Below are 72,089 nucleotides of genomic sequence, written 5' to 3' on the forward strand. Positions count from 1 at the left end.
CTTTATCCGGTACTATATGGCCAGGGTCCACGTCCGAGGCACTCTTCCCTTTCCCTATTTGGTTACACAGCTAGGCCGTCGAGCTGACGTGCCTTGGGAGGATGCTGATGAGAAGCCACCTGCTGCAGAATGCAAGAAGATTATTCCTTATAGCAGGAACTTTCTGGCTTTGGGCTACAGACCTCCTTTCCTCACTGCTACTGCTGAGACTACCACACCATCTGCCGGCCCCTCTTCCTCTACAGCTACCCCTGCTACCACCACTGCACCTCCACCTGCCCCAGAGCCCATCTATCATCTAGTGCACCGCCTGTTTCGACGGCTTGACCAGATGAAGTGTCACAACAAGCGACGCTATGAGCACCTGAAGCTGATGATACGATCTGGCGACATCCCCTCCGAGCCTGATACACCATCTGAGGCATCTGAGGAGGAGGCGGATGCGCCCGAGGCTGCGACTCATCCACAGCAAGAGGCAGAGCAGGCAGGCACCCAGCAGGCAGCACACCAGCAGGAGACCCTGCATCAGATCCAGGCTGCAGACCCTGAGATCCCTATTCAGACAGCCCCTCCTCTACAGCAGCCAGATCCTCAGACCACCACCACAGAGACTCCAACTACCCATCCTTCCGGAGATGACACTCCTTCACACCCAGCTTGAGTGAGCATCGAGGACGATGCTATTATTTAAGTGTGGGGAGGTTGCCATCTCTGGCATATCTTTATTTTGGTGAGCCACTACAAACTCTCTCTTATTTTGTTCATTTTCTGTATTTTTGCATATTTTTCTCTTTTTGCTTTTTATTGTACTTTTTGCATTTTGCACTTTGAGCTATATGTATACTATTTTGGATATTTTAGCTTGATTTGCACATTAGTTTACTAGTTATATTTTAAGTGGATTAATTAGTATAGTTTATCCTTTTTAGTATATGATAGTTGACTTGATTAAAAATAAAAAGGAAGTAAGCTAGAGACCTTAACAGAATCAATCCACACACCTTGTATATATAGCATTACATGTTAGTTAGTAAACAACATTTCATCAAGGGGGAACACTAAAACTTTAAAGCCATCCAATATATTTTACATTGAGTATAATGGGAACCCTTGATTTCTACTTGCATGACATACTTAAGTGATATATAATTTATGAGTTTGAGAACATACAGCCTGTGAGTTTTGAGCTTAATTGTATGATTATATTCAAAACCATAATTTTTATTCCTGTATGTTCCATCCTTCTTTTTTATTCTGGTGTTCTTTACTTTGTTTTAATCTATATGTCCAGTTATAGAATATAGATACATACCAAGAAAGTGATTGAGGCCATTGTTTGATTTTAGCTCACTTATCCCAAAATTAGCCTGCCTTTTACATCACCATTGTTAGCCCCCTTGAGCCTTTTAATCCCCTCTTGTTCTATAACCACATTACTAGCCTTAAGCAGAAAAATAAAATAAAAATCCCAAGTTGAATCCTTGGTAAGCTTAAGATAGAAATTGTGTAATTGATTAAGTGTGGAAAAACCTATTGGGAACATGCATGATAGAAACAAAGGGTAGGAAGTTGAAAAGAATGAAATAATTCAAAATAAAAAAATTTTGGGAAGCATGCTCACGTGAAATCAAAACAATTAAATTACCATGTGCATTGATATATGTTATGTTTATATTTCAGCAAAAAAAAAAATTCCTCAAATACAAAAAGCAATGCACATGGGATAAAAATAAAATATGAGCATGTAATATAAAAAGTGGAAAAAATATGGGAAAATAGGTAAAGAGGCTTAGCTTTACAAAGTATGTATGTTAGGTGAGATCTTAGACTAATCAAGGATTCACTTAATTAGCTCACTTAGCCTTATACATATACCCTTTACCTTTACCTTGGCCCCATTACAACCTTAATTAAAGACCTCATGATTTTTGTATGTCTATATTCTATAATTGTTGATTGGTTAGATGAAGAACAAAGTTATAGAAAGTAAGAATAAAAAGAAGAATAAAGTGATTAACCCAATAAACACTGAGTGATTAGAGAGTAACACAAAATTCAGTGAGGGTTCAATAGCTTATTAACATATATCTCTGCTTAAATTATTAATTGTCTTGCAAGTTTATAAAATGTTTTTCTCTCCCATCTCAATTGTAAAGGCACTTTATCACTATCTAAGGCTTCGCTATATATATATATACCTTGAGAATGTGAATTAATTTAATTATATGTAAGCTTTATATACAAGTGAATAACAAATTAGAATTGAATGATTCATTTAAGTAGTTGCATTTAGATTAGATTGCATTGCATGGCATTCCACCACTTTAACCTTACTTTTTTACCTTGGATATAGCATGAGGACATGCTATTGTTTAAGTGTGGGGAGGTTGATAAACCCATATTTTATGATATATTTTGTGCTTAGTTTGAGTGATTTATTCAATCCTTCACCCACTTATTCATATTAATTGCATGGTTTTACTTTTTCTTCCTTATTATGTGATGTATGTGAAAAACATGTTTCCTATGCTTTAAAATTAATTATTTTAATTACCCTTTATTATCATTCGATGTTGTGATTTGTGTCTTGAGTAGTTTCAGATCTTCTAAGGCAGGAATGACTTAAAGGATGGAAAGGAAACATACAAAAATGGAAGGAAAGCACAAAACAGAGTTTCTGAAGAAACTAGCATCCACGCGATCGCATGGGCGACGCGAACGCATGCCAGTGCAAAGAGAGCGCGACGCGAACGCGTGACTGACGCGACCGCGCGCCTTGAGCTAATCGCATATGACGCGGACGCACGACTGACGCGACAACGTGACAAGAAAAACTCCAAATGACGCGACCGCGTGACCCACGCGGACGCGTGACAGAGGCCACGCACTAGAAATTACAGAAAATGCTCCCAGCAATTTTTGAAGCCCTTTTTGGCCCAAATCCAAGTCCAGAAGGCATAGACCAGAGGTTATGAAGTGGGAGAATGCATCCATTCAAGGAGAGTCTCAAATTTTAGTCATTTTCCATGATTTAGGTTTAGTTGGAGAGAGGTTCTCTCCTCTCTCTTTAGGATTAGGATTTAGATTTAGGATTTTATTTGCTTTAAGGATTATCTTTTTATCAGGTTCAATATTCCTTTTTCATTACTTGCTTTCTCAATTTAGTTTATGAATTCTTCTATGTTACAGATTACTCTTTCGAATTAATGTTATTTGAGGTATTTCAGTTTATTGTTGCTTTCTTTTATTTATGTTACTGTTGCTTCCCATCTGAAGGCATTTTTATTCCAGTAAATTTACTTTTCCCCTTTTTGGTCTTGGTTAAAAAATTAGTAACTCAGGAGTTATCAAACTCAAACATGCTTGATAATTGTTATCTTTGCTAATTGAATTATTCTTCAATAATCCCAATCTTTTCTCCGGAAATAAATAGGATCCGAAGATCAGACTAATTAATCCCTTGACCTTCCTTTGCCTTAGTAAGGGTTAACAAAGTGGAATTAAGATTCAATTTTCATCATCATTGATAAGGATAACTAAGACTGGACTTCCAATTTCTCATACCTTGCCAAAAGTCTATTTTACAGTTATTTATTTATTTTAATTACCATTTAATTTACTCGTCATTAAATTACTTGTTCCTCATTCTTGAAACCCCAAATTTACAATCTCCATAACCAATAATAAGAACATACTTCCCTGCAGTTCCTTGAGAAGACGACCCGAGGTTTAAATACTCGGTTATCAATTTTAAAGGGGTTTGTTACTTGTGACAACCAAACGTTTGTAAGAAAGGACTTTTGTTGGTTTAGAAACTGTACTTGCAACGGGAATTTATTCTGAATTCTAGACCACACAAAAGTTCTCTTCAGTCAATAACGAAGAACAAACCAGTGAGAACGGATAGAAAAAGAACGATCGAAAAAGCAGGTAAAAACGTGCGAGAAGGAGAACGAAGAAATTTGGGAAGAAGGAGTACGAAGAAGGAAACGAAATCTTTTAAAATTGGAAATTATATATTCACGTGATCTGTTATATAGCGCGTGAAAGTTACGTAACACTAAGAGCACGTTTTGGGGTTAGTCGTTAATTGGACTTGTAAGGTTTACAATCCTTAATCGCTTGTATGCGAAGAATTTCTGATCTTATAAATAAATCAATAGTTGAATAGAATTTGAAGGAATGGAAGGACTCAGGAACATGAGTGAAGTACCAACTCGGCCCCTCTCCATTTTTAAGAATGACAACGCGATCTCTCAAAATAAAATTGATCTACTTCGGTCCCTGTCCTCTGATTCCGTCACACAACGTGGTCTCTGTGGGTATTTTTTCCATCAACCCTGAACGGAAAATGCTGACGTGTCAGGTTTAGAAATGGATATGGGTCTAATTGTCTCTAAATTTAAATTGGTTAGATGTTTATTTGTCCTTATAATTTTTTAAACAATATTTTTTTAGATTATTTTTTTATTTATTATATTAATATTCTTTTTCCAATAAATTATTAAATATATGGTATAATAAGTACAAACTAATTAATAAATTATTCAAATTTAAAAATATTATTTATTATGAAACTAAATAAATCATTCTCAAATATAATTTTTAAATACATAAATAATAAATATTAAAATTCAGTTAATACATTAATAATAATAACCCTATGATATACTATTAGTATTATGATCTAGACAATTTTTCACAATAAAGTGAAAACTAATGAACACATTACTTGATATATAGTAAAATATTTTTGAGTAATAAAAAATTTAATTTTTTATCTCTTTAAACTAAATTAATAATTCTATTTGATATCTTTATACTAAAATATAGTAAACTACTAATACTAAATGAAATAATTAAAATATAATTAATATATGATGGAGACCATTTATAAACTCAATAAATTTAAAGTATCAATAATATTATTAATCTATTAATAATACATATGATCATAAAATTATAGATTGATAAAAATTTATTAATATAAGAATAATATAGATTAATTAAAATTTTAAGTATATTAAAATTCAATTAAAGAAATAATAAATAGAATTATTTCAATTAGTATTTAATTATTTCATTAAAGGTTATATATTTTAATTATTTCATTTAGTATTAATAGTTTGCTCATAGTGTATTTTAGTACAAAGATATCAAATAAAATTATTAATTTAGTTTAAAGAGATAAAAAATTAAATTTGTTATTACTCAAAAATATTTTACTATATATCAAGTAATGTATTCATTAATTTTCACTTTATTATGAAAAATTATCTAGATCATAATACTAATAATATATCATAGGGTTATTATTATTAATGTATTAACTGAATTTTAATGTTTATTATTTATGTATTTAAAAATTATATTTAAGAATGATTTATTTAGTTTCATAATAAATGATATTTTTAAATTTGAATAATTTATTAATTAATTTGTACTTATTATACCATATATCTAATAATTTATTAGAAAAAGAATATTAATATAATAAATAAAAAATAATTTAAAAAAATATTGTTTAAAAAATTATAAGGACAAATAAACTCGTAATTTAATTTTAGAGATAATTAAATTTTTATTTATTTTTATTTTTTATTCAGAGTTGAGGAAAAAATACCCATAAAAATTATGTTGTGTGACGAAATTAGGAGACAGGAACAAAAGTGAATCGATTTTATTTTAAGGAGTGGACGTTGTGATTCTTAAAAATGCACAGGTACCGAATTGCTACTTCACTCGAGGAACATCATTCATTGGAAAACACGCCGAACGCTATCTAATTATCTATGCATGTGCAAATGGCGGTGACCATGCAACTCACCCCCTTTATCCCTAAACTCCGACGACTACGAAGTTCTCACAACCTTAATTTTCACAACAAAACAGCTGCAACATCGATCATCGCTTGTTGCTCTGCTCGCAATTCTTCAGAAGCAGAGGTTTTAGTGTCAGAGTTCAATCCTAAGATTCCCATTGAAGAAGCTGTGACACCCCCAACATCATGGTACACTGACCCTTCTTTCTTCCAACTTGAGCTCCATCGCATCTTCTACCGAGGCTGGCAAGCTGTCGGTCAGTTTCTGCTTCTCTAAAGTTTCTAACTTTTTGTTAACCATGTGAAAATGAAGAATTTTTCACTCCAATTTATTACCTTTATTTGTATTTGAATATATCATCAAATGTGTACTGGGTTACTGTATCCTAGATTTTCCTATTCGTTCCTAGAATTTCTAAATATTAAATTGGTTTTACTAACCAGGATCAACAGAGCAGATAAAGGATCCCAATAGCTTTTTCACTGGAAGGTTAACTTTTTTTTTTTGTGATATAATCTTACTTTTAATTCAGCTGGATTTGTCCTTTAGATATGTTGGTGTAGAAAAGTAGGCTAATTGTTGCTCCATTTGGTTCTTGGAAGGGGGAAAAGGGTGTTTAGAGGTCAATTATTAAGTTGTGCACTCTGCTCACTTTCTTTTCTTCCAAGTTTCTAAGAACCAATTGGAGGATAATTTATTATAGACTAGGAGATGTGGAATTTGTGGTCTGTCGAGATGAGAGTGGGAAGCTTCAAGCCTTTCACAATGTGTGTCGACATCATGCCTCTCTTCTTGCTTCTGGAAGTGGACACAAGTCCTGCTTTGTCTGCCCATACCATGTGAGTTCACTTGTAGAACTCACTATGCATATTTTTTAGTTCAAAAATGATATTTGTACACCAAAATCAGCCACCAATATCAGCCACTATGTATTTGTGTATAAATATATGTGATTTTAACTTATTCACAATGTGTATTTTATACTTGTGGATGTGGCTGATATTGTTGGCTGATTTTAGTGTACACCTAGCATAATTGTTTTTAATTAGATATGATGAAAGGCAATTATTTCTTCAGGGATGGACGTATGGGCTAAGTGGGGCACTTCTTAAGGCAACTAGGATATCAGGAATGCGGAACTTCAATGTAAAGGTATGAAGTTCTGAGTTCTGAATTATTATTCTAATTTATCTGTTGTTCAATGTGTTTGGGGTGGCTGATTTCTCTAACCTTGAAAGATAGGATTTTGGGCTTATACCAATTAAAGTATCTACCTGGGGACCTTTCATTCTTCTCAATCTCGAAAAAGAGAGTCTTCCTCTGATGGAAATTGATAGTACTTATGTAGCAAAAGAATGGCTTGGTAGCTGTTCAGAAATATTGAGTGCCAACGGAATTGATTCTTCGTTAAATTATGTTTGTAGACGTGAATACACCATTGATTGCAATTGGAAGGTAATCTCTTGGCGTAACTGATCATAATTGGCCTAACTCGAAGGTATGTTTGAAAATTGAAACTTTCTTCTTTTTTACAGGTATTCTGCGATAACTACTTGGATGGTGGCTATCATGTTCCTTATGCACATAAAGGCTTAGCATCCGGTCTTAAGTTTGATTCTTATTCTACCACAGTATGCTTCTTTGCTACCCTTTATCAAAATATCATTTATAATACAATGTACTTTATCATGATATATCTCCCACCCCCCAGAATATCATTTTGTTAGATCTAATTAATGTGCTATATTAAGCAAAAAAAAGATATTATGATACTCCTAGAATTGGATTTCTGGACCTCTGGTTATCACGGATTGCTTACTGAAGGGTTCTTATGAATGAAACAGATATTTGAAAGAGTTAGCATCCAAAGTTGTGAAGGCAGCTCAGGGGAAAGCAAAGACAATTACGACCGACTTGGAAGAAAAGCTATATATGCTTTCATTTACCCAAACTTCATGATTAATAGGTTCCTGCTTTGTTATTTGGGCAATTGGTTGATCTTCTTTTTAGTCCCGATGATATTACTTTTATGGATGATAAAACAATAAACAGCCATCTTCCTTCCTTGTATTCATTTTGCAAATCAGCGTGCTTTCTTTTTATAACAAGTTGTGTTTACTGGTGGCATGACAGGTATGGACCTTGGATGGACACCAATCTTGTACTTCCACTAGGACCCAACAAATGTCAAGTGGTATTTGATTACTATCTTGAACACTCTCTAAAGGTAATTTCAAGTCATGCATCTGCCTGATATTATACCCTTTTTCGGCATTGGTATTCCTCTCTCAATCTGTTATAATAAACCTTGTGTTGATAGTTTCTCACCCTCTGCATATGGTGGGAAGATAATTTGGCACCAAGATAAATAGCATTTTGAGCAGGGTTAGTGACTGTAATCATGTTAAGAAATATGAAGTCTGGAACTTTGCTTTTCATACTTTGAATGGTTCCATGGAAATGCAAAAGATAATTATTTTCTTGTTTGGACTTGATCTTATTGTCTCCATAGTTCGTTGAAGGGTCGAAACTTTTCTTCTGTCTAACATTCTTCTTTGGCTGAGTAGCATGACAAGGATTTCATAGAGTTAAGTTTACAAGACAGTGAGAAAGTGCAGGTACAAATGTTAGTTTTCTAGGTTTGATAGAAATTTTCAAAGTGTCATAACATAGTACTGAAGTAGTATATTTGGCTGTTCTTGTTGATGATCAGATAGAAGATATTGTGCTGTGTGAAGGTGTTCAGAAGGGTCTCCAATCCCCGGCATATTATGTGGGTAGGTATGCCCCTAAAGTTGAGCAGGCCATGCACCATTTTCATTGTCTGCTTTATGAAAACCTAAAAAAATAAATTCCATGACTAGGTATGTGTGTGTGAATTTGAATTTGATGCATGCCATGCATGCAATTACTCCATTTGCAATAGTAGTGGTGTTAAATTCTGCATGCAAATTGCTGACACCATTGTTTATTTATTTTATTTTTTTCCTTTGAATGATTCAAGATGCTTTAAGGCGTAGAGAGGCTAGGTTTTTCACATGTGCACCCTAAACTTAATCAGGGTTGAACCCAAATAAGGAGAAATAAGGGCACTGGTGGGTGGTGGCTGACTGGCTGGTCTGCAAAACTCATCAAATCTTGGGCAAGCAGCTAAAATTGAAATAATAATCAAATATCTGTAACTTTCCACATATAAGAAATTATGAATTGGTGTTTATCAGGCTCACAAAATACAGTAATAAAAAAAATAGGGAAAAAAAAGAAAAGAAAAAAGACCATATACATGTTAAAACCATTTGTACAACAGTATACCATTTACCATTAAGAATGTAAGCTATCAAGTCAAAATAAAAGAAATTGCACGCACGAGAGAAAACCAGCTAGACACCTATACATGACTCTCTTCAGAAGCTTCACAGTTTTTCTGGTCGACAAAAACACCTTCGAACACGGTTAGTACACTTCCTAAAAGAGTTACTGAGCTGCTTTTCTGGTACTGGTATCAGTTTTCCAACCACAGCAAGAGGCCAGCTGAAAGTGATGGGAAAAGAAATGATATAAACATATATATGTACATGATGAAGCAACTCTTCTTCTCAGTTACCATAAGTGCATTAATCTCTCTCTAGTGTAAACAAACTCGTTGAAAACTGACCTGATAAATCCAATGATGACACAAATGAGCCACTGTTGCCAAGTTAGCTTGACTGTTTTAACGAACTTTTCTAGAAATTCAATGATGATGATCTGAAAACAAATAAAGAAAGAAAGTTTACATTCGTCCTAAAATATAAGAATATTTCATGAATAAATACCAAATGCTCAGCCAAGAGTTCAAACAAGACCAACCTGAAGTACTACAGTTAATGCCACTATCCCCATAAAGAGGTAGTTTCTTGTGACTCCCTTGAATATATTGAACTCATCCGGCTTGCGGGCATTAAATTCATTAAAAACCTGCAATTTTGGAAGTATGTTTTCTTTATCATCATTTAAATGAGAATTCGAAGATGAAATATATGGCCGTGCTACAATAGCTTAACAACAAAACCTTTTGACAAGGTTGATTTACAATGTATTAGAACATTTATAACCCAAGTGATACTTATAGAGTTCAATCCTTATTTTCTCAATCTTCTAAATAAAGAGAGTAAATTTTAGCACCAGATTAAGTTAGGCCTCAGAATTAGTTCAATACGGTAAGTACTTACTTGACAGAGAACAAAGGCATTGAATATCAAAGTGTCCTTCACTTTGAGTGCGTGGTCACTGGACTTGTGTGCCAAATTCAGTATGGAAATGCCTCGGAAATTGAGTATAAGTAGGACAGACACTTGGTAAATTGCCTGAAAGGTTCCAACCATTACACGGATATATGTAGACAATAGAAATAAAATGACATCAACTGAAGCAATGGTGAAGCAATGCATTATAGTTTTACTTTAACACTCATTAGTTGGTTGTTTGTAGCTTAGCGAACTTAAAAAAAATCCCCTGTATTTAAAATGAGAGGGGCGCTACTAGTTGTGAAAGAGCATTCACCTGTATCAGCAGATTCCTCCACATAATATTTGATATAAGAGGTTCTCTGAAAAGCAAAAAAGATATTATCAACTTCTGTAGATGGAATCTACCCCAGCACATAGCACAGCATCAGATGTTATGATAATGGAGCTGCCTACTAAGTATAGGTCGATTCTCCGAAATATATTTGAAAATACAGGCAAGAACACATAAACTTGGTGCTCACAAGTATCTCCATGGCTTCTTGCTACTGGTTATTTTCAGAGGGAATCACATAGTATTATTAAATTGATATGTTATGTTCATGTACCCTGATATTATTGTATTTTGCCTATATTTTTATGTTGTACAATATACTTCTCTCTTTAAAGTTCTTTCTTATAAAGATCTTGATTTAAATCTTGCTGATGGTCCTTAGTAAGTCATTTGAGAGTACTAGTAAGCTCTTTCTAAGGCTCGTGACATGCTCCAACCTTGGAGTATGGTAACCTCCCTTCCCTTAAAAGCTCATTGCAAAAAAAAGAGTAATCAGAAAAAGGATTGGCTTTCCGAATTGTCTACAGTTCTTTAAATATTCAAGTACCATGCAACACTAAAATATCATATCGAACAAAAAGTCATGATTCAAGGCACCAAGTTCTTTATAAAGGGGCATTTTAGACCTTCGACCCATTGGATCACGATCCATTAGATGATCAGTTGGTGGTTCAGTTGCCAAGGCTAGAGCTCCAAGTGTATCCATGATAAGATTTACCCACAGAAGCTGTTGAGGAAAGCATACATATAACTTGTAAGGATGGCCTCTTGAATAGTGAACACAAAATCGATGACAGACTAATAGAAAGTAATACCTGTACTGTATTTAGTGGTACGTCACCGGAAGAAAATGCAGCAATAACATTTATAACAAGAGCTGCTATATTCACTGTAAGCTGAAACTGGATAAATTTCTGAATATTTGCATACACAGACCTCCCCCACCTGACAACCTGCATTGTTGGAGAAAATTGAAAGCAACAAAAGTTATGCTTCAGGTATCAATTTATTATTATCACCTTATGTTAAACAATGTCAAGATTGCATATCAATTCTATGCAAAACCTATAATTTGGCAACAGTTTACACGCTGAATAAATAGTGGACTAACCTTTACAACTGAAGCAAAATTGTCATCCAATATAATGATATCAGAGCTCTCTTTCGCAACTTCTGTACCTTGAATCCCCATTGCAAGACCTATATCAGCCTGAATACCAAAAAGTAAAGAATCGCAATCACAACCAAAGTAATCAAAACTAGTTTGTATAATTTCAACATAAAAACAAGCCTTAGATCCAAACTTAGAAACTAGGAAACGGAATCATGTCATATATGAGGACTTGTCATATGATTCCATAATATGGATCCAATAGAATATTTTTTATTTTTTTTTTTTTTGGGTCTTCAACTGTTATTCAGACTCTATTGCCAAGAATCCAAACAGAATATGAAATAGACGTAGGAAAAACAATCTTGGCAACTGTCAGTTATTGTCATCTTCATAGAGAGTACTTATCACTAAATGAACAAGGCCCCAAAAAGTGGGAAAAGAAAAATGATGCACAAACCTCATGTAAGGCAGGAGCATCATTAGTTCCGTCTCCAGTTACAGCAACAACATGCTCCTTCCTCCTCAGTGCTTGCACGAGCAAAAGCTTGTCATTCGGAGACGATCGTCCCATAACCTATTACACAGCATTGGCAATCAATTTGTTGAGAAGCTACATCACTATATGAGCACGAGCAAAAAGCTATTGTAGTAGTTGAGTAATACTGATATCTTTTCAACAATTTCTAATCTCTCTGCATCTTGCATCGCACGGAAGTCTTTTCCTTCAATGATGACATATGGCTCTGTAGCTTCGGAATATGAATTAAGTATTCCACATTCCACGGCAATTGCTGTTGCAGTTTTGACATTGTCACCGGTGACCATTTTTACCTAGGATTAGAAACCAAACCAAATAAATCAACAACGTTTTACATAGAAAACTATATATGCAAAGCACATTCCAATTTTTAGGCAAAATAATTTCTCAGTCACCAGAACATTGAAGATCTAAAGTGGCTAATAATAGATAAATTGATCTTTGCAAACTAACTTAAAGACATCAGAAGCAATTCCTTAGTTATTTCTAATAATTCATGTGGCAAAATCCTCCATTTTTTTCAACATCAAAGGCATGTATTAATAATACCTTAACTCCAGCTTTCTGGCAAAGTTTCACCGCATCTTTCACACCAGGTCGACAAGGATCCTGCATTTCAAAGGAATATTTGATATAAGAAACAACAAGAACAAACTGAAATGATAGAAATCAACAAGTAAAGATACTCAACCTCCTAGCACAATATAGGTAGAAGATTTTGAATGTGAACAAAAATGTACGAGTTAAAACACAATATTAAAAATAATCTGCTGGGAGAAATTCAACAAAGTTGAGTCCATGATGAAAGGGAAAATATGAAAAATGTGCTAACGAGGTTCTACTTCAGAAGAGGAAAATCATGATCATACAGCATACCAAAAGAGCACAGTCAGGACAGTATTTTATGATACTGATAATATAACAGATGAAGAGGGAAGTACTATTTTAGAGGAAAGAAATACCTTCAGACCAACAATAGCCAATAAGATGAGATTATCCTCAGGTAATGACCAGTGAGCAAGGTCTTCACTGGTTGGAACTTTCTCCATTTCATATAATCTATACGCAATGGCAACACACCGTAGACTACGAGAAGCCATATCTTCAATAGCTCTTCTAAAATAGTTCATCTGCAAACCAGAAAAACTTTCCTCAGAAGAACTTTACCAAAACAGGACAAGACATTTTACTGTTAAATGTCGTCCAAATATATCATACAGTACTATTATTTGCACTTTTAAGTACACAATAAAATGAAAAAAAGATGAGGCAAATTGCGAATACCAAATTAGTGAAAGTTATATAAAGACAAATGATAGAGAGAAAAAGAGGATGCAAAACGGGAAAAGCAAATTAATTAGTTATTGATATCAATATGTAAACTATTTTGTCATACCTTTCCTTCATCCATCTCTATTAAGTGATCATTTACATCCATATACTGTGTACAGCAGCCTAGGACTATCTCAGCAGCCCCTTTCCAATGTATATGGATTTCAGATTCAGTCTGCAAAGAAGTGTAAAATTCTTAGTAATAGTGAATTGGATGACAAACAAGATATTGAAAAGTATTGACATTTTATAGTAAAAATTTCATTAAGATGGTACCGTCTGTACTGCAACCCCGCCTCGTTTTTTATCTGAATTGAATGGGAAGACATGAATAATTGATGATTCTGCTCTAGCGGCTTTAAAATTCATCCCAAGCTGATAGGTCATATAACAGTCATAACCAGTTGTTAATACCCAAAAATCCTAGAAGAAGAGAGAAATGAAGAAGTTTCAAAACATACCTGAACAGCCCAATGTAAAATTGCCTTCTCTGTTGGTGATCCAGAAACCTCAACATTGTTACTACCCTGTGAAAAACAGAATCACGCAGAATGTAGTTGAACCACTCAAGTAGGCCATTATCGTAGGAATGGAAAAAAAAAAAAGATAAAAAAGAATTCTAGCATACCTCAGGTACAAAAACACTGCCATTGGTGTTCTGTGCAACTCCTTCAATCAGCAACGAGCAGAGTATAGGTTTGAGCTTTGACTTCTCGTGAGGAGGATCAATGTTCTCCCCACCAATGATAGCCTCAACCACAGTCATCTGTCTCAAAATTTAGGTGAAATGAAACTCAGCTAGACACACAATTATCTCCAACAATGCCAACAGAAATGAACTTCTTCCTCAAAATATTCAACCAAAGTAAGCTGTTAGTGGTCAACACACAGAAAACATTCTGCTCCCTATTTAAGTTGGTATAAGATATCATAGCGATCGGCTAGTTTAAGTGTTGAACTCCAAATATTAAATGCTAAAGGACTTCCTTCTTGTCATAAGCTATGAAGCAAGCATGCCAGAGCAAAATGGCAATATTTGCAACTTTCTTTTATGTAACATCCATAAATCTAAATCAGGTTTATATACTGCATCCCAACTAACCTGATTCATAGTCAATGTTCCAGTCTTATCACTGCAAATAGTTGTGGCTGAGCCCATAGTCTCACAGGCAGAAAGCCTACGTACCTGCAATTCATTGAACTTATATAAAATAGTCCGTCTGAAATAGTTATGTCAAAATCCAATAGCACAAACAAAATTCAGCATACCAAAGCTTTATCTGCCATCATTTTTCTCATAGAGTAGGCAAGTCTGTAAGACAGTTGATGGACAAAGTTTTAATAGAGAGAAATGACATTCTAAAAGAATGACAAAGAGAATAACTGTAACATACTATAGTATGTCGAAAGATTTGCCAAGACAAACACAAGTGAAAACTAGAAGAGTGAGGGGGGAGGCTAGAAATTCAGTTAAAAAATTAGGAACTTACGTTAAGGTAACTGCTAAAGGGAGTCCTTCAGGTACTGCAACCACTACAATAGTGACCTATATATTCAATGTGTTACAGATTTAGAATCACCTCAAATGTATTAATTTCAAAGCCAATAACAGTTTATGAATATGAACACAAGTGGCTAACAGATCATGCATGTTTCGGTAGTCCAGTACTTATCAGTGCACATACCGCAACAGTGACTATCTTTATTGCTCCATCAATTGCAGTACTGAGTTTAGTCTTGCCAGCTGTAAATTGAACACTTCCATCTGGGTTTCTAGAATGCCCAGAGAAATACCTGTGCTTATGAACTGCCATTTCAGAGACATGCATGACAAAATCTTCACTAAATTGAAAAATTGCAACTTAAAATAGAGTTTTTGGCAGATGGAAAAGGATCCTCTAAAGTGACGAGATTGGTAAAGTGAAAAAATGAGAAGTTAATCACTATTGAATTACCTTAATTCAAGAGTGATTAGATCTTCATTTTCTCACTTTACCAACCTCCTCACTTTGGAAGAGTTTGATCATTGGCAGATAGTCCTGTCATTTCACTTTTGAGACAGTAATCCACTCAAGTCTCAATACAAGAAAGTATTCTTGTGGTCTGTAGAGTCCCATTTTGGCAACCAACTAGACTAACATTTAGCAAATGATAACTTAATAAATGATTTTAAAATTTGCCAAACACCAATGCAGTATTTGTAAAAGGTTAAACTTGAATATACAAAGAAACAGATAGCAACCTGGCCAGTAGCACAACCAGAACGATGACAGCCACAGAGAGCCCAATTATACCTATGAAGGTGGCAAGACCATTCAAGCGTACCTATATTGAGAACTTATATAGGTGAACAGCCAAAAGGTGCAGGAACTCAAAGAAAGCACAAGTAGAAAGGGTACCTGCAAAGGTGTTTCTTCACCATTGTCTTCTGAAATGTTAGCCATTAGAAGCCCCCATTCGGTATTAATACCAACAGCCGTTACCTTAATAAAGGAATTAACCAAAAATGAAAAATCAGCAAAAAGGGCTGTATAATCAATAAAACATAGGAACTAAATCCAAGGAAAAATATGGTCAATTTTAATATATTGAATTATTGATGGTTCATTTTATCTAACATTTTTATCCCTCCAAATTTTTGGACTCAGTTGTTTCAAGAATCAAAATGTGAATGAAATCCCATCATCAATACAATATGTGCATGCATTTTGATGCCCTAAGAATAATTGCACCTCTCTCTCTCTCTCTCTCTCTCTCTCTATATATATATATATATATATATATATATATATATATATATATATATAAATAGACACACACACACATGGCAAAAGAAAGTAAAACATTACGAGCATAAGACCATTGCCATCTGCAACTTTACAACCAGATATCAGAATAGGGTTCTTAGAATTCTTTTCAACCTGCAAAAAGGAAAATGATTATCAAGCTTAAGAAATGAGACAAGTAATTTTTCTTATTCAGCACATAATGGAAAAAAAACACTTACAATATTGCTCTCCCCAGTCATACTAGATTCATCAACTGCAAGAGAGTGACCGACGATCAAAATTCCATCAGCAGGGACCTAGAAAAATCAGGTATAAACTAAATAACAAGAAGGATAAGCATTAAGTAACCATCAGGCACGATGTGCAAAAATCACAGAAGATGAACTCATGTACCTGGTCACCAATGTTAAGGGGTATGACATCACCAACAACAATATCATAGATTGAGATCTCAACTCTTCTACCTCCTCTAATTACCTTCTCATGCAGAGAGAAAATTTAAGGGTTGAAAAAAAATATATATAAATATGATAAGGAGGATGCTATGATAATAATAGTAATAATAAAGAAGTACAGAGAAGCAAAAAATCAAACCTCCAAACGAATGTTTCTCTTCTCCTCATTTAGGTCCCGAAACTGAAGAGACTGCTTATAATCACTTATAGCTACAAAAGGAAGCGGAGAAAGAAAGAGAGTGATGCGCACTTCAAACGATAATATTACTACAGATGTAACTATTGTGATAAGTGATAACCTCCATAATATATAACAAAGTTATATAAAAAAATCAAGTTGAGAAACAGAACCATAGAACATGTTTGAATGATTTATTAGAAATTTTACAAAGACAAAATATTGGCATAGTACCTGTAACAACAATAACAAGAATAACTGCAAAAGCAATGCTTCCACCATCATACCATCCTTCCTTAATACCCTGAAAATAAAATTAATTCTTCTATGGATGAAAACCTATTTCTCAACATTTAAAAACATATTCATGAGATGGTATAGGTACAAAATGAAAGTACAGCTACAAAGTATAAGGGATGACGAAAGACAATAATCAAAACAATGCAAATTTTAGTTAGACTGCAATGATCAGGTCTTGACACTGCCAATAGATTGCAATTTACCTTAACATTATTTGAACCAATGTATGCTAAAGAACCATAAGTTTGTTTGTCAATATGGAATATGGATGAGACAAGTCCAGTCTCCATTAAATGGATTGGTTCAAAGATGAATACCTAATAGGATACATTGTTTCTGCTATAAAGGAACAATATAACTCTGCCACGTTTTCTCACCTCAGATTTTATCCCCAGTACTAATGAAGCTGCAGCAGCTACCATTAAAATAATCAAGGTCAGATCCTTGCAAGCATCCCAAACAAACATCTGTTATAGACAACATAAACAAAGACATCAGCCCAATAACCATAAGCGGACCATCCAATATCAGAGTGCACCAGACTTTACCAAGAAACTTCTTCCTTTCTTTCGAGGATAGTTGTTCGAGCCAAAAGCCTTTGTCCGTCTTGACAAGTCAGTGTCATCACCTTGAATCCCCTTTTCTAAATTGGTCTCCAACAAACTTGCTATCCCTTCAACCTTAAAATGTGATTCAGAAGCATTGCATGAATATTTATAATGCTAATAAATTGGATTACCAATTTAAGAAAGAACTATTATTGGCACACTTACCCCTCCTTTTTCTTGCAGAGTAGCAGTATTATGATCCCTTGCAATTGAAGAAAGTAACTCTAGCCCAATTTGAAATTCTCCAGTGGTGCTTGTAGGATGTGGGGCGATTCCTAATTCTAAAAGACATTATCATCAATAGTGGGAGAAAAAAGAAGACCCATGAATAGGCTCTACACTTATATTAGATCAAGCCATTGTAGGACACATAATTGTAATAAAGGTCGAACAAGATCATCACTGATAATTGGTTATACTGATATCCTAGCAACAACTTAAGAATAAGATAATACTTAAGATACCATTTATTATGTATCACCGTAATAAAGACACTTCTTACAAATCATGACGCAGCCATAAACCACAAAAAATGACAACCATATCAGCTACTAGTATACTGCAATTTATCCACAAATAATCACGAGAAGATTGACTCACCACTATTCAATTTTTTTGCAGACTCCTTGAAAAGATACGCTGCCTAATAGGAAGAATAATTAATTAAAATCCATTTAATGTCTGATAGATGAGCAATTATAAAGAGAACCAGCCAAGGAACCAAACTCTGATGACTTGAACATGCCCTCTAATCTTTCTCAGCACTTGCTCCTTTTCTTCTTCTTTCTTCAGGTCCAAGGTGTAGCGAAATCGGCGAGAAGCGTTAAGCACAAGCGCTGCTTGCTAAAAAAAGAAGAGAATTTTTGTCTAGCCATTAGAAAAGCACTAACTTCCAGAAAACGAAAACTAATACATAGCCTAAAAGCAGCAAAAAACAGAATAATCAAATAGAACTAGCCATTGATAAAACAGGCTAATATAATCATAACAAGAAACACTGATGTTGCTAAATAATAAGTTTATGGCAACTTAAAGTCCAATGAAGGATCTGCTAGTTTTGCAAAGTGAAGTTTATATTTGTTCTGGTGACTTCCAACTACTTTTCGGAAGGGCATATTTGCAACTTCAAAAGAAGTAATATCTGCAAACGTTTTTTTTTTTTTTTCCTTTTCTTTTGTCCACTGCTAGTTTTCACATTGCTGTTCATGTTTATATCCTAGTCTCAACTACAGTTTGCCTCTCTTAGTGTTATGGTGTTATAACTTATAACCGTTAATGGTTGAATAATCCTCCTGGTTTTTTCCATTAGAAATTAGCATTATCCATCTTCTTCTTTTTTTTTTTTTTTTTTTTATCAATAACATATATCAGACCTGGAAATCCGTCCATCTTATAGAATTCAAATCCACCAGTCATAATTGAATCCCATATCTGGAAACTTAAATCATCCCTTATCCCACAGGGTCCAGTGAAGTAATTTTCTTAGTTATGGAAAAGAATGTAATTTTCTAAAGACATGAACTGCTCTTCAGATCAAAAGTAGATAAAACAAAAATTTATGAAAAACTGGACCTATCTTGCTCCCACTTTATATAGATGAATCTAAGAAGACAAGCACATTATCTTGTATGCACTGTGCAATAAACATACGGTTTGATCTCACTGGAGCTTCCCAATTTGATTGAACAATGGTTGCTGTGTCCAATTCATCTTTAACTACAACTCAGTTGACATGTTCTATGTGGTGCAACATGGATTGAATGCAACAAAATTCTTAACTTGACATGTTCTGCCGGTTCTGTTTTTACAGAAAGAATCCTGGAGTGCTGTTGTTATTCTTGACAGAACAACATGTTTGTTCCTTGTAAATATAGAAAAGTATTCCATGTAACACTTCCTACGATGCTGATCCAATTTTGATAAAGCAAAGGCACCAGAGCAAAGTTAGCCCCCAAGAATTTCACCTGTTCCTATCCTCTGGTGTACAATGTTTTGGAAGAGATTCACAAATCGCAAGCTGATATTAATAGAACCAGAGATCCCAAATATTGTGCTAAGTGGAGCTTATATCATGTAATTACTTCACTTTTTTCAATGCCTCAAAGTTCAAAATAGTCAAATGCTTCTCTCATTTTGTCATATTTTATAGTAAGAAAAAGGGGGGAAAAAGTTAAAGAAGATAAATGAAAGAACCTAGTTTAATCTCATATCTTAAAAACTACAACTGTGGAACTCAGAATCAATGGCAAATTTATGAGAGAGGGGTTTCTATAAACTTGCTCTGCAAATCCCAGAACACTAAGGATTAAATAATCCTAAAATATTTCAGCTTCTTGTTTTTTAACTGGTACCTCTATTTTCAAATGAATATAATATATCAAACACTGAATTTTAAAAAGCAAAAAGAAAATGAATGAATATAAAAATTATTAAGAGGAGAAAGGGATAAAGAGATATACCCTCCAACGCTTGAGTCGTTGAACGGAAGCATCTTTTGTTCTGGCAATATCAAAGGGACTGGAGGAGGAGCCTCCGTCGTCGATGTCACCGGAGCTCCGAGGAGCTTCTATGTCGTCCTTTCCATAACTCATGCTTCTTCCAATAACTGTCGCAGGAGAGATGACACTGTATGTTACTCTATCGTATTCGTTCATAGTGGTATTATCATTATTCTCCATCAACCATCATTTCAATTGCAATTAGCAAATTAAATCAATTTAACGGTGAGTAATAGTGAGCATTGACAATTAAATTAACTAGTCTTTGTTGACTTACCAGTAAAATTAGAGAAGAGTAGCTTTTAACAGTGACAGTGATAGCAGCGTTGTCTTAATCTGTGGTACGATCTTCTTCCTTATCTTCGTCGATTGCTCTTCAACCATTCATACAAACAAGAAACGACGAGCTTAATTAACAAAGCGTTTAAATTTTGGCATTTAATTTTAAAAGAGAGATACTTTTCTAATGTTATTGGTTTTCTCAGGAATCACGGGTGGAAGTTGTAGATTCAAGGGAAGTATCCACCACGCTAAGAATATATTCCACTCTTTCTTTATTATTGTTAGCTTATTTCTAACGACTTGTTCAAATTCTGAGAAGATCGGAACCTGTGACACCATTTTTTCTATGCACTCCTCTAAAGTCTAAAGTCTAGAGTCTCATGCTTCAAGTCATTCCATTTTCCACTATTCTCACCACTGCTGTATGACATGATATCAGTTTCAGAACCATAGGGATATTGTAGTCATTTTACCTCTTTAACTAATTAATCGCTAGCAAACTATGTGGCGAATTCTTTGGTGCCTGTAATTTAGTGTCGAAATTGCCAAACTTGTTTTTTATTATAAATTTTAAATATTTAAAAATTATTTATTTTTATATTTTTAAATTAAATATTAACTTTTATTTTTTTAATAAATTAGGTATATATATATAGACATCATAGCATTAGCATGCACCTTATGTTATACATGATTGTTCATTTGAAGTTATCTTTATAACTATATAACTATTCTTGAAGAAATTTTGTTGAATAAGTAATTTTTAGTTTTATAAGTAAATGTGAAGAGGGTTATAAATTAGTCACATATTGAAAAAAATAAAAAAATTATAAAATAAAAAATCTATTAACTTGACATCTTAAGATTTTAAATTAGCTAGATATATTATTTTTTAATTTTATATTTTTTTATTCGATTTCTTTCTAGTAAAACTCCTACTTTATAAATATGCAGTGGGTACTTTACGGAAGTAGTCACTCTTTTATATATTTAAAGAAAAAGTTTATTAGCCAACAATTTTTGTATTTTGTGATTAGTACTTAACCATCAAGAAAAAAATGAGTGATCTCGTACCATTAAAAAATACTATTAATGGCCAATTGATAGTTACAAAATACAAAAGTTCCTTACCCCTAGCACTCCTCATATTAATATAAGTCGATGAATATTTTTAATTTAATATATAAAGAGAAGATCATATCAGTGAACATGAAATAGAAAATTATTTTGATGTTTAATAATATGTCATGAAGGGTAACATCAAAGCTGAGGATAAGTGAGACAAGCCATTTCGTAACAAATGGCCGTAGGAGTAGGACACGACATATTCCATTAATGTTGATGGAAATTTGGAAAAAGAAGTCAAGGTTCACATGATGGAGCTAAAATAAATAAACTCAAAAGTTGAAATTATGGACATTTTTTTTTTCAAACAACTATATATCAGATGAAAAATAATTACCTGTATAGAATAACGAACGGTGTGGTGATTAGAATCACACAATCAAGATACGAAGAAAATGTAATAGATGATGCATGTGTGTCACGGATTACATATATATAGATAGAACTTACGCACATATATGTATATATAGCATGTGTTATTCGTGCATGACCCCAGCCAAAGTGCTGAATGCAGATTCAGTCGGCAGAAAAATTTAACAAATTTTTATAGTATTCGTTATTAGTTGTAATAATATTATATATACTTGTCTCTTTCATTTTAGAAAAAGTAATTTGGTATAAATTAAATAATTCTCTTAGTTATGAACATAGTATTATATATATGGTACATAACATCTCATCACATATGTGAAGAGACAATAACGAACATACAAAAATAATGTATATTTTGTAGCCAATTAAGAAGTATGAAGAATAAGAAGAATCACCTTAATTAACATGCCATCATGACCAAAAACTCAAGAGACAAATATTATATAAATGCATCATAATCTTGATCACATTCAACATGAGTAAGAAATATAGAATTAAGAAAAGGTATAGCTAGTTATACCTTAAGATATGCAGCTAGATGCTTAAGGAAAAAATAACTGATGAGAATTTATATATACCAATGAAATTAATGTGAATATGGATCAGCAACTAATTAATAGTCGAAAAGCAAGCATCCAAAGTTGTATTATTTGTGTCAAAATACTGATTTGTCAATTTAATTTGTTTGTCAAAAGATAAGTTTGAACAAGAAGAAAAAGGTTATGCTTAATGTAGCTGTTTTAGCCGAAAAAAATAACAGTATGTTATGTTTTCAATAATGTTATTTATTTTTATATAATAAGTCTTAATTAACAGTTTAGAGAATGACAAGGGAAATTTAAAAAGAGCAAAATTGTATATCTTTACCTTATAGTATGAAGGGTAGGAGCAAAAATGCATGAAAGAGCAAACTAATTGGATAACCACTTTTAATTGCATAGACTCTCTCTATTTAATTATTCTTGCATATGAAGCCTTTTTTTCCTTGAACCTTCCTTTGTTTTTATCAGGTGGGACATAGAACTAATATAATTAAGGCAAGGTATATTTGTTTTGGTGACTCAGTAAGGCAAGGTATATGTTTATGTTAATTAATAAGTAGCTAATGTTTAATTTAATTAAAATTATTGTTTAAATTATAAATTTTCATTTTTCTTTAATTTCCACTGCACACTACTCTGAGAATTCAGAAAGTAACAGAATGCTCTTTGCTCTGTGTACAAGCAAGCAAGTTCTGATCTCTTTGGTGTGTGATAATCAACAAGACACACGGTTTGATCGGTTTCTAACATACATATATATAGTTCCCTTGTTTTTGGGGGGTTTATTGTTGATGTGGGACGATATGATGTTTAAGTTGAGTAATTGTTATAAAGGGAAAAGATGGTTGTGTATGGAAAGGGTGTTAACGAATAATAGGTTCAATTGTGGGTTTTGCTTAGTGTGCAGAGTGCATACTAGAGAGGACAAACTGACTGTGGGGAAGAATTGAGTTTTATTTTAAATTATTATGTCAAGTTTCAATTTGTTATATGGGTGACTTTAATGAGATTGTGACTGTGGATAAGAGAAAAGGAGCCAGTATATTAACAGCAGCAGCGGTGAAAGATTTTAGAAGTTAAATACAGGATATGAAGTTGGTGGATTTAGAGTTGAATGACCGTAAGTTTTCTTAGTTCAGGAGCCAATCGTGCAGTAGCATTGATCGGGTGTTGGTTAGCGTGAAATGGGTTAAAAAGTTTCCTCAGATGCGACTTAAAGGTGGACAGATAGGTATTTTTAATGGTGTAAGATTTCATCTAAAGGTGTGGAATTACTTATTTTTTTCTTTTTGCTGGTTAAGTACTGGCCAAATTTTAATAAAAGTGCTGGATTCCTAGACTTTCTCACTTAGTTATTGTAGAGTCTGTTAACATGATTAGGTTAGAAATAATTTATTTCACGATTCCGCTAGGAACTAACTCTAAGAGTGTAGTCAACTCGAGCCAACTAGTTAAAAAACAGATCCATTACAAAAAGAAAAAAAACACAACTCTTCACTATCTTAATTTTTTGAATTTTAAAATTAAAAATAAAAAGGAAGAGTTGACTTATGCTGTGTTCCCTCTAAATTTTTTCTTTATTTTATAAAAATAAAGTAAAAAAAGAAGCTAATACTATCATATATTCTAATTTATCTACTTAGTGTAATGTGACATACATTCAATTTCTATCACAATAATAATAAAATTTTTACTATAATAATTTTAAAAAAATTACATTCACTGATTTTTTAAGATTTTTTTAATTCTATCAAGAAACGTACAAATTTTTAACTAAGCTTACAACCATTAAACTAACTTAGTTTAAATTTTTTATAATAAGTATTTTTCTAATTTAGCAAGAAGAACCTTTAAAATTCATGATACAAAATAAAAAATACATCAAAAAAATTTAACATAATCTATGACTTCTTTCTTCAAGTACACGTCGCATAAATGCCTTTAAAGAAAAAGATAAACTATAAAAAAGTAACATATTCAATGTAAATAATGAAAAAGAAGATTTATATAAAAATGCAAGTGGTACTGTGGTAGTAGTTAATTAAAGTACTTTTGACGTAGAAACAAGATTGTTGATGTTATGAAATAAAACACAGATGATGTGAGGATATATACTTGCCTTGGCGCATAATCTTGGATTTTCTGGTAAAAAAGAAAAACTAAACAGAATCTGAATCCAGAATATAATTATATATAAAAACATAAAAGATCAGAGATAACAACAACGAACCAAACGCGCTTAAAATTAAAGAACCCAATGCAAAGTGCATACGTATCGTCAACTTCTTGTTTAATTTGTTCTTTTCGGCCAGGTTAAGTTTATTCACAATAACAATGCATGCTTTTCATTTGTTGTTGATTTATTCTAAAGTAAAAATTTGTTTGCAGTTGTTTTTACATAAAGTTGTTAATGAATAATTATTAAATATTAATTTAATAAAATATATCAAATTATTTAACGATTCTTAATTAATAATTTTACGTAAAATAAATGCATGCTAATCTTTTCATTAATCTGATTAAGAAATAATATTCATATATTGTTATAATAAGACACCAGCACAGTCTTTATCTTGGGCCAACGTCATACAACATGAAGTTGAAACGACACAACACGAAACTTCTGGGAAATTTTCAATGGCCCTTCTTTCCTATACTCTATTATTGATACCTTGCTTCTAAGTAACATGCATGTGTATAATTATTAATTTGTTCATCATATAATCCTATACTTGATAATGTGCCAATGCAAATGAAAATTTTTTGTTTGTTATATATATAAGTACGTAGTCCCCCTCATCAATCACATTATCAAAATGTGTTATACCATTTTTTTTAACCATCAGAAAATATATCTGTTACTTCATATTGACAAAGGCTCATCATTAGTATATAAATATCTTCTCTTATAATCTGTGACACAAACAAACAATATAACTCAAATTCTTATTGTGTTTTATATAATTTTTAAGTGATGATGATGTTAAAAAAAAAATTGTACATTCAGAAAGAGAAAACGAAAAACAAAAGAAACAAAAGTAAACACTTTATTTTTGAAGAAGAAGTTAGAGAAATTTTAGTGAAAGTGATTGATAGATTCATATATAAATAGAATAATCCGCATTGCAGAATAATTAGTTAATTAGTGTACTCCTCCAAGTCTTTTTTTTTTTCTATTTGTACTTTATTATTGGTCTTTATTTATTAATTTGTTTAGCTTAAAAGTATCTAATAAAGATTAAAAGTATAGTACGTAGAATTTGTTTAGCTTCCCTCCACTTTCCTCCACTAACAACCAATAACAATTATAACGCAAAAGACTTTAAATAAAATGCTGTCTCCCTCATTATCTTTGTCCTTGCATGAATTTATGAAAGGTGAGTTTTTAAGTTTGAACGTGATTAATGATGGAACTATATATATGACTAGATTAAATGAATGCCGTAGAAAACAAGAAAAAGGTTTATGAAACTTGAAACATAATAAGACAGGAATCTACCGAGTCAATGAGTTGGGAAAGTAGTTAGATGCATGGGGGGTGGTCGGCAATACTATGTACTATGATCTTGTTCCGTTAATGACGGTTCGACTTCGTCGGCAAACCAGCGTCATCGTCTGCAAGCCCAAATACATGGAATCCGTGTGTCGGTGGATGTAACCGCTTTTAAATGTAAGATGTCATTTTCAGATCATAGTATAGGGGACAGGGATCATGAACACTACTTCTGTGGTACTTTCGAACATTTTATTAAGAGTAAAGTGGCCATTAGATTCTCAAAAAATTTGATCTTAGACTTAAAAAAAAAATATTAATTAAGTCTTTTATGATAACAAATGGTAAATATATAGCTGAGACTTTGGATCAATGGCAGCATCACCTGTCTCGCTGGGAGTTGCACCCAAGTTCGAATCCTCAGTAAGGAATATAGAACCTATGTTAGTAGTAGTAGTGTGTGTAAGTAAGTGTGTTGTGTAATCTAGGATTAGTGATTGTCTAATCCATCGACAAAGAAAAAAAGAACCAAATTAATATTTTTTTTAAATAATTAATTTGAAGTTAAAATTTTCAAGAATTTAATTATTAATTTACTCTTTTATTAATCTTGAGAAAATTAGTATCAAGAACATTAGCCATTTAGCCGGATGTTTATAAGGGAATTTCGCTTACTTGATAGCCTTAGATAATTACAAGTGTTTCGCATGGTTCATCATTTTGGACCTTATAGAATTTGTAGACAAAGCACAAAGTCTATAATTCAACTGTAATCTTTGCAATTATAATCGAACAGAGAATAGGGGGTTTCTTTTTTTTTTTGGTCAGGAGAATAAGGGTTTCTTTGTGTTCTTTTCCATTGCGCTCCATTGGGCCAGACCTCAGTTCATAGCCCATATTTTTCATCGACATAATCTCGCTAAAGAAGGAAAAGGCATTTTTGGGTGAAAACGAGATCCCTGTTTCACAATCTGCAAGCCTAAACCAACTTCCATGATACTTTCACAATCCCTCAGCTCGGAGTAATAACAATCATCCAGCCCAGAACAAATTAATTATGAATGAACTTTTGTTTTACTAAATGCAACATTTAAATATGTTAAAACTCCAAAAGTCAATGCTTAATGGTTGTCTAGTAGACACAACAATTTGTCCACCTGAGAAAACATCGTTTCAGCACATATAAATATAATTAAACAAAATTATCATGGCAACGCCAGTTTTAACGTAATGCTGCACTAGCAACATCAAAGGGATTTTCCTTCCCCAAAGACGCAAAAAATGGATGCTTCAACGTTATTCTTCATCGGAATAATTGAACTTTACGGAGTGGGATTGTAAATCAATCTGTCCTCCCCTGTAAGATCCACGTTTCTTCTTGGTCTTCTCATGACGGAAATCCCTGTAAGGATAAAAAGAATTAGATCTCGTAAAATGCTAGCAAAAAGTGATGCCTACAAATGCATGGAAGCTACAAATCTAAACTTGAAAGAATACCCATAAAACAGCAGATTTTCCATTGAAAGTAAAAATGCAACCAAATGCATGAATAAATTTGTAGTTTTAAAACAAATGAAAAAGAAATTAGAAAAACTGTTAATTACAGATGCATGAAACATAATTTCAGACAAATGCAAAAGATGGAAAGAAAAATTGTTTCTACTACCACATAAAGTAACAGACCTTCCTCTAACTTGGCCAAGGATTTCCTCTGCTTTGGCCCCATAACCCACCTCAGCACCGGACTGCAATAACAAATTTGTTAGACAGTGCAACCCAGAAAAGAATCACAACAATGCATGGGAAATTGAACACACCTTTGCCCAATAGGAGTTATCCTGAAGCCTCTCATCAGCAAACTGCACCTTATCTACCTGTACTCGTTGAAATGCTTTCTTTGCAGATGTCTGCTACAGTTACAGTTGCATAGACAAGAATTTCAAGGAAAATCAAATCTTAGCAACCACAATGAAATTGGAATCTTAAATCAAAAGGTTAATTTCATAAAAAGCTTCTTTGTGAGAAGAAATAATTGTCAGTGACTCAATAGTGAGATTTCAAAGTGCCACCTATTAACCAAATATATATTCAGGGCACAACTATTAGTTACAACATACCTCAGCTGATTCCATCTGTTGTTTCTTCTGAGATTTCTGTGCCGAAGATTTCCCTCCAGCACTCTCAAGCTGCCCATTAGTGTGCCCGTTTGCAACATTTTCTTGACCGGAATTTGAGTCATTTCCAAGGTCTACACTTGTTTCTGCTAACTTCTCTCCTCCCTTAGATTCATCCAAGTTTTCTACTTTTCTACGTTTGGGTTCCTCAGCTGCCTTTTTGTCTGCAACCTGTTGACCATTTTCTTCAGAAGTTGGTCTTTTTCTTTTCTTTGTATCTTTCTTCTCCTCATCCGTCACTTCTTTATTTGATGCTTTAGAATTATCCTTTTTTGAAACAGTTCCATTGCAACCTCCAGTCTCCTCTACTGCATCCGCTTGACTATTTTCCTTCTTTTTCTTTTTCTTTTTATCCTTGGATTTCTTCTCTGCCTCAGCACCGTCAACAATTTTTTCATCTGCAGATATGTCATCCTTTCCCTTCTGTTCTGTAACCTTAGTTTGCAACTCCACTTGGTTATCTTCTAAACTAGCAAGAGACTCAGAATCTAACTTGTTTTTCTTTTTCTTCTTGTCCTTGGATTTACCCTCTTTGTTTCCGGATTGTGTGCCATTAACTGCTGTGGTAGAAAATCAAACATAGAGATTTTAGTTGGCAGGCCCCGGAAAAAACAGAGATACGCAGTGCAAGTATCGAGGAAGAAAGAGAAAATAGCCATGACAAAAGAGAAGAATTTGATGATTTTGAAGAATACCTTGAACTTTCTGATCTTGGATATTTGACTTGGCGTCTTTATCACTGGAAAGAGATGAAAAAAGTAAAACAAAGAAAAATCTTAATCACTGCATAGAAGAAAGACATTTACAGACCCAAAACATAACTCATGCAGAGAATAACTGGTGGATAATTAAATAAATGTTATTGGCTTTTCCCATTATTAGAACCTTGTTAATTAGTAATTACCATTGTCATTGTCCCGCTGATGCATAGTTCTAAAATGCACCACGGGTAATGTAGTGTCCTTCAAACTTGGAAAATAAGAAGGGTTTTTCGCTAGCTTCTGCTAGCGAGGGCATTACATTACTCATTATATATGTTGAGAACTACAATAATAATAAAAATTATGCAAAATATAAGCCACTGATTTCCATGCCGAAATGCAAAAATGCTTTATTGATGACACTATTATATGTTATAAGATTGCAGTAGATATACTGACACAACTCTTGGGAGTTTAAACATAGGCTATTTGGCAATTATATTCTTAAAATCTTAAAGCCACAACAAACACCCAGATCTTTTAAGAATGTAGCAAAACCACAGTTAAAATATGCTTCAACAAGAGTACCTATAATTAGAGAATATCAAATTGGAGTCTCCTCTTTTTGAAATATACTTCTGATCCAAGAAAAAGAATTACATAAATAAAATATCCATCCACAGTCTACACAGCTTGGAGCAAATGGGCATTGTAACAACACAAAGCCTATGGTTCAAGCCTTACCGTATCTCCAAATACTTGAGGCACATTTCTTCTAAATCAATCGACATATCCTCCACATTATCTTTCTGCATTACAAGCAGGAGCAACAGTATCAAACATCAGAAAGAAAAAAAGAAAAAGCCAGAGTCTCATCAATCTGTTATTCAACAGTTATAAGCATAAGAACATATACAGCAGGACATTGAAGAATTTCATTCTATAATGTGATATCACAGCACACGGCACACATTCTGCTATCGACAAACAAATATAACTGATAAAAGCAAACCTGCCATCCAAGCAAGAAGCTTTTCTTCTCAATTGAAAAAAAAAAACATTGGATTTCAATGAGCATTACAAGGTACAACACCATTATAAAGTAATCCTTCTAAGTTGTTGCATCAAAATCACAACTTAGGACTATAGATAAGCATGATAATAGGATTATTGTACAACTACGAATCACAAGTAGCTAAATAAATAAGTGAAACCTGTGAAGCAGGTTAAGATTCCGGTTCGAACTTGTAACATCGGAAATTCTGAAGGTAAAAAGAAAAAGGCACAATAGGGAATTAATTACGCACCTCGATTTGGGCCTCTTTGCGAAACTTTTTTAGGGTTTTGGAAAAGGAACTGCGCTCCAGGTAACGAGCAATGGAGTGGTGAAGAAGAAGCTTGAAGTTGGAAGAGGATTGCTTCATGGTTTGATTGGTTAAGAGAAGTACTTGGCGGGGAGTGAAAGCGAGGAGGGTAAAAGCGTCTTTTTTGTTGGCAGATGGAGTTGCAGGCATGCGGCGAAGAGTTTCTTCCTCTTCAGCTCTGACTTCAGTTGCTACCTTCGCAACGAAACGAAGCTGAACGAAACCTTGCAGGTCCTGAATGAAACAAGGGTTTTAGTTGACTCACAATTAGGGTTTCTTAACTCCATGGCTATATTTACAAGTTTACATTCTTGACCTTTTATGTTAATTAAGTTTTTTGCCCGGTAAAATATGTTATTTTTTATTTGACCCCTATTTAAAAAATTATCTTTGTGACTTGGGTGTTAGGACCCGTTGAAATTAGGGGTGTCAATGGATCGGATCCGATCCGCATATCCGCGGTGTTTATCCGAATCCGATCCGAAAATGGGGGATATGGATCCGATCCGCAAGGTTTTTGGATCGGATGGATCGGATCCGCACACTAATCGGATCGGATTGCGGATTTTGTGTTGGTATCCGCATATCCGCGTATCCGCAAAAATAAAGAAATAAATAAGTAAATATTCTTTTTATGTTTTATTTCAACTAATAATGATTATATATGTTATATTATTTTAATTTATTATTTAAGAAAAGTATGTTTAATATTATTTTAAAAGTAAACATATTTAAAAGAATAAAAAAAATGAACTTTATTGATATTTTTTAATAAAAATAAGCTTTTAAAAATATTTTTGTGTTTTGCGGATCGGATCGGATCGGATCCAACCTTAAAAACTGCAGATATCGGATCCGATGATTTTAATGCGGATCGGATCGAAATTTTGGCCATATCCGATCCGATCCGCGGATACCCCTAGTTGAAATAGGTTTATAATGTTGCTATAAGAATGAAATGAATGACCATGGACAGCTCATTTTTTTTTTTATGGAAATGCTATGTTACCAAAGTCCTTACCTTTAATGATAGTGAAAAAGAAGCATCTTTGCATATATAAACAGAAGTTAAATCTCATTAAATAACACATAACTGATAGTAATAAAACATTATTCATTCTCTCTCTTACATTCTTTACTATAATATTAGTAAATATATTAATTATATTGTGATAATAATTATGGTAAATATTACTATTAGAGTTATATAATTATACGTATTATTTTATATTTGTTACTTCTTCCTTATTTATTTATTCCACAACACCTTATCAGCACGAGACTCTCATCGAATTTTTAGAAAGACTCAGGTAACAAATTTTCATTATGTCGAAACTCTCTCATCTTGAATTCAATGCTCTTGATATATCTGGAAACAATTATTTATCATGGATATTAGATGCTGAAATCCATCTTGATTCAATGGATCTTGGAGATACCATTAAGGCTGAAAACAATACATCTCAAAAGGATCAAGCCAAAGTCATGATTTTTCTTCGTCGTCATCTTGACGAAGGATTGAAAAATGAATATCTCACATTAAAAGATCTTGAAGATCTTTGGAAAGACCTTGAAGAAAGGTATAATCATAAAAAAAATGGTAATACTTTCTCAAGCCCGATATGAATGGACGTACTTGCGTCTGCAGGATTTTAATTCTGCAATGTTTCGAATCACCTCACGAATGAAATTATGCGGAGAAAAGATATCTGATAATGATATATTAGAGAAGACTTTCTCAACCTTCCATGCCTCTAATGTGCTCCTGCAGCAGCAGTATCGAGAAAAAGGGGTTTAAAAAATATTCTGACTGAATGCAACAATGAGTTGCTCTTAAAGAATCACGAAGCACGCTAAGTTGGCGCCGCCCCCATTTTCTGAAGTAAATGCGGCAAATCATTACCCTAGAAGAGGTAAATGGCAAGGTTTTGGTAACAAGAAAAATCATGGAAGGAAAAAAATTATGTTCAAAAGAGAGGATCTCACCAGAAGTGGGATAAAGAAAAAAATATTGGGCAAAACAAATCAACAGAAGATAAGTGTTTCCATTGTGGTGGAAAGCGCCGTTGGTCGCGTACCTGTCATACATCAAGGCACCTAGTCGATATTTATCAAGCATCTTTTTGAAAAAAGACGACAAAGAAAAGGAGACGAATTTCGTTTCAAATGATGTTGTTGAAAATTCTACCACTCATTATGATGTATCTGATTTTTTTGAGGACATTGAAAGAAATATTGGTCATTTGATCAATGATGGAATAGTTTAATATGTGAAATTATTAAGTATCCATGTAAATAAATAGGCGAAAGCTAGTGTACTCTAAGTAAAGTAGAGAGTGCAATACTTTCTAAAAGTTAACCTATTATCAAAAGTGATCAGGTAAATTAAATTTATTTATTATTATTTGTTTTTTGTCATATACTGAACAAACAAATTGACACTGACAAAAAAACACTAATTCTTCCGACGACCTTTACACCACAAAAGTACTCAAGAAAACTTATCGAATTCCTCCATATTCTGTTATTATCGATGTGATGTCTTCAAGTATCTTCACTGTTTTGTTTGTTGACAGTGCTTCCATTATCGTTGTGGGCCTTGTGGCTAGCCATAGATTTTGACGCTCTTGAACCCACTCCCTTCCACCTCTACCATGAATGACCTTCAAAGTCTGAAAAATCTGAAAAATCTGTCGCCGCTACTAGTTGGCTAACTCCAAACGTAAATCCGATTTTGTAGAAGAATTCCGGTCTCTATGAAGGCGCCATGATTCTCAAGATAACAATGCAGTCAAAGTACAAAATACATGGCAGTTGCAACAAGTTCATTATCTTTCATTTCAAATTATTATCAACGTATACGTAATAGAATGAAAAATTAAAATACAATTATATTTAAACAATTATTTGTATTACTTTTTTATTAGTTTATTCAAAAAATAATTAAACTTTGAAACTAATTGATATAAAATATCACAGATATAAAACTAAGAAAAATTTTTATTTGTATAAGAATGAGCCTAATAAATAATTATTCGATTTAATATATAATTAAGAGTATTTCTTTCTTTGCCAACGAGCTATAGTTCAAATAGTATATTTTTTCCATACTCACCTAAAAGTCGCGGATTTAAATCTTCCTATCTTTGGTAAAAAAGAGGTACTCCTTTCTTTTATTAATTTATATAATATTTATTGAGTTGTCGCAGTTACGTAAAATATTTTTGTCATAGTATTTGAACAAAAGAAAAGAAAATGTTATTTTAAGAAAAACTAATAATATATTTTTAATAATAATCTTAATACAAAATATTAAATTTAAAATATTCTTTTAAATGATATATATTAACTAAAATAATATAATTATTTTAAATAATATATTTTAAATATAGTAAAGTAACATATTTCAATAAAAAATTATATATTTTTTATATGAATTTTTGTTTTGCACAAAATAAAATTATTATATGTTTGTTTGCTTTTTACGTTGTATATATGTTTTTTTAAATTAAATTTATATAACACAAAATTTTTTATCATTATATTCATATTTATATAACACAAAATCTTTTACCATTCTATTCATATTTAATATTATAATTTTGTTTCACACAAAATAAAATTATATATATATGAATTAATTAAATTTATATAACACAAAATTTATCATTGTATTTATATTTAATATTATAATTTTGTTTCACACAAAACAAAATTTATTTAAATTTTAATACTATATATCTAATATATATTTAATATTATTTTTTTAAGATTCTAATATATTTTTTTTCTAAATTTAGTACATAAATTTTCAACTTATTTTTCATGTATTATTTATTTTAATTCTAAAGTCTAGTAACTTTTTTTGTATAAAAATGTTGCTTTTAATATTTATTTTTTTTATTTTGGACTTCATCTCAATATCTGAAACTTATAAAAAAATCTAAAACTTATAAAAAAAATAGTTAACCTGATTAACAAGTTACCATTTTAAATTCAGACCATTCAAATAAAATATAATAAATGAAGAGTTCATATTTAACGAATTAACAAGGTGTGCAGCACTCCATACTTAGTAAGGAGCGTTTAAGGATGAGCTAAATAAATAATGTAAAGAACTTATTGTTAAGTTTTATTTTCTATGTATTTAAGTTTCAAATATGATGTATATAAATAATAATATTCATGAATTTTGAAATCATTAAATATGTTAAGGTTTAAAATAAAATTTTAGTATATGACATTATTTTTATGTACAGTGTTTCTTAGAAAAATAATTCCGATCAAGTATTCAATTTAACTATGCATACTACTCATTTTATTATTATTTGTCTTTGAAGAAAATGACAAGGATATATAATGAAGATGTATGCCTTGCGAATAGTGCAAGTTTGCACACCATTCTCAAAAATGGTATATATTTTACCCATCTTGTGCCAAAAGAAGAATATGTTAATACTATTATTGGCTCAGGCAATGTGATTGAAGGCTCTGGAAGAGCTATAACTTTATTTTCTGGAGGAATAAAACTCATAATAAATAATGCACTATTGTTTACCAAATCTCTAAGAAATTTGTTGAGCTTTAAAGATATTCGGCGAAATGGATATTATATTGAGACTATGAATGAGGAAAATCATGAGTACTTATGTATCACAACTCATGATTCAAATAAAAAATGTTATATTAGAAAAGTTGCCCTCACTTTCATCTGGGTTATATTACACCAAGATTAGTGTAATTGAATCGCATGCCACTATAAACCAGAAGTTACTAGCCCAAATAAATTCATAACTTGGCACGACCGATTGGGTCATCCGGGAACAACCATGATGCAGAGAATTATTGAAAATTCCCGTGGACATTCACTAAAGAACCAGAAGATTCTTAAATCTAGTGAATTTTGTTGTGCTGCATGTTCTTAAGTGAAGTTAATTTTAAGGCCATCATCAGTAAAGATTGGATTTGAGTCCCCTGAATTCCTAGAAAGGATTCAAGGTGATATATGTGGACCTATTCACCCACCATGTGGATCTTTTAGATATTTTATAGTCATGATAGACGCATCTTCGAGATGGTCAGATGTGTGCTTATTGTCTTCTCGCAACCTGGCATTTGCGAGATTATTGGTTCAAATTATTTGATTAAAAGCACAATTTCTAGAAAATTCAATCAAAGCAATTCATCTTGATAATGCTGGAGAATTTACTTCCCAAGCCTTTGATGCTTATTGTATGGCTAATGGAATAAGTGTTGAACATCCAGTAGCTCATATTCACACACAAAATGTGTTATTAGAATCACTTATTAAATGCCTCCAATTAATTGCTAGACCCTTACTTATGAGAACAAATCTCCCAACTTCGATTTGGGGGCATGCTATTTTACATGCCGCAACACTTATTCGTTTGAGGCCAACGAGTTACCATCAGTTCTCTCCTAAGCAATTAGCTTTTGGCCAGTAGCCAAATGTTTCCCATTTAAGAATATTTGGGTGTGCGATATATGTTTCCATTGTACCACCTAATCGCACCAAAATGGGACTGATGAACGGATAATTTATACGCTTTTTGACATTATTTTTAGGTAGTTTTTAGTAGGATCTAGCTAATTTTAGGGATATTTTTATTAGCTTTTATGCTAAATTTACATTTCTGGACTTTACTATGAGTTTGTGTTTTTTCTATGATTTTAGGTATTTTCTGGCTGAAATTGAGGGACCTGAGCAAAACTCTGATAAAAGGCTGTCAAAGGACTGCTGATGCTGTTGGATTCTGACCTCCTTGCACTCGAAATAGATTTTCTGGAGCTACAGAACTCTAAATGGTGCGCTCTCAATGGCGTTGGAAAGTAGACATCCAGAGCTTTCTAGCAATATATAATAGTCCATACTTTATTCGAGACTAGACGATGCAAACTGGAGCTCAACGCCAGTTCCATGTTATATTCTGGAGTCAAACGCCAGAAACACGTCACGAACCATATTTGAACGCCAAAAAGACGTTACAACATGGCGTTCAACTCCAAGAGAAGCCTCTGCACGTGTAAAGCTCAAGCTCAGCCCAAGCACACACCAAGTGGGCCCTAGAAGTAGATTTTTGCATCAATTACTTACTTATGTAAACCCTATTAGATAGTCTAGTATAAATAGGACATTTTACTATTGTATTAGACGTCTTTGGATCATCTTGGATTGTATTTTTGATCCTGTGATCACGTTTTGGGGGCTGGCCATTCGGCCATGCCTGGACCATCACTTATGTATTTTCAACGGTGGAGTTTCTACACACCATAGATTAAGATGTGGAGCTCTGATGTACCTCAAGTTTTAATGCAAAGTACTACTGTTTTCTATTCAATTCCGCTTATTCTTGTTCTAAGATATCACTCGTACTTCAACCTGATGGATGTGATGATCCGTGACATTCATCATCATCTATCCCTATGAACGCGTGCTTGACAACCACTTCCGTTCTACAAGCGAGAGCTAGAGTGTGTATCTCTTGGATTCCTGATGCACGACGCATGGTTGCCCTCGCCTGACAACCGAGCCTTCCATTCCGTGAGATCAGAGTCTTCGTGGTATAAGCTAGAATCTATTGGCAGCATTCATGAAAATCCAGAAAGTCTAAACCTTGTCTGTGGTATTCCGAGTAGGATTCAGGGATTGAATAACTGTGACGAGCTTCAAACTCGCGATTGTTGGGCGTAGTGACAGATGCAAAAGAATGAATGGATTCTATTCCAACATGATCAAGAATCGACAGATGATTAGCCGTGCTGAGACAAGAATTTGGACCATTTTCACTGAGAGGATGGGATGTAGCCATTGACAACGGTGATGCCCTACATACAGCTTGCCATGGAAAGGAGTAAGAAAGATTGGATGAAGGCAGTAGGAAAGCAGAGATCCAACAGGGACAAAGCATCTCTATACACTTATCTGAAATTCTCACCAATGATTTACATAAGTATTTCTATCTTTATTTTCTGTTTATTTATTATTATTCGAAAACTCCATAACCATTTATTATCCGCCTAACTGAGATTTACAAGATGACCATAGCTTGCTTCATACCAACAATCTTCGTGGGATCGACCCTTACTCACGTAAGGTTTATTACTTGGACGACCCAATGCACTTGCTAGTTAGTTGTGCGAAGTTGTGAAGTTATGTTTGGACCATGGTATCATGCACCAAGTTTTTGGCGCCATTACCAGGGAGAGAACGAACATGAATGTCATTATCAGAAATCACAATTTTGCCTATCAGGGACCCCAAAGAAAATTGGGGATATATGTTGAATATGATTCTCTCTCTATAATGAGGTATCTTGAGATACAAATTGGAAATGTATTTAAACCCAATTTGTGGATTGTCATTTCGATGAATCAAAATTTTCAACATTAGGGGGGAAAGAATAAGCTTCCTGAAAAGGAACTTAATTGGAATGCATCATCGTTGATGCATAAGGAAAAAAGTTACATTTAGCATTACCCGTGGTCAGACAATTCGCTTGTTTCATTACTTTGTTCGCTGACCTCTATTGATGAATTGCTTGCACCACACAAATCTATGGGATTATGAGGATCATCCCCTTCTAGTGTCTCATCTTCATCATCATTTTCATCACCGTCTGATGAGAACTCATCATCAGATAGTTCAGACCCATACAGAACCATCACATCAGGTGATGAGGACTCACCATTCCTGTTATACTTTATGTGGAACACTCTGTATATGTTATCAAGTATCGCTGAGTCTATTAGGTCAGCCACATATGAGTCAGGACCAAGGTGAATTCGGATGGGCTGGTTCATGTGATTCCACAGTGAAATAAAAAAGATTCCGAAACTGACATATCTAAATTGTACACGTGCCCCCTCTATTGACAAAATAGAAAGATATAATCTGTTCAAATGAGGTGTCAATTATAAGCAGCTGATCATTGTTTATTTTCAGCTTCAGCACCAAGCAATTATCGAGATCATCAATGACATAGAACATTGTCTCTAATTCTTCTCCATGAGTTGAAACAAATCTTGGGGGAAGAGCTCTCTCACATTATATTCGATTTTATTCCTAAAGTTAATTCATGTCTAACAAAGCATGGTAAAAATGCATCTCATAATATTACATAATTATTTAGCAAAGAGGGATATGTATACATTTAAATATACCATTATTATCTATTGAGCAAGCCCATAGAACAATAATCAGCTAAATAAAATGGCATTATAATCAACATCACAAAAACAGGTAATTAACTAAGAAAAACATATTAAGTGTTATTGAATGTCCAGAAAAAAATATTGAAGTTTTGAAAGAAACACTGAAAGAGAAATCGATGTTATATTGATGCATTGTGAAAGCAAAATATTTTACGTAAACATCTAATCATGTTTTTCCGTATCAATAAATGTTGGATTTTCAAAGTCACTATCATTATATGTATGATTAGTAAATATTGTATTTATTTATTTTGAATTTACATTGATAACTAATCAAAATTAATCTTTTATAAGAGTCCCGCAAGTCTATTAGAGTTGTTGTAGTCTACACACATTTCAGATTAAAAAGATCAGAAACTCAGAATTAGTTAATCAAATTTATCTAACACGTAAAAGAAAGTATCAAGAGGAGGAAAGTAGAAAAGACCAATAACTGAATACAAACTAAAAACAAGGCATTCGAAGTTAAAGATTTAACCCATCTCTTTAATGGGTTAACATGCATAATATAATATTGCATAATATATTTGGTCACCTGCCCATTAAAAAGGCGAAATCTAAAAATTCGTTCTTTTTCGTTGGGCCAATATTCTTGGGTTGTTACAAACCTCCTATTAACACATAATGGTATCATATCCATGAAATACCTCATCGAGTTGTCTTCACTGATTCGGGTTCCAACTACATGGATGTAAGCGTTCAAAGAAGAGGCAATAGTCTCTAATTTATCGAAAGATGGTTGGATCTACTCACCTATTATGACCAACCCAATGGAATGTGGTTAAAGTTAGATTTCTTAGGAGGAGCTCGATATTTGATTGAGGAATTGCATCCACAGAACTTTTAAGGGTAAGTTCAAGTTCTATCCCCTCCATGCTTTTTACGTCTGCCCGAAAATCTTCGAAGTGGAGCACATAATGAAATTGAATTCCCTCAGTTTCAGTTCAGTTTTGCTAAATTCGTGACAAATTCAGATATGTAATTTCAACGATTGGTAATATATTTAAATTTTCTTAGTTTAAGCTGTTCATTATTAGAATAATTTTTTAACATATTTTATTTTTTCCAGAAATTACCAGCTTTCTTTTGCATGCATGCAATGCCATTGAGGGGAATAAGAGTTAGTTTGGTTTCTCGGTGTGACAATTCTATACCTCGCCGCATTGCATGGATAGCGGATGATGAAGCTTATCTAACAAGAGAATGGTCTAATTTTGCACAAATTCTAAATATTGAAACTTACGATGTTATTTCAGTTGGTTGTCGTTACAAGAATGATTCTATACTATACATGACTAAGGACTAGAATAGGTTTAATATTGTTTAGGTAATTTGGTTTTACTATTAGTATTTGATTAAATTATAATTATAGAATTTTAAATTATTGCCTCAATTTATATATTACGATTATTTTTTGTATAAGTGCTATTTTTAAATAATTTAATAAAATAAAGTAGTGTCAGATATTATTAAGTTTATTTTTATCCTTTATTTCTTTATTTGTATTTTCATTATATTTGACAAAAAATGAACCTACACATATATTAAATCATTGGCCTAAAGACAATCTATTTTCCAATAAAAACAGATTTTATTTATAATTGGAATAAAATTTATTTGCCAATAATCGGTGGATAAAATTGAAATTACATCCGTGTCATATAATTATAATTGATTAATTAGTATAAAATGAAATTATACCCGTGCCATGAGTAATAATCTAAATAATTATATCTTAACAAAATATAATTTGAAATGATTAATAAATAATTATCTTAACAAAAATAATTATTTAATAATTGATTTAACAATCAATGCAAAAAATAATTATTAATAATAGTATTATTAACTGGGTAAATAATATAATTTTAAATTATTACTTGATATATAAATAATATATGAAAATCTATTGAGTAAATCAATCATTTTGTACCTTAATAATTTGACAATTATTACTCAATTAACCAGTTAATTGAATTAGTGATAACAATTTCCAATTTCAAATTTTGTATATTAAGTAGTTATTAAAAACTGGGTAATAACGATTTACACGGGAAAATCATTGATAAATTCAATTAACCATATAGAAGATAATATACTAACAGTTTTAGTATATTATTTATGGCAAGCAAAATTATTTTTTCATATTTTCTATTAAAATTGAAATTAGTAATAGTTTAAAAAAAGGTTTATTAATAAAATTACTAATAGTCACATTTTTATACGCAAGATATATGTTTTCTATATATTATTTAAAAAATATAATGAAACATGAATAATGAATGAGTATGTTATTTCTTCGACTAGCTAATTAATGCAAAATCGAGTACTTTTTTTATTCGATTGAGGTCATATTCTGTTTGGTGAAAGTTTTAATCACCTTAATTAAATCATGTCTTTGTGCTTTAACTTATACAAGTAGTAATATGTTACATATTATTTGGTATATCTAAGTCATAGTGGAGATGTAAAAAATCATATTAAGGTTTATTTCCAAATAATTAGTGGATGAATAATAGTAGATTATATTATTTTGGAAAAGTATTTTCATTATAATTATATCAAATCAATATTTAATTATGATAGAATATGTTAATTATAATTATATTATAGAATTATAATAATTACGATATTTATGTTATATATTTTAATCATTTATGTACGTAAATAATTAGAAATCAATCAAATTAAATTATCACGGTAAATAATATGTTGTATATTATTACGGAAAATAATCCGTAGATAAAATTGAAATTACACCCGTGTCATATAATTATAATTGATTAATTGGTATAAAATAAAATTATACCCGTGTCATGAGTAATAATCTAAATAATTATATCTTAACAAAATATAATTTGAAATAATTTATAAACAATTATCTTAAAAAAAATAATTATTTAATAATTGATTTAAAAATCAATGCAAAATATAATTTTTAATAATAGTATTATTAATTGGGTAAATAATATAATTTCAAATTATTACTTGAAATATAAATAATATATGAAAATCAATTGAGTAAATCAATGATTTTGCACCTTAATAATTTGACAATTATTACTCAATTAACCAGTTAATTGAATTAGTAATAACAATTTTCAATTTTAAATTTTGTATATTAAGTAATTATTAAAAACTGGGTAATAACGATTTACACGGAAAAATCATTGATAAATTCAATTAACCATAAAAAAGATAATATACTAACAGTTTTAATATATTATTTATGGCAAGGGAAATTATTTCCTCAAATTAAATTTTATATAATTATAGTAAATCTCTATAATTAAAGCAATATAAAACTGCTTCATATATAAGAATAATATTATACATATTTATATATCTCTTTTTTTATCTCTTTTTTTAAAATATTGACATATAATTATTAATGTAGAAAATATATAATATTAAACTGTTTTGTTATGCATATATATGAATTTATATAATAACCCGTATAATTTATACGTATGGCATAATACATATGTCAAAAAAAGATTCCATAATTTTTGAAAACCACTGTTCTGTTATATGAAATTGAAATTGAAATTAAATAATTTCTATTTATATAATATTTTTCTATTAGTATCAAGTATTTTCATTAAAAATTCATATCGTTTGTGTGTGTGTATATATATATATATATATATATATATATATATATATATATATAAGTCGTAATAGTCAATTGTTTCAATTATTTTGACGTTAATGCTCTTGCGAATGAACTAAGTGGGTATTTAAAAAGGCTAACTAATGAGCAGAAATTTGCATACGATCAAATAATTGGTGCTGTTAGCGGTAATATGGGTGGACTTTTCTTCTTATACGGTCAAGGTGGTTATGGAAAAACATTTTTATGGTCAACTATATTATGCTCAATTAGGTCTAAAGGAGGTATAGTTTTAAATGTTGCTTCGAGTGAGATTGCTGCACTTTTGTTGCCTAATGGAAGAACTGCAATTTCAAGGTTTAAAATTCCTTTTGCCATAAATGAGGATTCTTTGTGTAGCATTAAACAGGGAAGTCCTCTTGCAAGGTTAATATCCAAGCTAAGGCCAAATTAATCACATGAGATGAAGCTCCAATGATAAATAAGTATTGTTACAAAGTTTTAGATAAATGCCTCAGAGACATCTTAAGGTGCTCAGATTCGTATAATGCTCATTTGCCATTTGGAGGTAAAGTTGTTGTTCTCGGAGGAGATTTTAGACAAATTTTACCTGTGATTCCCAGAGGCTCAAGGCAAGATATAATTCAGTCTTCTATTAATTCTTCATATTTGTGGCATAACTGTAAGGTTTTGAAGCTTATAAAAAACATGAGATTGTCACTAGGTGAAAACAACAACATACAAGAACTCAGAAATTTTGCAGAATGGCTACTCAAAATTGGTGATGGTTTGGCTGGTGATACAACAGATGGTGAATTGATCGTTCATATACCATCTGACATTTTGATTAAGAACTCTGAAACAGCTTTGGATGACCTCATTGATTTCGTGTATCCAAATATGTTATCCAGTTTATCCATTGAAAATTATTTCAAGGATAGAGCAATTCTTGCACAAAATTTGGATTTTTGTGTCACTGATGTCAACAACAAGATGACTGCAGGGCTACCTGGACAAGAAAGAGTCTACTTAAGTTCAGACTCTGTGTGTGCTGAAGAGGGAAATATGGAATTTGAGTTAGATGCTTTCTCGCCGGAGATTCTAAATGGAATAAATTATTCAGGTCTACCACCATACAAGTTGGTTCTGAAGATTGGCGCTCCTGTTATGTTGCTGCGAAATATAGACCAAACTAATGCTTTGTGCAATGGAACGAGGATGCAAGTTAGAAGAATGAGAAATCATGTGATAGAATGCAAGACTTTAAATGGTAACAAAGCTGGAAATATTGTTCTTATCCCAAGACTGAATCTAATTCCAAATAATGAAACATTGCCGGTCAGGTTTCAAAGAAGACAATTCCCAATTATCATGTCATTTGCAACGACAATAAATAAGTCCCAGGGACAAACTCTATTGAAAGTTGGAATTTATCTTCCAAGGCCAGTTTTCACCCATGGTCAATTATATGTTGCGTTATCAAGGGTAACGAGTAAAGATGGTCTGCGAGTGCTGTTGCAAGATCATTGACACTTGGAAGATAACTGCACGATGAATGTGGTATATAGAGAAGTTTTTAAGAGCCTATAATAAAAACGTAATAACAAAATGTCTTACTAAATCTATTTATTTATTAAAATTTATTACTATCACTTAAAAAAATTTAGAAATTCTAGGAACTAATAGATGAATTCTTATTATACATTAATAGTTTGAAAATATTAAAAATATCATTAAAATTTGTATAATTTTATTCTCTTGACAAACAATTTTATAATTACGTTAATCATATAATTTTATATACAAACATTGATACGATGTTGTTTCATGTATATATTTTGCAGGTATCAAAAGATAGCATTGAATTGTTATTCAGTAGGTTTAAATTATTTATTGTTTATTACAAAACTTTCTGCATTAGGATTCTCTATTAATTTGTTATTCATTTTGAGCTGATTTTGATATTTTCTTACTTCACAGTAAACCAACATATAAAATTTTGTTGATAGATTTAAGTATTACTAGATTATTTATGGTCATATTGAGTATATATGCCTGATTTATTGAAAAAAATAGATTAAATAACTATTTTATAGTTAATACAATTAATACTATATTAAGAAAAGAAAAACAATGCATACAAGTTATTTTTTTATTAATTAAATTATTATAATTAAAATAAAATTTAACATAACAACTTAAAATTATAATTTCAATCTTATCACGTGCATGGCACGGGTGATTAAACTTGTTAGAGGTTAAAACTGAGACTTTTAAGCAACAAACCAAGTAACTAAGTATACCAAAAAAAAATAACGAATTAATGAACATTACAAACTATTACCAAAAGCTTTATCTCTTGCTAACGACTGATTTTTAACAGTAGCAAATATGACTACAAAGGACAACCAATCTTTAACTAGTTACTTCTGAAATCCAAACAAACATAAAGCTATCAACAGGATTAAATATCACAAGGAATGCAACTTATTACCGTATCCTTTCTATAATAATGCTCTATTTCTCAAACTAAAGCCCAAGAAACCACTTTATAAAATTACTATACAACATATTTTAGAGATTATAGAAAGCTATGAAATGTGGCCTAGATATAAATAAAAAGCCAATAAAATTGAATGGCAACATGAAAAATATCTGAGAAAGAATTTTTAAAAAAGTATAGATGGCATAACATGGAAATTCAACTGACATTAAAATTTTCACAATTTAATATGAAATACATTGAATAGAAAATATAGATCACACTTCAATGAAATCAAAAATGCAGCAAAAAAAGAAACCTAAATATCAAGTTAATAAATACAATTACAAAGATTGATGGTTTCTAGAAATTTATTTTAAAAACTAAGGGGAAATATTAACCATAATAACATAATCCAGACATTGAATAGATCAAGTTAAGCCTGTGTTCTAGGAGTTGTTCTAATGTTGATTGCATGAGAACAAAATTCTTGTCTGAACTATTTTTTCATCTATGAATAAGAGTAACGTAAAAATTGCTTTTAAAGGATAGAGAGAGAAACTCAATGATCTTGTTCTTGAACCAATTTTTTCTTCTGTTTTTTCAATTCATTCATGGCCATTGTTTTTTTTTTCTAAAAAAAAAAAGAAACATATGCAACATAAAACCAAAACAAATTGCTGATGAGAAAACCAAATTGAATATGAGGCAAAGCTAAAATTGTTGAAAGTGACAAATTTTCTACTAATGTTCATCATCATACTTGTTTGGATATTCTCTATCCGCATACATTGCTATTCAATCTTATGAGATAGCTAGACTTTGTATAAAGATTCGAGAACAAAAAGAAGATCTTGTTTCTTACTGCAAAACAGAGTATTATAATAAGGTAAACCCTAATAGAAGATTTCAACAGATTCAAGAAAAACAAGTAATAAAATTCAATCTAAAAACAAAAAGAAACAATTTGGATTTCAGCAAAACAAAACCTGGAATAAGAACAGCAAGCGTTGACGAACATTGGCCAGCGATTAGAAGGCAAATGCACAGATCACTGTCAGAGAGAAAAAGAGCAAGAGAAAGGCTCCGAATCGGGAGCTTATGATCCGCAATGACGAAGAGATGGTAAAAGGGTTGAAAGAGGAAAATGGTTGAAGCAACCATATGCTAAGAAAGAATCAAGATTCGAATCTGTTGATAGGTTTCTTTTCAAGGAGGGTTTGAAATGTATGTTTGTAATTTTGGCCCAAATATTTATCTTCTTCATCTTCCATTTAGTCATTAAAATTATTATTTCTCATTCATTTTTTGCAAATTAGAGAAATGTTCACCACTAAGAATATTTATTATTTTTAAATAATATTTGATTAACTATGAATGCTAAAAAGTAAACTCCAAATATTAAACTCGAAAACTTAAATCTTAATAGTATAAAAATAAATTGTCAAATAATCTTGTTAAAAAGTATTAATTTCTAATATTTTTCTTTCAAGTTATCAGATGTAAATTAAAAATTAGTTACTAATAAATATAATATGTGACTAAACCCCGAAAAGTGTGCCTTAGGAGTATATGGAGGTAAGTTCATTGGATTCATGTTAACCTAATACAGTCATATAAATGAAGTCACCAACAACGATCAAGGAAGTCCAACAGTTAACCAAAAAATTGGCGGCCTTATCATGATTCTTACCAACATTAACAACAAAATCATGCCATTTCTTTAACACTTTGCGAAAGTCTAATAACTTCACATGGTCAGATGAATGTGAGACATCATTCACTGAGTTTAGGAAGATCTTGGCATCCCCACCAATATTGAAAAAACCAATACATGGTAAACCATTGTATCTATAATAGGAATAGACCGGGAGTAGCATCCAGTATATTTCATTAGTAAAATACTACAAAACACAGAAACGCGATACCCAACTATTGAAAAATTAGCTTATGCTCTTTTGATCACGGCAAGACGCCTCCGACGCTATTTTCAAAGCTATGAGATAATAGTACGAACCAATCAACCGTTAAGGCAAATACTCGCCATACCAGATTTGGCAGGAAGGTTGACAAAGTGGTCCGTGGAGTTATCCGAATATGCTATAAGCTACCAAGTTCGGGGTTCCCTTAAATCCCAAGTGCTAGCCGATTTCATCGCAAAATTTACTACAACAAACATACCACTAAACAAAGCTTTTGAGTTTAAGTTTCATAATTTTAAGATCGAAAACTGACTTGAGCATCAGAGTTCGTTTTGCAAACTTTTCACATTAGCTCCGACAAGAAAGGAACCCGTGGTACAACACAAAGGAGAAGGACGTCACTGGTGCTCTTTCCCTTGTTGACAAACTACACCTCGCACTACCAAAAACAAGAGATTTCTGTGGCTAAACTCTAAAAAACTGTGGTAATTACGCTTTGGCAACAAATGAACATCCATGACTAAACAGGGCGACGCGTTTTTAGTTATCCATGCTTTTTACTCCATTAGCCACAGTCTTACTATGGGTGTGCAAAAAAAACTGGTTTCAGTGAACTGAACTGAAACCATGGTTTTTATGAAAACCAGTTTTTATGGTTCAGTTTAGCTTTAAACCAAATTAAAATTGGTTTTAGTCAAACCCCAAAATTAATTTTTTCATACTCTTTCTCTCTCTCTCTCTCTCCCTTCTCTCTCCCCCTTTCTCTCTCTCTCTCTCTCCTCTTTCTCCCCCTCATCTCTCCCTTCTTTCTCTCCTTCTCTCTCTCTTTCTCTCCCTTCTCTCTCTCTCTCTCTCTCTCTCTCTCTCTCTCTCTTTCTCTCTCTCATCTTTCTCTAATTTTTCTCTTTCTCTCTCTCTCCTTTCCCTCTTTCTCCCCCTTCTCTCTCTCTCTCTCTCTCTCTCTCTCTCTCTCTCTCTCTTTTCTCTCTCCCTCCTCTTTTTCTTATTTTCCTCTTTCTCCCCTTCCTCTTTGTCTCCCTCCTTCTCTCTCTCCCTCCTCCCTCTCTCCTTCCCCTCTTTCTCCCCCTTCTCTCTCTCTCCTTCCCCTCTTTCTCCCCCTCCCCTCTCTCTCTCTCTCTCTCTCTCTCTCACTCTCCCCCTTTCCTATCTCCCTCTCTCTTTCCTTTTGCTCTCTTTACTTCTCTATCCGTTCCCCCTCTCTTTCTCTCCCATTTCCATCTCTCTCTCTCTCTCTCATCCTTCTCTCTTTTCTTTCCCCCTCTCTTTTTCTCCCATCCCCCCCCTCTCTCTCTCTCCCTTCCTTCCCTTTTATCTTCTCTCTCTCTCTTAGTCTCCCTTCTCTCTCTCTCTCACTCTTTTTTCTCTCTATCTCTTCTACTCATTCTCTCTCTCTCCCACTCTCTCTCCTCTCCCTTTCTCTCACCTTCTCTCTCCCGCATCCTCTCTCTCTTTCCTCTCCCTCATTTCCCTCTCTCTCCCATATCTCTCTTTTTTCCCTCTCTTTTCCCTTCTCTCTCTCTCCCTCCCTCCTCTCTTCCCCCTCTCCCTCCTCTCTCTCTCTCTCCCTTTTTTCTTTTCTCTCTTTCTCTATTTCCTCCTTTTTCTCCCCTTTAGTTCTTTCTCTCTCCACTCCCCTCTCTCTCCCTCTTCTCTTTTCCTCTCTCTCCCCTCCTCTATCTCATCCTTTCTTTCTTTCCCCTCTTCACTCTAATGCAAGAGAATGGGAGAGGAGAGAGAAAGAGAAAGGAGAAGATAGAGGAGGAGAGAGAAAAAAAGGGAGAGAGAGAAGAGGGAGAGTATAGTTGTGTTTGTAGAGCATGGTGGTGATGTATGTGACAAAGGTTCTAGGAATAAAGGGGTTTAGAGTATAAGCAAGACTTTGGGAGAAGATGAGAGAAACAGGAAAGGGAGAGATGAGAAAAGAAAGAAGAGAGAGGAAGAGAGAGAAAGAAAAAAATGATGAGAGAGGAAGAAAGAGAAGGGAGAAGAAGAAAAAGGATAAGGAGAGAGAGAAAGAGAGAGGAGGGGGAAAAAGGAGAGAAAGACCGATAGAGAGGATGAGAGAGAGATAAAAAGGAAGAGGAAAAGGAAAGAGAGAGAAGGGAGAGAGAACATGGAGAGAGAGAGAGGGAGAGAAGGATAGAGAAAGAAGAGAGAGAAATAAAGGAGAAGGGGGAGAGAGAAAAGGGAGAGAGGGGGGAGAGAGAGAAAGAGAGAGAGGAAGACAAAGAGAGGAGAGAGAGAGAAAGAGAAAAAGGAGAGTGAGAACGAGAGAGAGTGAGAGAGAGATAGAGAGAGAGAAAGGAGGGAGATAGAGGGAGAGAAGTGATAGAGAAATAGGGGAAGGAGAGAGAGAAGCGGAGAGGGAATATGGAAAGAAGGAGAGAGAGAGAGCATTGAAAAAGAGAGAGAAGGATAGAGAGAAAGGAGAGAGAGAAAGAGAGAAAGAGAGGGGATGGGGGAGAAGGAGAGAGGGAAAGAGAGGAACGAGAGACAGAGAGAAAGGAGAGAGAGCATGTGAAGAGGGAGAGAGAGAGAGAAGGATAGAGAGAGAAGGGGGAGAGAAATGAAGGGAATGGGAGAGAGGAAGAGGAGAGAGAGAGAGAGAGAGAGAGAGAGGAAGACAAAGAGAAAAGAGAGGGAGAAAGAGGGAAAGAAGAGTGAGAGAGAGAGAGAGGAGGGGGAGAGAAAGAGAGAGAGGAGGGAGAGAGATGAATAGGAGAAGGAGAGAAAGAAGCGAAACGAAAAAAGGGAGAGAGAGGGAGAGAGAAGGATAGTGGAAAAAGGGAGAGAGAGGAAGAGAGAAAGAGAAGAGAGAGAGAAGGGGAAAGAGAGAGAGAGAGAGAGAGAGAGAGAGAGAGAGAGAGAGAAGGGAAGAGGAGAGAATGTAAAAACTATTGTTTTATATATTAAAACTAGTTTTAGCTTATGAACCAATTTAAACTGGTTTTTTAATTAAAACTGGTTTTATTTTTATGAACTGGTTTGAACTGGTGCACTGTATTGTAAACTGGTTTAAAACCAGTTTCTTATGTGACAAAGTAGTGTGGTTCAGTTTCTAAACCATTTAAAATGGTTTAGTGCAGTTTCAGTTCAGTTTATGAAAAAACTGAACCATGCACACCCCTAGTCTTAACACCCGTGGAGACATTTTGTTAGCCACAACTTTAACACGTTTAGACACGCTCTTTTTTGTGGCAAAATGAAAGGATGCATAACGAAATAATTATTTCTGCCGCACTTTACCCGTGACAAAATTGGCCAGGCCGGGCTTTTTTGTCACACTTTTTTTCGTGGCTAACAATAAAAGTTAAATTAAAAAAAAACATCATAATAAAAATACTCCTTAATATAAAATTTCATCAGATAATATTAAAATAATAATAATAATAACATTCCTATACGTATTATCCATAGTATAAAAATATGAAATTAACTAATACTTAGTATTAAAAAGCAAATATCATGGATTATATGGGTTTAATGTTAAAAAAATTCAAAGATAACTATTACAAAATAAATATCAGACTTTGCTAAAATGATACAAGAAACTGAAAGCCTAAAAATACTAAGACAAAATAAATTTATTAATTTCTGCATTTCTTGTTACACATACAACCCACATGCAAAAAATGTAACTTCAGCTACTAAATTATACATTCTGTTGATACTCCAGTTACTTTGTGTGCTCCAATAAAATTCGCTAAGCAAGACAGAGATTAAGAATCAAGCTAAAAAATTAATAGGTCAGGATTTGACTCTTTCGAAGATGATCACAACACTTACTTTGAGCATGTAATTTACAATTGCTTTGCAGCCTTCAATTGCTAGTTGCATAATATTTTTCAAAATGTCAATTGATAGTTTAGAATCTATCTACAGTCTACACAGCTAGTAACAAAAGAAAGAATGCATATTGAAATAACAAAAAAAAGTTCTAAAATTAATTTACATTGTTGACTAAAAGAAATATAAAAAATAAAATAATGCCAAAAAAAATTAACATGAAGGAGTGCAATTTTATTCAACGTTGAAAGAATTCTAACAGTAACATCAGGACCTCCAGCGCTGTCTTCTACTTAGTTCAAATTCATCCATATTCATACAAGTTTCAATAATTACAATGCCACAAAGCTAAAAAAAGTTGAACAATTTAAAAGAAAACATAAATTTGCATGGGAATCCCAGCATCAACAAAAGCTAAAGTTGCTGCATTGATACACATAGATCTAGTTCCTACACAAGGAATATTGGGGAAGAGTTAGTGAATGGTCAAAAAAATAGTCTTTTAAATAAAAAAAATAAAGATCCAACCAAGAGAGAATATTAGATAAACATAAAAAAGGGCTATTTAAGGTTTCTTCCTATCTTCTTTGTGATTCAGGATTGCCTGTAAAATCTTGATTTCCGCTATTTTGAGACCTTCTTTGGCGACTCAATGCTGAATTTACAAAAAATATAGAGAAACTGAACAATAGTCTGAACCTGTGAGAGAGTTCTTCCGATTTTTCAGTGACTGGATTTACTTTGGTACTAAGTGAAAGTTACTTTTAAGTTTTTCGCCCAAAATTTCACTTTTATTAGTGTAAACGTTCATTTGAATTTATTTAGGTCAAGTAATTGAGATTTTTAATTTAAATTAATAGTTAATTATAATAAAAAATATAAAATTATAATTATATATCATATTTCAAAAGACGATACATACTAATTAGGATTATAAATTTGGCTCATTGGATTTGAAAAAATAAAAAAGATTGCCGGAGAAAAAAAATTAAAATTTTGTAACTGTTCATACCCTGACCCAACGCTAAGGCCCAGGTCCATACGACAAGATCCAACCCACTAGTTGGATTCCTCAATACACCGGCCTTCTTTCAAGAAGTCGATGCTCCCCACGACTTGCTCTAAGGAAGTCGGGAGCAAAGATTAGCTGGCGGATAATAACTGCCCCTAAAATCTTTCAACCCACTTCCAGGAGCCATATCGCAACCTCCCTAAGATAAAGGGACAGTTATCCACCTTAAAAAGTGGAACTACTCCAACGGTGGTTATTGGTTCACCACTATTGCATGCAAACTTCCATGTAGCCCCTCCCGAGGAACTCATTAGTATAACTTCCCCATGGCCTTTTGCAAAGTGGGGATTGGATTTGCTAGGACCATTCCCACAAGTGCCGGGGCAAGTAAAATATCTAATAGTGGGAGTGGATTACTTCACAAAGTGGATAGAAGCAGAACCATTGGTCACCATCACCGCTCAGAGAAGTCGGAAGTTCCTCTACAAGAACATTATCACCAGATATGGGGTACCCCACTCCATCACCACTGATAATGGCACTCAATTCACCGACTCAACCTTCAAAAATCTGGTAGCCAGTATGAAAATCAAACATCAATTTACATCGGTGGAACATCCACAAGCAAATGGACAAGGCGAGGCAGCAAATAAAGTCATATTGACAAGGTTGAAGAAAAGGTTACAGGACGCAAAAGGAGCTTGGGCCGAGGAACTCCCACAAGTACTTTGGGCTTATCAGACCACACCTCAGTTTGCCACAGGAGAAACACCCTTCCGACTTGCTTATGGCATAGAAGCCATGATACCGGTTGAAATCAACGAGCAAAATCCAAGGGTGAACTTCTACGACGAGGTTGGAAACATAAAGGGACACAAAGAAGAACTTGAACTACTCCCTGAAGTCCGCAACCGAGCCCATATTAGAGAAGCAGCATTGAAACAAAGGATGACAAACAGATACAACCAAAAAGTCATTCGAAGAAGCTTCGCCCCAGATGACTTGGTTTTGATTAGAAACGACATAGGAGTCAATAAGTCGGGGGAAGAAAAGCTCACCGCTAATTGGAAGGGACCATACAAGATTAGTGAGGTCTTAGCAAAAGGTTATTACAAGGTGACCGACTTAAACGGCACCGAGCTACCAAGGTCGTGGCATGTTTGTAATATGAAAAGGTACTACAGTTAAAAGCGAACTCTACTTCCTGATGTACTCTTTTCCCAACTTCATGATTTTTTTCCAAAATAAAAAGGTTTTTTTCTGAAGAAGGGTTTTTAACGAGGCATCACAGTAGAGACTAAGAGGTCATGGATAGCCCAAAACCCTTAGTAGCAATAAAGTACCTTTGCAAATAAATAAAGATATTTTTCAAATATCTCTTATAAATTCCATCTCGCTTTCTACGAAACGCGCTGACTTAAGCTCGACAAAGCATGAAAATCCCATGAACCGACCTAGATGGTCGTCAGGATGAAACGACGAGGTACAAGTCGGTGTAAAGAGGTTATAAAAGCCGATCGTGAACAAACTCGAAAATTAACTAACTAATGAGTCGGGAATTCCGAGAAGCAAAGAAATGCATCGCAAAAATAACCTAAGTTATAAAAACTCAATATACCAAAAATTGAGCACATGGAATACCGAAGAGAGATTAGAAAACCCATATAAGGCAATAAAGACTATCCCAAACCTTCAAGGAAAGTTCAAAGAAAAACTTAGAAGAAGAGACAACCAGCCAAGAAAAGGTTTTTTCCAGAATAAAAGATCAAAAAAGGTTTCGAAACCTAAAACAGAAAAAGCATGCACACAACCAACAAAAATAACCTAAACCCTTGTCCAAAAAAGGGTATTTTTAAATATTTTGTTTACGGCCATAAAAGGCCAAGAAAATGTCAATCGCATACCACAACAACATAAAAATAAATACTTTAAAAAAGTGGGGACGCACAAGCCGGACCCCCATATAACCAAAGATAATTTTTTCAAATGGCATCACCATCACAACCTGGAAGAGTAGTCGGAGCAACACCCGAGTCAGGGAGAGAAGCATCCATAGGAGCTGGAGGGGAAGTCTCAGGAGCCTTGGAAGAACTCGGAGCATCATCTGGTCGGCAAGGAGACTCTATGATTCTTTGACCCCGAGTCTTTAGCTCGGATTCAGACATAGGTCGGGGAGGAGACACGATTGCCCCATCAATTACAACCTTGTCCGGGTCCAATGGTGAGAGATCTAGGTCGGGAGCAATGACCCCGACCTGTTCCCTAAAAATCCTCCAAGCCTCCTCGGATCCCTCGGCAATAGAGTCCCCCAGCTCCGCATAAGCTTCCCGAGCTCTTACCAGTTCTTTTTTAACCTCCACAAGGTCCTGAAATAAGCTCGAGTAGCTCTGTTTCGCCTTCTCCCGTAGACCCTCCGTCATAGAGCACCGGCCCATCAACTTCTCCCCCTCCTTCCGGAGAGTATCCCTTTCTTTTCTCAACTTGGTGACCTTTTCCTTCAGGCTCCTCTCAGCCTCTTGATATAAGAGAATCCTCCCCTCCAGCTCTTCAACCCTCTGAGACAAACCCAAAGAGCTAAGAGGGGTCTTCTCAAAAATATCAAGAAACTTGGTGCACACCCCCGCCTCCCTGATACTTTCCTGAGCCAGAATAGTAAGATGGTTTCGAAGAGAAACATTGTCCATACTTATACGAGTTTAAGGATAGATATGCTCTCGGATAAATCGAGGCGCATCCACTTTAGCCTCACCCTCAAAAGGAGAGCCAGACTCTAAAGCCTTGCACTTTCTCTTTTTTGTCTCAGGAGAAGGTCGGGAAGAAGGGGGCGGCAGAGAAGAAGCCGAGGAGGAAATAACAATAGGTCGAGCAGGAGTCCCCAAGCTGTAGAAGAAGGGGGAGGGGAAGGACCAGCCGCCCTGGCGCCACCAACTCTGGCGGGGGATCTCACTTTGGCCTCCTGAATTCTCTGGTAAGACTCCTTGGAATTCTTCTTTGCCATTTCTACAATAACAATTAGGTAGCCAAAGTTAGTAAAACAAGTCGGAAGAAATAGTTGTGCAAAATATCAAGTAGGAAACTATGATAAAGCAAAGAAAAACTACCTAGTTGAGCCTGGATAAAGGTCGGGGACCCCTGGAGAAACTTTTTCGTATCCAGGTAGGGGGCTCTCCCCCATACTTCTCGGAGAAACCCCACAACGGCCGCCTCCACCTCATCCAAATCATCCAGACCGTATTTTTTACAAGGAGAAGCCTCTAACCAATACAAGGAAAAGCGAGGAGAAGAATTTTCATCCAGGAAAAAGGGGTGGTGACCCTCTACAGATTGAACTTTGAAAAAGAAATTTTTGAAGTCATGGAAAGATTCATCAAAAAGGGTAAAAAATCTCCGACCTTGTATGGCTCGGAAAGATACCCACTGCTACTTGTTATTTTGCCCACTGAAGGGCTTGGTCATATGAAAAAGATAAAAAAAAATCTTCAAAGAAGTCGGAAAGTCCAAAACATGGCCGATAAATTGGTAAATTTTTAAAAAACCCCAAGAGTTGGGGTGGAGCTGTGTAGGAGCAACACGATAGTGACATAAAACATCTATTTCAAAATCGGAAAAGGGGAGAAAAACGCCCAGGTGGGTAATCATACTCTCGTACATATAGAAAAAATGAGGGGCTGCCTCAGAAGCCCTCCCAAAGCAAACTCGATCGTCCGAACCCGGGGCAATCAGTTCATATTTCGCCTCCTCCTCATCAGAGGTACAAAGCCTATGATGAGTGCGGAGGTTGGTGATGAAGTCCGTGTCAACAAGGGGTTCTTCCCCCAAAATCGTAACATCCACCCATTAAGCAAGAATTTCAACAGAAGACATTTTTGTTTTTCTAGAAAAACCTACAAAGAAAAAAGAAAAAGAAAAAGGGGATCAAAAATAGGGTCTCTAAAAGGGCCTGGAGTCAGTTCCTTGACAAAACAAAATCTACGACCAACTCTCCTCTCCAATAAAAAACATGCAACTCTACAAAGAAAGAATAAGAAAAGAAACTGACCTTTTTCTTGCAAGAAAATGGAAGCAACGGCACTCAAAAAGGAAGGAACTTTCTTCTTTCGATCAATAAAGGGTGCAGATGGAAAAGTTTTCAGAAACGAGACAAGCAATGAGAGGGAAAAGTATTTATAAACACGTTAGGGGCACAAAGGTAAAACGACGCAGGCCATTCAAAAGTTGCACCGTTACCGATGTAACCGCCCCCGCGTATAAATGCTCGAACCCCTAAGTGACGCGACGTTTGATTTGACGCGACTGTTGAAAACTTTTAAACAAAAAACACGTCAGTTCCGAAAAATCACGTCGGATCCTTATCAGGTCGGCTACGGTCCCGAGTTATAATACTCGACCCCAATCCTTAAAAGGAATTGGGCTCGAGTAGGGGCATTGTTCATACCCTGACCGAACGCTAAGGCCCAGGTCCATACGACAAGATCCAACCAACTAGTTGGATTCCTCAATACACCGGCCTTCTCTCAAGAAGTCGGTGCTCCCCACGACTTGCTCTAAGAAAGTCGGGAGCAAAGATTAGCTGGCGGATAATAACTGCCCCTAAAATCTCTCAACCCACTTCCAGGAGTCATATCGCAACCTCCCTAAGATAAAGGGACAATTATCCACCTTAAAAGGTGGTTATTGGTTCACTACTATAAATACACTGACACTCCTCAGGTATCTCTAAGTTCCAATACTCTCTAGACCTGCTCACACTCTTGCTAACTTAGGCATTAGAGTGTCTTTGCAGGTACCACCCCCCATTCTCTCACACGTACAAGTCGGACGGAGGCCCTAACAGTGCGATCACGCTCGAAGGCTTCCCTTCTCAGACGATTGGGCCAACCCAACGAATTCAGCTCATTAATCTCCGGTTACTCAACGTAACAGTAACTATTTCAAAAATAAACCTACGTTAACTTATGTCAGATATTTTTTTATTAAATTAATAAAAAGATAGAAAAAATAGAAAAATAAAATTTAGGAAAATTAATACATATTGTGAATTAGAGAAAAAATGTACTCTTTTTATCATGAATTTTATATTTTTAATATTTATTTTTAATTAATTAGAGCTATAAGTATGTATTCCAACTAATGCATATCTTATCAATTGAAAATGGCTAGTAAGAAGAGAGAAAGAACCAACTATAGACAAATTAGATAAGCCTGTACCCTTAAACAACAACAACAACAAAACCTATACCCTTAAAAGTTAAAATTTATTATAAAAGTTTAAATTTAGAAAAAGTAAACACTGCATATAAAATTTTTGAAAGAGATAAAAGAAAACACTCATTGATAGAAGCGCGTAATTTAAAAGTAGATATCGTTTGATTTCGTCACAGTGAGCATTGGCTCTGTGACAATTGAGAGAATTCAGTTCAAGTTGGTTACAGACGTAAAAAATTTTCGCACAATTTAGCCACAAAAAACAAAACATTGCAAGTAATTACTACGATCATGGAGATTTGTCACTGTTTTTTGTTCGTTAATAAACTACCGTGTTTCTGGTAGTGTCGGAGTATAGTTTCAGACCGAAATAGGATGTATTCTAACTACTCGAATGACAAAAAATGGTGTACTTGCAGTGGAACTAAAAGATGAGTAGACACATTATGTGTATCAAATTCTCAATCTTATCAAAGAAAAATTACGATTAAAAAAAAAGGCAATTATCAAGAACAGATTGAATTTTTTTAAAAGAAAATAGATAGATAAAAGTGACTCTTTTAGAGTTGGTCTCGAACTTTGCTAAACTTAAATTGGTGCCAATATGATTATTGATTAGCATGATGATGATTCCCTTCATCGCCCTTCGATCTTCTTCTTCTTCAAGCAAAGGAATTTCATCTGTTGAATTCAATGAAAGAAGAGAAGCATTGAGAAATTGAAATAATTGATGATGATGATGATGATCTCAAGTCAGACAAGCTTGCAAGGCAATTCCATTCATGGCAGAGTTCTTGTATTTTTTGGTAATAATAATTTATGTGAGGAGGCCGGGTTACTGTTCTTCATGACATGGATTTCACACAGTCAAAATTTTGAAATAGTCTTTGCTATTTTTAGAACCTAAATTGAAAGCAACTAGCTATACATCACTACTAAATAATTAAAAGTAAACAAGCTAGAGACCTAAACACACAAAACTTTTCTGAATATGCCAAGGCATTCTAGTTGCCAATATCATCAGCTTTCTCGGTTAAACCCACATAGCCACTTGTGGGTCATCATGGCTGCTATTAACAACAACACAACTAATTCACTTTTCTTCCTAACCTTTGCTCATTAATATTTTTAAATGAGAGGTGGAAAATGACTTCAAAGACACATTTGAAAGAATCAATTAGGTTGGTCGAGTGGTCACTTCACTCGTCAATTTAAACAAACATCAGATATTCGAATCTTATCTTATACATGCAGCACTCATTGATCAATAACAAATCTTTAAATAGAACTTAAATTCACGACTAATTAATTCTTAAACAGAAAAATACTGTAAACAATAAAAAAAAAACTACATACGAAAGATGCACTCATCCTTTTTTTTTTTCGCGTATATTATACATACCATATACCGAATATTTAATTTAAGAAAAAATCCAACACAAATACACCAGCAGCAGCTAGTGCTCGATCATTGATATTACCTAAATAAAGAGAGAGATTTTCAACGTTTAGAATGTGATTAAAGTTAAATAATGTCATAGTTTTCATTAAGTTGGCACCTAATGAAACTATTATTAATTAATAACCTTCTCAAGCGTATATAATTAATCACATGTGGATATAATTATACACTACTGCTTTTAGTTAATTATTGTCTCATGACAGAAATATACGAAGAGATACACTAAAAGGAAAATTGTGCTTATGTTGTTATTTTTAACATGAGTAATACAAGAAAATCAATATTATAATAATGAGACGATATTATAGTAAGTTGCTAAACGAATAGTTTAACTTTGAATTTTGAATTTTTTAAATTGAATTTTGGATATTTTTATTTTTAAGAGTTTTAAATTTTTTTATATATATTTAATGTTGGTTACAATATTAGTTATACAATAATGTCAAAGTTTTTCTTTCTAACATTTAGATAAACAAAAAAAAAATAGCCAGTTTCCAAATTCACATAAAAAAATATTTTGTGTTTTCATATTATATCCTTATTCCTTAATTAGATTTTTCGAAGACTAATTAAAATGTTCTAAGTACCTACTTAGGGTATTATTACTCATATTATTTAATATAAAAATTTTATTTATATACAAAAATTAGTTACTATATATTTGTGCATAATCACATATATTATTTAATTTATTTTTAATATATATTTTATATTTCAATATATATTATATATTAGTCACTGTTTTTTGTCACTAATCTTGATAACATTTAAATTTAATATGATTATATTTAATACAAAGAAGTGAGAGAACACTGGACACGTATAATAATAATTATGAAAAATATTAGAAGATTAATACTTTTCATTAATATTAGTCAATATTTTATTAATATTTTATTTTTATAATATTATAATTTAATATTTAAATTTTATATTATTTAATATTTAAAATTTAGAGTATTAATTAAATATTAATCGTAAACAATAAAATTACTGAATGATAAACATTTAGAAAAGTATATATATATATATATATGGAAAAGTCTAGGGAACCAACAGTTTTGTTGAATTTTGGCCAGCATGTAACCAGCAGAAGAAGGTGAGTCATTGGATGAAATCTCACACCAATCTCACACCATCAAATCATCATTGATGGCTAATTGATGGCTAACAATCACAAAAATTGCTGACCCTAGCATTGCTCTATATATATATATATATATATATATATATATATATATATATATATATATATATTATTGAAATGGCATGTGGGTTTTGATGGAGGCAGGTTTGTGGAAGAGCAAGCAAGGTGATGAGGGTTAAATCAATTCATGGTGGGGACTAGTAGTCATCAGATTCTGAATGATGCATGCATGCATGCATGTCAGGCACCACCTCACAGTACTATATATTTTCCCAGTTTTTGCATGTGTCAGCCACTACTCATATCTGCAACCCTCAACTCACTTCATCTAAAATCATCAACAATAATCCACCCACCCGTGATCAATAATAACCAAGTACAATCCAAGCAATCAAGTACATATATAATGTATATTTGTACATTCCGCCAAAACTCCTAATTATATGTACCTAGCTTAACACTCTTAACAAGAAGAAAGTGCAAGGAATTATTATATATTTGCGCACAAACTAAATTAAAATTGTTATTAACGCTTTTAATTAATAACTTTAATATATTATGGATTGATAGAGAATGATCATTTTTAAATTACTTTTGTGTAGGAGGGTCCTAGCTAGTAGGTCTTAGAGTGTATACAATCAATTAACATAAATGTAAAAAGAAGAATTTTAAATGTTTTTGGAACATTGTTATTTTAATCATTTTAATCGTTGATTTTAGTATAAAAAATATATATATAATATATTAATTAAAATTAATTGTTAAAATTAATTTTTTTTAAATTAATGGAATGAAATGAAACGGAGAGAAGACAAAGCTGCATATCTGGCACCCAATAATCCATTTCCTATTTGTCTTTTTCCGTGGTCCTCCACTCTACTCAGTTCTCACTGCACTTCTATTACTAAACAATGTCAGTTATAATAAAATAATATACACTGCTTGTGTACATATACATATATGGGGAGTTTTTTGCATCTATAATTTTTGTACCTAAATTACTTAAAAATAGTAATAGAAAAAGATAAAATTCATTCTTTTATTTTTAAATTTTATATTTAAAATTTAGGCACCATGAAAAGCACCTACTTATATACATTATTTGAAATTGATATAGTTAACATGTAGTGATTGCTTCTTAGCTTTAATGTCTCAGCCACTATAAGCTAAACGTTATTAAATAATTAGTATGATTGTGACCCTCGCTAATAATGTAATGTGATAGTAATAATCTATCACTGGGAGGATTTCAGTGGTAAGAATATTGTTAACTAGAACTTGTCAATCATCACTTGTCACCGTTGGATTAGGGGTGTTAATGGTCGGACAAAATTAAGTTTGGCTTAATTTAAATCCGACTTAAATATACATCAAATCTATTTTTTAGATTCTAATTTGATTTTAAATTTGATAAAATCTAAATTTTTTGAGTTTAAATCCGATAAAAATTGAGTCTTTAAAATTTTAACGATAATTTATAAAAAAATTTATTTATAATACACTTATTTATAAAGAAAAAATTTGTTATCAAAAAGTTGATATATATATATTTGAACTTGAATTTGTCCATAAATTCTAATTTGATGTTTTTTGATTTATTTTTTAATTTAACAAATATGATTAAAAATAAAATAATAAACTTATAATTAATATAACATAATATTAAAATTAATTTAAACTATATATATATATTTTTTATTTTTTTAGGGTGTACATAGTTAGGTTGGGTAAAGCTGAATTCGTATTGACCCCGATTCGACCCAAAATAATGTCTAAATCTATTTTTGAAACTCTTATCCGATCCTAAACTTAATAAAATTACACTAAATTAATTCTTAAAATATTTGAAATCGGATTGAATCTTTAAATTAGACTGAATTATGTACACCCTAATTAGATTATTATAAATTTGATTATTAAGAATTTGCCTGCTTTATATAAATTCTAATTCTACTACTAAACCAGACATAGCATTAGCAAGCATCATTTACGTGCGGAATTAAAATAGAAATACTTTAGGGGGTAATATTTTTGTTAAAATTTGGTTAACACTTAATTAACAAAAAAAATGAGTAATTTCATATCATTAAGTATAATTTTATACTATTAAAAATATTAATGATAAATAATTAATGGTTATAAGTCACAAAATTTACTGACCCTTAATACTTTTCATTAAAATAATATACGAAGATTGAACAAATATGTATTTATTTACAAATTCAAAACTCCTATGTATCTATTTCTTATTCAAAAGGCTGGTTTGAGAATCATAAGAGACAGGATTCTCTAATATGCCAAATAAAGCAGTAGTCGCTTTCATAAAGTATGAATTTTTTGGAAAAAAAAATTAAAAACGAAAACGACGTGATGGAAAGAGAAATTAAGAAAAAAAAATAAGAAGAAAATAAAACAAGAAAAAACAGAAAGGATGAAGATGGATGGCACTATGCATGATCTTCTGGTATTGGTTATGTTAAACCATCATATCATCAGTATATATTTACACTATATCATCACATAATTTGTTAGAGTAATAATATATATTTTTTAATAATTAATCATCATGTTACATATCCAATAAGTTCGTAGTTAACATCCAGTTATTGACATATCAAAAAATAGAATAAAATAAAATAAAATTATTGACAATATATTAACTAAAATTCTACTACCAACTTAGAATTCATTTTTCTTAGTCGTGGTCTCATTTAAATTATTAGTAGGTGCTGAAAAAAAAATAAATATAAAAAAATTGTGTGTGCTGCTGAACAAGGTAGCTAGCTTTGATTTCAAAGCTAAACAAAACCGAAGAAAGACATAATAAAAGAAGAAATTAGGAAAGATAATAAACATGATGAAGCTTAGTGTACAAGAGGTAATAATAAAAGGAAGAAAATAACATTTGATCTGATTAGTAAGTAGTATTTACATTAAGGAGTTGAATGGGTTAATAATAAAAATAATAAATAACACAAATTATAATTCAAATAATATAGCCTCTTTTTTTTTTCACTTTAAGAGCTTTCAGGTTCGAGTGAGCTAGTGATGGTAGGAGAGTTGAAGACGACGAGAGCAGAGGGTACAAAAGTACTTTCGTTTGATGTTGAAGCACATGGGCAAGAAGCAGAACTTCCACTGAGTCTCGACATCGGTGGCTTCAACCTTACCGCCGCAGTAAGGGCATGAACCCGGTGCCTGCTGCTTCCCAAGCTCCCTCTCCTCTTCGTCGCACACATACACCACACACATTTAATTAAGGATAATAATGGAAAACCAATGGATCTTTAATTATATACCCCCCTCTTTTTTTTATGGGTCTATTTTATGGCCACCACACGGCTCCCATTGTTGCTTTTATAATGTTCTTCATGCTATATGGTAGGTAGGTGGTGTAGTTATAAACTTATAATCATCATGTAAAATACAATTTCTCTTTTTCCACCTCAGGGTTTATGTGAGTTAATTATATATATACTAAAATCAGTTATTAAAATTAATTATATAAAATATATATTAAAAATAAATTAAATAATTTATATATTTATATATAAATATATAATAATTAATTTTTTATACGTATAATATTTTTTAATTTTTTTATTTTTTAATTTTAAAAATTTATATTTTAATTTATCATTTTTTGTTATTAGTTATTTTATTTTTAGTTTAATAATTTTTTTATTTAAAATTTTTTGAATAAAATATTTTTAAAAAGTTAAAATTAAAAAAAATTATATTAATTTAAAAAATTCAATATTTTTTTATATTTTTATTATTAATCTATATTTCTTTTAGAATATATTTTTTTATTGGACTAAGTAAATAACTTAAAAAAAATATTTTTATCATTTTTATTCGGATCTGCTCAAGTTATAATTGTCTATATATAATATAATGTGGATGAATTTTTAGAAGACCGTTACAGGTAACAACACTATTTAAATCTGTGAGTATTTATCCTGTCTTTATTTGCTTTGGGGATAATCCTGCACCGAAATGGATTTTTAGCAAGACGAATTCTTGGATGGGGTGGGACAGGATCAGGTTTAGGTTAAACTCGTCCTTACTCGCATTGGTGTGTATATATATATATATACTTATACTTTTAATATATAATATATGTAATATATATAAAATAATTATAAAATGATTAATAATATTTATATTTAAATGTTTACTTTAATTTATATTATATATATAATAGTAGTTACACAAATTTTGAAATTTAATTTTATTTGTTGGATTTTAATAATTATAGATGTGGGTAAGGACGGAATGAATATCCACTAAAATAGATTAAGGTTTAACTTTTTACTATCCATAGATACGACAAAAATCTGTCCCATTGAGTCCCCTATTAGACGGTTCTTGCATGAGACAGACAAAGGCGGACTTCGTTCAGGAATAAAATACTTATATTTTTTTTAACAAAAAATAAGGAGACTCGAACTCGCAACCTCTTAAGTGAATTTAGAGAAATTTACCATTTAAGCTATAACTCATTGACAATAAAATACTTATATACTTCTAATAGTTTTATGAATATATACCTATTTTGGTCCTCAAAGAATTTCAGACCAGACACTTTAGTTCCCAACTAAAATTAATTACTTGATTGGTCCCTAACAATTAACTCCGTCAGTCACTTAGGTCTTTTACTCCGTCAACTCTAACGGAAGACAAAATAGTCCCTGACAACTCTAACTGAGGACAAAATAGTTTTTGATCTCCTATGTGCGGAAACGACACTGTTTTCCCTCAATTTCCATCATATCTCGCATAACACTAACAGTCTAACACTGTTGTTGGGAATAAGAAGTATGACCACAATCCAATCAATCACGTGTCAAATAATTTGTTATTGTTATTATATTAAAATGTTAATATAATAACGTCCTTGATTAAATTTAGAGAGTTATCATTGTGATGGTGATCATAATATTGAGAGATAAATCTTTTATAATTTAATCAAAATTGTTCTTGGTCATAGGATTATTAAAAAGGACATTAATAATCCAGAAAGATCATATATATATATATAATGGTCTTCATTGGATGAAGATTAATAGATCTCATTTATTAAATTATATATATAGATGGTGCATATAGAGACATGACAATTGAACTGACTCACTTTGAGAATTTCTAATGGTTATAATTACCGTATATTTGTCAATAGGATATTCTCAAGATGAACATGGTGATAGAGTTTTCTTTGACCTGCGACTATCATAGTAATTAACAATATATTTATTATACGTTGATTCCGGACACATCATAGTAATTAACAATGTATTTATTATACGTTGATTCCGGACACCTAATACCAAAGGGTGCTAGTTGAATGGATATTGGGTATGATTTAAATACTTGTAGAATTAATGAATAGTCAATAAAGAATCCGTCAACTCTCGGTAAAGAGTTTGAGCTCTATGATTATAATGACCGAGATGAATAAACCTTGGCCAAGGGGATTGAATGAATTAAGAAATGAGTTTCTTAGGTCATTCACAATTCATTATAATAATGGTAACATGTTAGAGTTTGACAATTAAACCATACTCTAAGGATTAACCAAGAGCTGAAAGGATGGAAGAAATTATACTTTGTTCTTCTAAGGTTCTTAGTAAAAATATATTACTTCATACTATCGGGTCGTTGAGGAGTATTGCTAGACGCTAACCTTGATTAGTAAATTTAGTACGACTAATTTACTACCCGCTTTGTATTGAACCTATGAGGTCACACACTAACTTCTAATCTTTGCTATAGAATTATTTAATTATTATTTTGATTTGATCAAATACATAATTATATTAATTCAAATGGAATATTATTATATTTTTTGCTAACACCAATAATATAATAATAGTATGATAATTGAGAATATTAAATGAGATTTGAGAATAATTAGTTATTCTATTTCTAAGTTTGGATGAGATTCTAACTGATTTTGTTTCAAATTAAGTTATGATATGATTCATAAATGTGAAGGATTCAGATTTAGAATTTCAAGATATGATTTAAATTTGAATTGAGATTCAAATTTAAAATCAATAACAAATCTCATACTATATATATGTATGCCAAGAATATAGGAAATATGGTGAGAATAACAAGAGTTTTATTCCTTTACCTCTATACACATAAATGTATATGAGCCTAATTCTTGGAGAAGAATTTTATGGTGTGCAAAGAGTTGCAAGAGGTTTCTCAATTTAGATCAGATGTCCATTAGTCAAGGAGTTGACAGCAAAAGTTGGTCTCGGTGTGGATACGCATAGAGTCTTCGTACAATTGAAAAATAAAGTTTTTACTAAAGCGTCTAAAGGTATCTAGATCTGATCTACTATATATTTATTATTGGAATAAAGTTTAAGTACAAAATAAATCTTTAGGATTACTTTCTTTTCTTCTGCTGCGTGTTATGAGCACATAGTAATCCTTCAACTGTAACTTCAAGTTACACAATGCACACTCTATAACTTTAATGTTCACAAGAAAAAAATTCTCAACTTGTTCTCAACCAATTCATACTCAGAAAACTAATGACTATGTCTCTTAACTACTTGTCGTTTTCGATGGATCCCATAAATCTAGACAGCAAGTTTGATTTGTTAAGATCCATTGTCGTTGGCATCTCTCTCCTCCTCTGCCCAATCATCTCCATGACCACATTGTCCACTACTCCGATCGCTTCCTTCAGCTTCTTCTCCGAACCAATATTTAGTAATCGCTTCAGTTTCTGTATGAATGGCAACGGCGACATTACTCGTTGTACTGATAGCTTTGATGCGAGGTCGAAACTGTCTGCCAACTTGGGCTCCGGAAAAAAAGGAATAAAGCATTCAGTGTCTATTTTAAATGTGAATTTGCATATGAAGTCGAAAGAGAATATTCTCATGATGTCCTAATATCCAACAATCTATATTGCTTGCTGGAGAAAGGCGTGCCCTTGGGATAGTTGTGGAACTTGGTCTTGAGGATGTCGTGGACGTTGTCGGGGTTGGAGGTGATGTTATCGAAGACGTGGAAGTGGATGCTTCTGGTGGGTGAAGTGCAGAGGAGGTGGATGTACCAGTCACAAAGATTTAGGAAATGTGTGATTCATGACATGTTGAGATAGGTGTGACACGTGTAACAATTACATCATAGCTTAATTTTGGAGCTAAAGAGGAGGAAGTAAAAAATGAAAAAGAAGACTGTGGAGATGAAGAATGAGAGTATAAATATCAGGGTTATGAGAGGATATGATAAAAATTGGGGAAGAACAGTGTCGTTTTCAAATAAAAGGGTCATAGATCATTTTGTCCCTTATTAGAGTTGTTAGAGATCATTTTGTCCTCTGTAGAGTTGTCAGGGACTATTTTATCTTACATTAAAATTGACGGAGCCAAAAACCTAAGTGACTAATGGAATTAATAATTATTAAAAACTAATCAAGTAATTAATTTTAGTTAGAAACTAAAATGTCTGGTTTAAAATTTTTTAGGAGCAAAATGAATATATACTCTAGTTTTATTATTGTATCATAAGATATTATAATGTAATAATTCTCATCAATAATTTTCGGAGTTACACCTCATTAATGCATGATACGACTGGTAAATGAAAAAAGAAAGAAAATTATTTTATGGCTACTTTCAGAAATACACTTAGCTTGGCTTGAAGAGAAGAGCCGTTAGTCCCGTTACGTTGTATCGTATATTAATTTTGTAACGTAAAGTGAATAACAGAAAATTCAGCTATTATTATATGAAAAAATATAGATAAACAATCAAAATATTAAACAATGTAAATAATAGATATATTGGATGTTTATTTTATTAGTGTACGGATGGTTATTTTAATATTAAAATTTAGAGAGTTAAATTAAAAGTGTAATATTTTTATTTAATTAGTGGTTGTTCATATTATTCAACAAATTCATTGTCTCCCTAGGTTTGAAAATGAATGCAAGTTCATGTACGTATATACGTGCGTGTAGTGTTTCATGTGAATTGAATTCTGTATTTTTGTGTTTGGACCATACTATATAATCTCACTCAAAATCTCAATTTCTTGGCTGCCACTCCTTTTTTCAAACCAACGTCAACATTTCAAGCACTGTGGCGGCTATTTTATGATTGGCAAACTAAATAAAATCCTCCTTCTTCAATCCATCATTCTCACGTTGGTTTAAAACAAAGCAAAATATTAATTACCATTTGGTGAGCTTTTCCTTTATCCATGTTAACACGAAAAACTTAAATATCTCGATTTGCATTCTAGTTATTTAGTGTGCAATAATCAATCACTAAATTAATAGAAAGCTATATTATATATATGCACACTTATAAATATTTTAATTAAAATAAAAAATATTTAGTAAAAAGTGAGAGATAGATTAGTTAAATGGATGGGGAAAAAATTCTTGAGACTTTTAATTAAAAAAGGATATTGAAAAGATTAAATGTACCTTTCATAAACACATTAGTCAAATAATCCTGCGTCGACGAGAATCTCCAAACTCTAAAGTGGAATTATCCTCACATAAATAGCTATGCGTTGTATGCATGCATGCATGAATACAAATAAGTAAATAAAATTCAGAGGTTGTTGTTTAATTTGGAAATTTATTTAAGAGGCTAAAGGGGAAAATGTTGCACCTAACTTGAAGGGCAACAAATATAATATTAAATGTTGATAGGCGATGCAGATCAACAATGTTTGATGCTAACAACCCCATTATTTATTTATTTATCAGAGAAAGAAAATTAAAGAAGTCTTGCTTGGCAAGTCATTACTAATAGCTACAGCAACCAAAATGCATGTATCTATTATAGCGATATATATATATATATATATATATATATATATATATATATATATATATATATATATATATATATATATATATATAAATTAAAGGAAAAGTTGCTCAAGTATACAGGTTGTGGCACACCCTTGTTACTTATGAAGACCATGTAAAACTTAATATAATTTTAATATACATTATAAAATTATCATTGATAGGTGTTACGGTGGTGGGTAACCGGAGATTAATGGGTTGGATGGTGTTGATTGGCCCAAACGTATGAAGGAGGAGATTTCAAGTGGATCTGCAACTCGGGAACCTCCGTCCGACTTGTACGTGTGGAGGAATGGGGGGTGGTACCTGCAAAGACACTCCGATGCCTAAGTCAGCAAAGGATTAAGCAGGTTTTTGAATGTATTGGAACTTAGAAATACCTGAGGAGTGTCAGTGTATTTATAGTGGTGAACCAATAACCACCGTTGAAGTAGTGCCATATTTTTAGGTTGTTTAACCGTCCCATTATCTTAGGGAGGTTAAGATATGGCTCGTGGAAGTGGTTAGAGAGATTCTAGGGGCAGTTACTCATTTGAATGAGTGTTTATCCGCCAGCTAACATCGTTCCCGACTTCCTTAGAGCAGGTCGTGATGAATACCGACTTCATAGGATGGAGATTGGTACTGGCGAGGCCCAACCCTTGGGATTAGGTCTTTTGCTTGATCCTGGGCCTTTGTTATTGGGGCAGGGTATGAACAGTGCCCCTACTCGAGCCCAATTTTCCTTTCGAGATTTGGGTTCGAGTATTCTACTCGGAGTCGTAGCCGACTTGTAGGAGGACCGACGTGATGGTCCGAAACCGACGTGATTTTTCGTAGCCTTTTGGTTCTGACGGTTACGTCTAATCAAGCGTCGTGTCCGTTTAGGGATGTGCGTAGGGAGTGATGGTCTTGGTAACGGTGCATTCTCATTAATGACTGCTCCGTTTTTACCATTGTACCCTCCACGTACTTATAAATGTTCTCCCTCTCTTTCATTGTTTCGTTTCTGCGATCTTTCAAATTTTTTCCCTTTCACTCGTTCGTGCTGCATTCTCGTGTTTTCGAAGGCTTTTTTCCTCCTCCAACCCTCATTTTCAGATAAAGGTTAGCTCTTTCTGTAACATGCTTTTCTTTTTGCATGCTTTATTTTGTAGATAGATAAGTTGGTTTGTAGACTTTGGTTCCGTATCTCCTCCCTTTAGAGACCGTGTTTTTTATTTTTCTTTTCTTTTTCCCTTGTAGGTTTTTGTTACCTTTTTAAGAAAAAAGAAATGGCCTCCGTAGATGTTCTTTCTCAGTGGGTTGATGTCACGGTCCTAGGGGAGGAACCCTTGGTCGATACTGAATTTATCACCCACCTTCGTACCCGCTACAAAATTTGTACTTCTGAGGAGGACGAGCCGAAGTACGAGTTGGTAGTCCCGAGTCCAGAAGACCGGGTTTGTTTTAGGAGGGATTCTGAGGAGGTCCCTCATTTTTTCTATATATATGAGAGCATGATTACCCGTTTGGGTGTTTTTCTTCCGTTTTCTGATTTTGAAATGGCTGTTCTGCACCACTGTCGTTTTGCCCCTACCCAACTTCACCCCAACTCTTGGGGTTTTTTGAAAATTTATCAATTTATAAGTCACGCTTTGTACTTTCCGACCTCTTTGAGAATTTTCTTTTATCTTTTCCACATGACCAAGCCCTTCAGTGGGCTAAATAACAAGCAGCAATGGGTGTCTTTCCAAGCCATTCAAGGTCGGAGAATTTTCACCCTTTTTGACGAATCTTTCCACGACTTCAAAAATTATTTTTTTCAAAGTGCAAGCTGTAGAGGGTCACCACTCCTTTTTCTTGGATGAGAATTCTTCCCCTCGCTTTCCCCTCTATTGGTTGGAGGCCTCCCCTTGTGAGAAGTACGGTCTGGACGACCTGGATGAGGTGGAGGCGGCCATTGTGGGGTTTTTCCGAGAAGTGTGGGGGAGGGCCCCATACTTGGATACTAGGAGATTCCTCCAGGGATCGCCGACTTTTGTTCGGTCGCAACTAGGTAGTTTTTATATACGTGTATACATTTCTTATTTTCGACTTGTATCTGCCGACTTGAGGTTCGCCGACTTTGTAATTTTTGTTAATTGTTTCTTTTGTATATATGGCAAGGAAGAATGCTCAGGAATCTTACCAAAGAGTTCAGGAGGCTAAGGCAAGATCCCGGGCTAGGACTGGTAGTACCAGGGCGATCGTCTCTCCTCCTCTTCCTCCTCCTCCTCCTCAGACTATGGGGACTCAGCCCATTGTGATTTCTTCTTCAACTTTGTCTCGGCCACTCCCCTCTGCCCGACTTCTTTCTGAGCCAGAGAAGAAGAAGCACAAGACTTTAGAGTCTGGCTCTTCTTTTGATGGTGGGGTTAAGGCGGATGCTCTTGCATTCGTCCGAAAGAACATCTATCCTCATATAAGTATGGATGATGTCTCTGTTCGGAACCACCTTACCACTCTGGCTGAGGAGAGTTTTAGGGCGGCAGGTGTTTGTGGCAAGCTCTTGGATATTTTTGAGAAGACTCCTCTCAGCTCTTTGGGGTTAACCTCGAAGGTTGAGGAGCTGGAAGGAAGGCTTCTCGCTTATCAAAAGCATGAGAGGGAGTTGAAGGAGGAGGTCGCTAAGCTGAAGGAGGAGAGAGATGCCCTTCGGGAGAAGGAGAGTAAGTTGCAGGCCCAATGCAACATGGAGGCGGGTTTGCGGAAGGCGGCACAGGAGAGTTATCAGAGTTTATTTCAAGATCTTGTGTCTGTGAGGAAGGACTTGTTGAACTCTCGGAATGCGTATGCTGAATTGGAGGACTCTATTGCTGACGGCGCCGAGGAGGCTTGGAGGATTTTCAAGGAGCAGGTCGGAGTCATTGCCCCTGACCTGGACCTTTCTTCTTTAGATCCGGACAAAGTCGTCATTGACGGTGCTATTGTAGATCCTCCTGCCCCCGTAATTGTTACCGAGTCAGAATTGAAGACTCGGGGGCAGAGGATTATTGAGTCCCCTCCTCGTTCCAAGGACGCTTCGAGTTCTTCTGTTTTTCCTCCAACTTCCTCTTCATCTCCTGTGGATGCCTCTCTTCCCGTCCCTGGTGGCGCTCCTCCTGACTCTAGTGGTGGTGATCCGTCTACTCCTCTGCAGAAATAATTTTTATGTGGCTATATGGGGGCTCGGCCTGTGGGCCCCCCTTTTTTAAACTCTTTATATTCGTTTGTTAGTGGTGTTCGTTTAAACAATTTCTTTTGGTCTTTCAAGGCCGTAAACAAAATATTTAAAAATACCCTTTTTTAATAAGGGTTTTAAACAAAATAAATACCCTTTTTTGGATAAGGGTTTAAGTTACCTTATGCGTGTATGCTTTTCTGATTTTGATTTTTCGAAATCCCCTTGATCTTTTTCTGAAAACCTTTTCCTTTGGCTTGTCTGTTTTTCTGAGCCTTTTTGTTTAAGGACTTTTGGACAGCCTTTAAACTTTTTCTTAGGTTTTTTCAATCTCTTTTTGTTATTCCCTATACTCAACTTTGTTTTATTGAGTTCTTATGACTTAGGTTATTTTTGCGATGCGTTTTTCTTCTACTCGGTTCTTCATTCGAAGTGTTTCCGAGCTTCTTCTACTCAGGTTTTCATTTCGACTTATGAGTCGGATTGTTTCTGAGTTTTTTACGATCAACTTATATAACCTCTTTACACCGACTTGTACCTCGTCGTTTTATCCTGATGACCATCTAGGTCGGTTCATGGGATTTTTACGTTTTGTCGAGCTTAAGTCGGCGCGTTTCATAGAGAGAAAGAGAAAACAGAAAAGGAATTTACAAGAGATATTTGTAAGATGCAAAAGATCTTTATTAATTGGGGAAGGTACTTTATTGCTACTAAGGGTTTTTGACACCTTAGCCCCTACTATGATGCCTCGTTAAAAACCCACCTCCAGAAAAAACCCTTTGATTTTGGGAAAAAATCGTGAAGTTGGGAAAAGAGTACATCAGGGAGTAGAGTTCGCTTTTAACTGTAGTACCTTTTCATATTACAAGCATGCCACGACCTCGGTAACTCGGTGCCGTTTAGGTCCGCTACTTTATAATAACCTTTTCCTAAGACCTCATTGACT

The 72,089-nt window shown here is 33.3% G+C and overlaps 5 protein-coding genes across 20 annotated transcripts; 2 read left to right on the top strand and 3 right to left on the bottom strand.

Annotated features, from left to right (window-relative positions):
• Nucleotides 1-5,699: 5,699 nt before the first annotated feature.
• On the top strand, nt 5,700-8,774 carry LOC112697419 (choline monooxygenase, chloroplastic). Of its 2 annotated transcripts, none has more exons than XR_003151220.3 (10): nt 5,700-6,078; nt 6,266-6,311; nt 6,526-6,661; nt 6,900-6,974; nt 7,065-7,277; nt 7,358-7,453; nt 7,667-7,788; nt 7,956-8,049; nt 8,335-8,440; nt 8,536-8,774. XR_003151220.3 is itself a non-coding variant. In XM_025750594.2 (10 exons), the coding sequence occupies exons 1-10, from the start codon at nt 5,793-5,795 to the stop codon at nt 8,671-8,673; spliced, it is 1,257 nt and encodes a 418-aa protein (XP_025606379.1). In that variant the 5' UTR covers nt 5,700-5,792; the 3' UTR covers nt 8,674-8,774. The 2 variants fall into 2 exon arrangements, 1 of the variants encoding a protein (XP_025606379.1); XM_025750594.2 differs by having other exon boundaries at nt 8,390-8,440.
• Nucleotides 8,775-8,960: 186 nt separating this feature from the next.
• On the bottom strand, nt 8,961-22,893 carry LOC112697389 (calcium-transporting ATPase 10, plasma membrane-type). Of its 12 annotated transcripts, none has more exons than XM_025750566.3 (35): nt 22,841-22,893; nt 20,472-20,568; nt 20,156-20,301; nt 18,423-18,539; nt 18,297-18,339; nt 17,862-17,977; nt 17,637-17,768; nt 17,466-17,555; nt 17,023-17,092; nt 16,750-16,820; nt 16,549-16,632; nt 16,374-16,451; nt 16,216-16,287; nt 15,766-15,849; nt 15,609-15,691; nt 15,052-15,160; nt 14,857-14,912; nt 14,636-14,678; nt 14,469-14,552; nt 13,995-14,132; nt 13,828-13,893; nt 13,643-13,741; nt 13,431-13,541; nt 12,997-13,164; nt 12,584-12,643; nt 12,160-12,327; nt 11,954-12,070; nt 11,494-11,592; nt 11,198-11,335; nt 11,009-11,109; nt 10,365-10,410; nt 10,034-10,168; nt 9,672-9,779; nt 9,478-9,569; nt 8,961-9,353 (listed from the first exon to the last, which is right to left on the bottom strand). In XM_025750566.3, exons 3-35 carry the CDS (start codon nt 20,285-20,287, stop codon nt 9,236-9,238), a joined length of 3,228 nt encoding a protein of 1,075 aa, XP_025606351.1. In that variant the 5' UTR covers nt 20,288-20,301; nt 20,472-20,568; nt 22,841-22,893; the 3' UTR covers nt 8,961-9,235. The 12 variants fall into 12 exon arrangements, with proteins under 12 accessions (XP_025606351.1, XP_072055933.1, XP_025606342.1 ...); XM_072199832.1 differs by lacking the exon at nt 22,841-22,893 and adding an exon at nt 22,494-22,676; XM_025750557.3 differs by lacking the exon at nt 22,841-22,893 and adding an exon at nt 21,939-22,107.
• Nucleotides 22,894-27,059: 4,166 nt separating this feature from the next.
• Nucleotides 27,060-30,639, bottom strand: LOC112697430 (uncharacterized). Of its 4 annotated transcripts, none has more exons than XM_025750615.2 (7): nt 30,191-30,639; nt 29,628-29,692; nt 28,878-28,921; nt 28,126-28,739; nt 27,826-27,915; nt 27,692-27,753; nt 27,060-27,410 (listed from the first exon to the last, which is right to left on the bottom strand). In XM_025750615.2, exons 1-7 carry the CDS (start codon nt 30,395-30,397, stop codon nt 27,305-27,307), a joined length of 1,188 nt encoding a protein of 395 aa, XP_025606400.1. In that variant the 5' UTR covers nt 30,398-30,639; the 3' UTR covers nt 27,060-27,304. The 4 variants fall into 4 exon arrangements, with proteins under 4 accessions (XP_025606400.1, XP_072055947.1, XP_025606393.1 ...); XM_072199846.1 differs by having other exon boundaries at nt 27,826-27,918; XM_025750608.2 differs by having other exon boundaries at nt 28,126-28,742; nt 30,191-30,600.
• An 11,646-nt stretch (nt 30,640-42,285) lies between these two features.
• Nucleotides 42,286-43,622, top strand: LOC112750144 (uncharacterized). Its single transcript, XM_025798751.1, has 2 exons — nt 42,286-42,518; nt 42,611-43,622. The coding sequence occupies exons 1-2, from the start codon at nt 42,286-42,288 to the stop codon at nt 43,620-43,622; spliced, it is 1,245 nt and encodes a 414-aa protein (XP_025654536.1).
• An 18,386-nt stretch (nt 43,623-62,008) lies between these two features.
• LOC112776905 (uncharacterized) lies at nt 62,009-62,506 on the bottom strand. The gene has a single exon (XM_025821209.3). The coding sequence runs from the start codon at nt 62,379-62,381 to the stop codon at nt 62,172-62,174; it is 210 nt and encodes a 69-aa protein (XP_025676994.1). The 5' UTR covers nt 62,382-62,506; the 3' UTR covers nt 62,009-62,171.
• Between the last annotated feature and the right edge of the window lie 9,583 nt (nt 62,507-72,089).

The sequence above is a fragment of the Arachis hypogaea genome, chromosome 1 (assembly GCF_003086295.3).
Source record: "Arachis hypogaea cultivar Tifrunner chromosome 1, arahy.Tifrunner.gnm2.J5K5, whole genome shotgun sequence".
NCBI lineage: Eukaryota > Viridiplantae > Streptophyta > Magnoliopsida > Fabales > Fabaceae > Arachis > Arachis hypogaea.

Coding starts and splice junctions, on each gene's coding strand:
- LOC112697419 (XM_025750594.2), top strand. CDS start 5,793: ATGCATGTGCAAATGGCGGTGACCATGCAACTCACCCCCTTTATCCCT. Junction 6,662..6,899: donor GCTTTGTCTGCCCATACCAT/GTGAGTTCACTT, acceptor TTATTTCTTCAG/GGATGGACGTATGGGCTAAG. Junction 8,050..8,389: donor ATCTTGAACACTCTCTAAAG/GTAATTTCAAGT, acceptor TTGGCTGAGTAG/CATGACAAGGATTTCATAGA.
- LOC112697389 (XM_029298805.2), bottom strand. CDS start 20,374: ATGGAGAATAATGATAATACCACTATGAACGAATACGATAGAGTAACA. Junction 18,540..20,155: donor AACGACTCAAGCGTTGGAGG/GTATATCTCTTT, acceptor TTCTTTTTTTAG/CAAGCAGCGCTTGTGCTTAA. Junction 14,913..15,051: donor TAAAGATAGTCACTGTTGCG/GTATGTGCACTG, acceptor TTGAATATATAG/GTCACTATTGTAGTGGTTGC.
- LOC112697430 (XM_072199845.1), bottom strand. CDS start 30,397: ATGCCTGCAACTCCATCTGCCAACAAAAAAGACGCTTTTACCCTCCTC. Junction 28,743..28,877: donor CCAAGATCAGAAAGTTCAAG/GTATTCTTCAAA, acceptor TTTCTACCACAG/CAGTTAATGGCACACAATCC. Junction 27,411..27,691: donor CTTGGCCAAGTTAGAGGAAG/GTCTGTTACTTT, acceptor TTATCCTTACAG/GGATTTCCGTCATGAGAAGA.
- LOC112750144 (XM_025798751.1), top strand. CDS start 42,286: ATGGGTGGACTTTTCTTCTTATACGGTCAAGGTGGTTATGGAAAAACA. Junction 42,519..42,610: donor CAGGGAAGTCCTCTTGCAAG/GTTAATATCCAA, acceptor TAAATGCCTCAG/AGACATCTTAAGGTGCTCAG.
- LOC112776905 (XM_025821209.3), bottom strand. CDS start 62,381: ATGTGTGTGGTGTATGTGTGCGACGAAGAGGAGAGGGAGCTTGGGAAG.